Genomic DNA, 71,842 nt, shown 5'->3' with positions numbered 1-71,842 from the left:
ACCTCTTTGTTTGACCATTGTCTGCAAGCACAAACATCTAGCTTTGTTAGTATCAACACAGACAGTGAAACAGAAGTGAAAAATGAATTGCAGAACAGAAGCCACAAGTTGCAGAAAATGTTGCAGAAACAGTGCATCGCGGGCCGCACAAAAAGGAGTGTGGCCGCCCTGGGGGCACCGCGGACCGCATAAAAGCAATCGCGGTCCGCACTGAGGCAAGGTCTATAAAACCACTTCTCTGAATCTAACCACCGTGGCCCGCACAAAGTAGCACTGCGGCCGCGGTGGGCCAGTGCGGACCGCATAAAATGTAATGCGGTCGCCTTGGGCAAGAGGTCAATATCCTGAAAAATCCTCACCGCGGTCTGCACAAAGTGTTACTACGGACCGCATCACAGCACCGCTGACCGCATAAAGATGATCGCGGTCCACGGAGGGTGCCAAGTCAAGGCACTGAGTTAGGGTTCTCAAATCTTGTAATTAGTTCAAGTTTTTGCCTAATTAATGTCCCTACTTAATTACCCATTTCATTACGCTCACAAAGCATACAAAGATTAACAGTTAAACCAAACTAACCTAGAAATTTAAGAATTATAGGAAGAAGAAGAGGCTACAGGCTAATAAACATGAAAATAACATGAAATTATAAAATTAAACAAAGAAAAATGAATGAAATGTTACCAGATGTGACGATGGAATGCAAGTAATTAAACTAAACAAGGATTTCGTGGGATTTCGTGAAAAGAGATGATGATCAGTAGATTTTAGGTCTCTGAGAGTCAATTTTTCGAAAAGGGTAATCGGTGACCCCTGTGGTCTATTTATAGAAAAACATGTGGGATCCAGCCTTACCTACCAGCGCGGCCGCACAAAACGGACCAAGGACCGTGCTGGGTTTGTTCAGAAGAAGTCTGAGAAGGCAACCTCCGCAGCCCGCACAAAACAGACCGCGGCCGCGAAGGTCCACCGTGGTCCGCACAAAATGCCATGCAGCCGCGGTGGCAAACTTCAGAGAGTACCTCACTTGGCCTTCGCCAGTGCGGACTGCACAAAGTGCAATGCGGCCGCACTGGCAACTTCAGAGACTGTTCAATTTTTTTTCTCATGTTTTGCACTGTATCAACACAATCCCTGCAACATCTCACAACCAATTAGTCCAAAAATCAAACCTAAACTACAAAGAAAATCAAAGAAAACAAGAAGAAAAAGACATGGGTTGCCTCCTAAGAAGCACCTAATTTAACGTCGCGGCACGATGCATATTACCCGCACATCACTTTAGATGAAGAAGTGCCACCACGTGGCTGTCATCCAATTTTCCAAGATAATGCTTGACCCAATGCCCATTAACTCTGAAAACTTCACCATTTTTGTTCCTTAGATCAAGAGCACCAAATGGGGTCACGAATGCAACTTCAAATGGCCCACTCCACTTTGACTTGAGCTTACCCAAAACAGACGTAACCGGGAATTGAATAAGAGAACCATATCTCCAACCTTGAACTCCTTACCCCGAGCATATTTGTCGTGAAGGTACTTCATTTTGTCCTTATACAAGGATGAACTTGAGTAATCATGGAATCTAAACTCATTGAGCTCATTGAGTTGTTCAACACGAAGATTTGCAGCAATATCTCATTCCAAATTCAACTTGCTCAAAGACCACATGGCCTTGTGCTCTAACTCAACCGGAAGATGACAAGTTTTTCCAAACACCAACCGGTATGGAGACATATCAATCGAAGTTTTGTAAGCCGTCCGATAAGCCCATAGAGCGTCATCCAACTTTTTCGACCAATCAGTCCTATTGGCATTGACAGTTTTTGACAAGATGCTCTTAATTTCTCTATTGGAGACTTCCACTTGTCCACTAGCTTGAGGATGATAGGGGGTAGAAACTAGGGGTGTCAATGGTTCAGTTCGGACAGTTATTTCATAAAATTTGTACCATACCATTTTTCGGTTATTCTATTATGTATAACCAAAATTAGACTTTTTGAAACTACCCCAATCATGTCGGTTTCTTCTCGGTATCGGTACGGTTCGGCTAATTTTCTGTATTTTTTTAAATATCATGTAAAATTCACTAGTAGAAGTAGAATGCAATAACATACGTTTTTATAGGATTTAGCAAAATTCTCTAGACATTTTTATTGTTTAAAGGGTGATGAATTAAAAAAAAGATGGCTAGAATATAGATCCATCAACTGTTCTACAACAACGTAAAAGAAATCAAACAAAGGCAAAGAAAATATAAATCACACGAGTTGAAAGATATACAAAGATGGGACTCAAGAATAAAGTCTATAGAAGATAAAATATTCAAAAAGATAAATCTAAATTATATGAAAGGAAACATATTCAATACATTGTAGTTTGCTACTCATAATCGATAAAATACTTTGTGTCTTGCTAATAAAGATACTTGAAATAATTTAGTTTAAGTAGAAGTAGCATAGTAGGTTTTAGGAATTAGTATTTTGAGTTTAATTACTTGTTGGCTCGTAATAGTTTTCATAATTCCAAGGCTGAAAGAAAATTTAGTGCATTATTATTTTTAAACTTACCAAATAAATATATTTTCCACATGTAAAATTTATTCGGTACGGTTCGGTATTTTTTCGGTTTATTTTTATAAAATAAAAAACCTACACTAATTATCGGTGCGGCTATAGATTTATATAAAAACCTATGGTTTCTTAAAAGGAAACCTAAAAATCGGTTCGGTGCGGTAGGGTTCGGTCGGTTTAGTCGGTTTTCGAATATCCATTTACACCCCTAGTAGAAACCTTATGATTGACACCGTACTTGGAAAGTAACGTATCGAAAGCCTTGTTGCAAAAGTGAGACCCCCCATCACTGATAATCGCACGAGGAGTGCCAAACCTTGTGAAGATGCTCTTTTTAAGAAATGCCACAACACTCCGGGCTTCATTGTTAGGCAAAGCCATGGCTTCAACCCATTTCGAGACATAATCAACCGCCACGAGAATGTAAGTGTTCCCACAAGAGCTAACAAATGGACCCATGAAATCAATGCCCCAAACATCAAAGATATCCACTTCTAGAATTGTATTGAGAGGCATCTCATCCCTTTTTTGAAATTCCGCCCACTCTTTGGCATTCGTCACATCTCTTGACAAAATCGCCCGCATCTTTGAACAAGGTTGACCAAAAGAATCCACAACTAAGCACTTTAGAAGTCGTCCTCGCCGCGCCATGATGGCCACCATAGGGAGAGGAATGGCAAGCCTCCAAAATACCCAATTATTCCTCTTTCAGGACACATCGACGAATCACACTATCCGTGAAAATCTTGAACAAATATGGCTCATCCCAATAAATCCAAGCTATCCCGCTTGAGCTTCTTCCTTTGGTTAGAAGAGAGCTCATATGATATTATTCTTGTAACGAGATAATTGGCAACATCGGCAAACCATGGCATTCCATTCATTGACACCGCAAGGAGTTGCTCATCGGGAAATGAATCATTTATCTCAAGGCCGTCACAAGGCCTCCCCTCCTCCTCCAAACGGGACAAGTGGTCTGCCACTTGATTCTCACTACCTTTCCGGTCAATAATTTCTAGATCAAACTCTTGAAGAAGTAACACCCGTCTCATCAATCTCGCCTTGAAGTCTTTCTTGGTCATCAAATACCTAAGGGCGGCATGATCGGTGTGCACTATAACTTTGGCCCCCATAAGGTAAGGTCGGAATTTTTCCATAGCAAATACAATATCCAACAACTCTTTCTCGGTGACTATATAGTTCCTTTGAGCCTCATTCATGGTCTTGCTTGCGTAGTACACCGGTTGAAACATCTTGTTGATCCTTTGGCCCAAAACAGCCCCAACAGCAACGTCACTAGCATCGCACATGAGCTCGAAAGGCAAGCTCCAATTTGGTACGGTAATGATGGGGGTAGACATCAACTTGAGCTTGAGAAGCTCGAATGCTTGCATACAACTCTCATCGAACAAGAACTTCGCATCTTTCTCTAGCAACTTGCACAAAGGGTGTACCACTTTAGAAAAATCCTTTATGAACCTCCGGTAAAAACCTACGTACCCAAGGAAACTCCTCACCCCTTTGACAGAAGTAGGGGAAGGAAGCCTCGAAATCACCTCTATCTTGGTTTTATCCACTTCAATTCCTTGATTCGAGATTTTGTGACCTAACACTATACCCTCTTCTATCATGAAATGGCACTTTTCCCAATTGTGAACAAGGTTGGTGTCTTTACACCGGGCCAATACTCTATCCAAATTTTTTAGACACTCATCAAAAGAATCCCTAACCATACTGAAATCATCCTTGAAAACCTCCAAGATATCTTCCATCATGTCGGTGAAAATAGCCATCATGCAACGTTGGAAGGTCGTCAGAGCATTACACAATCTGAACGACATTCGAGAGAAAGTGAATGTGCCATAAGGACATGTAAAAGTGGTCTTCTCTTTGTCCTCTGGGGCAATTAAAATTTGATTGTACCCTGAGTAACCATCCAAAAAGCAATACAAAGCACGCCCCGCAAGACAATCTAGCATTTGGTCAAGGAATGCAATGGGAAATGATCTTTTCGAGTCACCTTGTTTAGCTTCCGCTAATCCAAACATACTCTCCACCCGGTGACCGTGCGAGTAGGAATGAGTTCATTGTTTTCATTGGTCACCACAGTCATACCACCCTTCTTCGGCACACATTGCACCGGAGAAGTCCAAGAATTGTCAGAAATAAAATAAACCACACCGGCGTCTAACCACTTGATAACCTCTTTCTTCACCACTTCTTGCATCGCCTCATTTAATCTTCTTTGATTCTCCAAGGAAGGCTTCACATCCTCCTCTAAGATGATTTTGTGCATGCAAAATGTGGGGCTTATTCCCCGAATGTCAGCTAGAGTCCATCCAATTGCCCTTTTTCGCTTTTGAAGCACCGCCAAAGTGGCCTCAACCTACATGTTAGTAAGGCAAGAAGAAAGAATAACTGGTAAAGTAGAATTTGAGCCTAAGAATTCATACCTGAGGTATGGAGGAAGTGGTTTCAACTCCAACACCGGTGGCTCCTCAATTGATGGCTTTGTTGGTGGAGTTTTCCGATTTTCAAGATCCAAAGATAATTTCCTCAGCTCATAAGAATAAGAGCCCATCCCATGTAGGGCATTCACATACTCCACTCTACTAGCATCATCATTGACATCCATGTTTAAGAGCACTGCTTCAAGAGGATCTTCCACGTTGATCATAGCACTGGTATCATCCACAATCACAGCTGTGACAATGTCTACAAATGAACACACCTCGGTGCTATTGGGTTGCTTCATAGATTTGCAAACGTGGAAAATGACCTTTTCATCTCCCACTCGGAAAGTGAGCTCACCTGCTTCAACATCAACCAATGTCTTCCCCATTGCAAGGAAAGGTCTGCCCAAGATAATAGAAACCTCATAGTCCACCTCACAATCCAAAATCACAATGTTGGCCGGCAATATGAATTTGTCCACCCGGACAAGCACATCATCAATAATGCCCAAAGGTCGATTCATTGATCGATCTGCCATTTGAAGTCTCATTGAAGTTGGCCTAGGTTGCCCGATACCCAAAGTTTTGAAAACCGAGTAGGCATCAAATTGATACTAGCTCCCAAGTCACAAAGAGCTTTGGCAAAATCCGCACTCCTAATGGTGCAAGGAATGGTGAAAGCACCGGGATCTTCAAGCTTCGGGGCCATTGAATGCACTATAGTACTAACTTGGTGGGTCATCTTTATAGTTTCACAATCCATAGAACACTTCTTTGTAACCAAGTCTTTCATGAATTTTGCATAACTCGGTATTTGTTCAAGTGCCTCCACCATAGGCACATTAATAGATAAGCTCTTCATCATGTCAATGAACTTTTTAAACTGATTATCATTCTTCTGCTTCGCGAGCCTCTGAGGATAAGGTAGAGGTGGCCTTGGCAAAGGAGCCTTGGCTTTTGGCACAACCGGCTCGGGCAAGTCAATCACGTGTTCCCTAAACGGGTTCACGACATCTTGGGTCTCTACCTCGGCCTAATCAATATCAATCCTCACATCATTGTTCACATTCTCTTCAACCACATATTCAACAATCAAAGGTACATCATCATCCCGCAACTCAACATCTTCATTCACAACTTGTTTTTGATTTGAGGCATTCACATCACTGCCTCTCCCACTTCTTGTTGTAACTCCCATAACATGATTGTTATTTCCACCCTTCGGGTTCACTACCGTATCACTTGGTAGAGCACCATTTGGGCGAGTATTCAATGACTGAGAGATTTGTCCTAATTGCACTTCCAAGTTTCAGATAGAGGTGTTGTGAGAAACTAACTGTGCATCAGAATCCGTATTCCTCTTCATCATCTGCTCAAACATCATTTCAATTCTACCCATATCGTTACTGGAAGAACTAGGACCTTGAGAAGGGAAAGGGGGTGGATTGTTCGGTTGTTGGTACATTGGGGGCCTTTGAAAGACTTGTCCCCGGATGCCTTGGTTTCCATTGTTGTTCCACCCGCCTTGATTGTTGTTGTTGCCCCAGTTGTTGTTATTTCCATTCCAATTGTCTTGGTTGTTGTTCTGATTACCCCAATTATTGTTTTGGTTGTTGTTCCAATTGCCACCACTTTGTTGTTGATTGCCCCAATTTCCTTGGGGTCGCCATTGTTGGTTTGAAGAGTTGCCTCTATTGCCTTGATAGTTGTTGACATATTGTACCTCTTCACTTTGGTCATCATAACCATCATTTTGACACCCATCATATTCATCAACAAATTGCTCAGAATTTCCTTGATTTTGTTGCCTCATTTGCCTTCTCTTGTTGACAAGCATACTAACACCCTCCATGGCATTCACTTGGCGAGGATTCTAAACTTGATGCAAATGTGCCTTAGCCAATTGATTCATCATAGTGGTAAGCTCAGCTATCGCTTGCCCGTGATCATGTAATTCCTTGTGCAAATGGATAACCGTAGGGTCACCTTGAGGCACATATGCTCTACTCTGCCATGCTGAAGAAGTGTCTGCCATTTCATCAAGTACATCACATGCCTCCTCATAAGAAAGTTTCATAAAATTGCCCCCGGCCAATTGGTTAACAATGCATTGATTTGTAGTATTTATGCCTCGGTAGAAGGTTTGTTGGATCATGGCCTCGGTCATATCATTATTTGGGCACTCCTTCACCATCATTCTATACCGCTCCCACATCTCATGCAAAGGTTCTGTTGGCTCTTGCTTGAAGGGTAATATTTCATCTCGAAGTGCTGCCATATGACTAAGAGAGAAGAATTTGGCAATAAACTTATCCGCCAACTCATCCCAAGTTGTGATGGAATGGTTGGGGAGTCTCTCGAGCCAATCCAATGCCTTTCCCTGAAGTGAGAACGGGAAAAGTCTCAATCGTAACGCATCCTTAGATACATTCGTCTGTTTTCTCCCCCATCATGTATCTACGAACCCCTTGAGATGTTTGTAGGCATTTTGATTTGCAGCGCCCGTGAAGTACCCACGCTGCTCAAGTAAGGTCAGTATCATATTGGTTATCTGAAAGTTGCCCGCCCGAATTTGGGGTGGGACAATAGCACTTGCATATCCCTGGTTCGGTAATACTCTGGGAGCCACTCTTGGAGGAACCGGGGGAGGATCTGGAATATTGTCATTTGGATTAGCATTGTCATTCCGACCTCTCCATTGACCTTGAGGTGCAAGATGCACCTTATCTTGCTCAAGATCATCTACCTCCTCCCCAGCTATCATGTTTCCAAGAAAATCATTAGCGTTGTTTAAAGTCATGTTGGTACCTGAGTAATGACACAAACAAGTAAGTAATAAAGAAGGAAAGAAGAACAATACACAAAACTAACTAAATAGATAGCCAAAACCGTTAGCTCCCTGGCAATGGCGCCAAAAAGCGATCGTTGCCAACTCCACACTACTAGAAAGTAGGATGAGAGGGTCACAATAGCTTTTACCCGATATGAGAGTCGAGATCGATTTCCATAGGGAGCTAGGAATGGAGTCGAGTATCTATCTAGACTAGAGTTGTGTAATTGTTCCAAATGTCACTTCCAAACATCTTTTGAATTTTCTTTAACAAACTAATATTATCAATTACTAATTAGAACTAAATTATGCTAATAAGAGAATTGCTAGAGTTGAATCTAATGGGTAGAAAGGCACTAGGGTAGTGACTTTCACCTATGTGGCTAATTGACGGGTAAATGCTTCTAAGGTCCGATTGACATAATTGGGGAAATATGCTATAACCGTTGCACAATTTTACCCAACTCACACCTCTCGGTAGAGAGAGTAATTTTGCCCAATTTGACTCTCTCGAGACCAAATGGGTAGGCAAATTAGCTTAAGCAACTAGGGTTCAAGTTGGATAATTACTCTCTCGAGGTTTAACCCTTTAATTGGGACTATCAATTCTCTTGAGTCCATCCCAATTCCTTGTTGGGTCAATTTTGGAGACTTAGGCTCTCTTTCTCAAGAAGAGCTAAGTCAACTTAGCACAAACCAGTGTTTGCAACCACCAATTCATAGATTAAACCATAAAATTGACCCAAATAACAAACATCCATAGTCAATCTAACAATAGATGGCAACACCCATCAATTACCCACACTAGGGTTGAGCCACAACCATAGCTAATGGGTTTAGCTATTCATGCTTGAAGGAGAAAATAGAGAAATAGATGAAGAACAAGGCATATTAATTAAATGCTAAATTAAAATACAAGAATCTATCGTTAATTTGAAGCTAAGATGCCAAAAATGGCTATAGATGAGGTTCCCACGAGTGCAGCTCAGTTCTACATATATCTGATGACCTAAAAATGGCAAAATATTCTATTTATACTAGGCTGGAAAAACTGCACAAAATACTCCCGCGAGGTCAGCGCGGGCCGCATGAAATGGACCGCGGCCGCACTAGGCTCTTGGAATTCAATTCTGGGCTCTCTGAACTTGGGCTTCGCGGACTACGTAGAATGGACCACGGCTACGGAGGCAGCTGGCATGGTCCGCACAATCATGACCGCGGACCGCATGTCTTGAACTTTGGCATTTTCTATCTCTCTGAATCTCTCTTCCGCGAACCGCACAAAAAGGTAATGCGGCCGCGAAATCTTCACCGTGGACCGCGTAATGTGTACTACAGCCGCGTTGCCTGAAGCCTGGTTTTGCCATCTCTCTGAATCTCTCTTCCGCGGACCGCACAAAAAGGTATTGTGGCCGCGGACCGCGCAATGTGTATTGCGGCCGCGTTACCTGAAGCCTGGTTTTTCCATCTCTCTAAATCACCTAGTACGGCCGCATTCGACTTTGTGCGATCCGTACTAGGCTTGTTTGCCCTTAGTTTACTTTGTCGTTGATACTTGAGCAAGTTTCACTCCTTTTGAGCCGATCTTTGTCATTTCATCAATTTGTCGATCAAACCTGCAATCAAGCACAAATTATGAGCCTTTTGGGACTATTTTGTAACAATTTATAATCAAAGCATAGGCAAGAAGGAGCATGAAACTCGTTAAAATCCCTACTTATCAGCTTTGCCTCGAGGTGAGAAGGCTATCGAGGAGGAGATTGATGTTGGTATAGAAACCATGCTCGAAGCCCCCTAGATGAAGTGGCACCCCAAAAGATTTACTTGGGGTGATAGATATTGGAGATTCCCCCTCGTTTCCTTCATTTACTGAGTCGATGATCAAGGATACTCAGGCAGTGGAGACTTCCCACGGTGAAGGGGTCCATGTAGAATAAGACCCTTTCCATGGCTATTTTGTTCTGGTGGAAGATGTCACCGGTCTGCGTGACTTGGAGGTATCGAGGAAGAGCTCAAGTGAGGCTTCCTCGAGCTTTAAACTGGCCAATCAACTTCCGACCCCCAGTGTCGACCCCGGGCGTAAGCGATCAATTATCATCTCGGTCCCGGTATACTCAGGTCTGTTGTGCCCCCATAGGGGTGTCTAGCTATCTATGATGTTTGGTCATCGAAGAAGACCAAGATAAGATGGATGAGGTAGAAACACCCTGTCTTTTCAACGAAGCCCAACATGCACTAAATCGAGTAATCCCGGCTTTCCTTGACGATGTCAATTCTTTGTACTTATGCTTTTTTTGCATAATCTTATTTTCAGTGCATCTAGGCTTCGGTGCTTCATCACAAAGCCTTTCTCCAATTCCGAGGGGAGTTGAGCCGGTATAAGGTTGAGGTCCCAGGGCTTACTGAGGAAAAGGATGCCTTTAAGCTTCTCAGTGAGCAAAGAGAAGGGGAAGCTAAAGGCCTCCATGCTGAGCTAGAAATGGCTCAGAAAGAACATGCCAAACTGGCCGAACAGGTAAGAAGAATCTTTGAAGTTAGTGATGGTGACTCGGGTATGGTGGCTAATGGATCGAATCCATAGGTCCAACAAAAGCTCGATGTGATCGGGAAACTCCGTGAAGAAATAGACGCAGTGAAAACTAAGGCCCAAGAATGGAATAAGAACATGGATTGCCTGGCCTCAGAATTGGAGACTGCCTGGGCCCAGCTGACCTCGCTAAAATCCAACTTTGAAGCATGAAAGAGAAAGCCTTGGTGCAAGCCAAGAAAATTGAGGACCTCCAGTCCCAGTTGGGTTCAGCAGATTCTATTCGGGAGAACCTAGTCACGAAGCTTGAAGTGTCCAAATCGGAGGTTAAGGCAACCTAGGGTAATGTTGACGCTGTGGTGGCTATTTAATGGGCCGATGCTGAAGCTGCTCAGGTTCGAGCAAAGGAGGCTACCGAGGCCATTTAGATTCAAGCAGAAGGGATCATCGAGCACGCCAAATGTCAATCTCGAAGGGATACCCTTGATAAAATCCATGCTCGGGGCTTTGATCTTTCAAATGAGATCGAGAACGCTAAGAAGCTTGAAGTTGAAGCTGGGAAATTAGCTTATCCCGTTGATGATGACGAATCTGAAAGTGGAGAATACCCCGAGGGCAGAGATGCAACTCCCAGAGATGACCAGTCCACTTAGGCTTTTAAATAGTTTTTGTCTTTCTATCCAGGCCGCTTTGGCCTTTTGTAAAGAACTTTCATTGGGCCATGTTGCCCTTGTAAAAAGGTTTTTATGAATATATAAAACTACTTTTCCTTCCATGGCTTCTGAATCTATTATCTTTTTGTTAATTTATATAAGGGTCAAAGCGCCTTAGCATGAAATTACGAAGTTGTATGCGAAGGTCCAAGGTGTGAGATGGTAAGGACCGATCGTAAGTACTTCCCTTGACCGTTTCTGATCGGTAATCCTTGAGTGAATGTTCAAACTTGAATAAGGGTAGCCCTTAGGCTTAACAGTCGAGTGAGGATTTGCTCGAACTCGAAGTAAAAGTATCCCTTAGGCTTTATGGTCGAGTGAGGACTTTCTTGAACTCGAGATAAGGTAGCCCTTGGGCTTGATAGATAGTCATTGAGTGAGAATTTTCTCGAACTCGGGTTAAGGTAGCCCTTGGGATTTGTAGTTGAGTGAGGACTTTCTCGAACTCAAAGTAAAAGTAGCCCTTAGGTTTTATGGTCGAGCGAGGACTTGTTCGAACTCGAGATAAGGTAGCCCTTGGGCTTTGTAGCCGAGTGAGGATTTACTCGAATTCGAAATAAAAGTAGCCCTTAGGCTTTATGGTCGAGTGAGGACTTTCTCAAACTCGAGATAAGGTGGCTCTTGGACTCGGTAGATAGTCCCCGAGTGAGAATTCGTTCGAACTCGAGTTAAGGTAGCCCTTGGGCTTTGTAGTCGAGTGAGGACTTGCTCGAACTCGAAGTAAAAGTAACCCTTAGGCTTTCTGGACGAGTGAGGACTTGCTCGAACTCGAGATAAAGTAGCCCTTGGGCTTTATAATCAAGTGAGGATTTGCTCGACTCGAAGTAAAAAAGAGCCCTTAGGCTTTATGGTCGAGTGAGGACTTGCTCGAACTCGAGATAAGGAGGCCCTTGGGCTCAATAGATAGTCCCCGAGTGAGAATTCGCTTGAACTCGGGTTAAGGCAGCTCTTGGGCTTTGAGGTAGAGTGAGGATTTACTTAAACTCGAGATAAGGCAACCCTTGGGCTTTGTAGTCGAGTAAGAATGATTTCTTGAACTCGAAGTAAAATGGCCCTTGGGCTCGATAAAGAGTCCCCGAGTAAGTATGGTCGTGGCCTTTAAAATCCGAGGGTTGCCTAAAATGTCTTATGCCCTCAACGCTCAATAATTCAATATGTTCGACTTTCATTTTTTGGACGACAGTCCCCGAGAGTGGGGGTGATTATCCAAACTCTGGTTATGATATGCCCTTGAGCTCGTTTCCATAATAGATTGAAAGTATGGAATTGTAAAGTAGAAAAACTTTTTCTAAGACATGAGATAATTGCAAGGAAAAATACTTCTCTTTATTCTTGTGAAAAATCATTACACATGCGTACATATTTTGTGCCATGGCTCGAGCAACCTATATGGGCACGGTTCGTTCAATCGTTTGACCCTTAAAAATCTCACTTATCGAGACCCCATCATTATGCAGTAATTTCCTCGTAACAAAGTTGGCATCCAAGGGCAATGCCCCCCAGTATTCGAGTTTGATTGTAGAGGAACTTCGGATACTGTTAATGTTGTCTTTGACACCGATTCATGATCGACCTTCGATTCAAGTTTAGCATGATCCATTGTTTCCTCGTTAAAAACCTTGCAAAAAAACTAATCGGGACAAAAACAGTTCAAGGGAAAAAGAGTGCAACGCGTGCTTTCAGACCTAAAGGCTTTTTGCCGCTCCTTGTCGATAACCTGCAAGTGTTAGTCAAAAAATAGAAATAATTGAAATGGGGCCGTACCTTAGCAGTTATATTGTTTGAGATGAGTCACGCTCCAATTGTTCGGTAGTTGTTATCCGTCCATCGTTCCGAGCTTATAGGACCCTTTTTCCTATGATCTCAAGAATCTGGCACGGCCATTCCCAGTTCGGTCTCATTTCCCTTCGTTTGGATATCGGGTGTTTAATGTGACCTTCCTCAGTACTAAGTCCCCGTGGACTTTGACCTCGATCATTTCTCTTCTCAATCCATGCAAAATTTCGCCCAGTTCTTCTGCCTTTACGATCTTCATTATATGGTTGATATTGATCTCTATTTGACCTCGGTTCTTGGTCAATATCCCTCTTGATTCATCTACAGACCTGATAGGATAAACAGACCCAGAAGGGGCCCCCAACTGATCATCTTTGACCCTAATCTTCGATTGACACCGATTATGTACATCGGCCCAAGTAATAGCTGGGTATTAGGTCAAATTCTGCTTCAACTGCTGTGAAGCTACTGAACTTCGAACTTTGAAACCTTGAATGAAAGCTTGAACATCCCAATTGCTGGTGACCAGTGGAAAATCCATCTGTTCCATTTGGAATTGAGACACGAATTCTCTAAGCAACTCGTTGTTCTTCTGCCTTACCTTGAAAAGGTCTGACTTCCTGGTTATGACCTTGACGGCCCCGGTGTATGCCTTTACAAAAGAATCTGCAAGCATAGTAAATGAGTCAATAGAATTAGGAGGTAAATTATGATACCATATCATAGAACCCTTCGATAAAGTCTCCCCGAATTTCTTCACCAAGGCAGATCCGATCCCATCATTTTCCGAGCCATTTCCTTTGATAGCAAATGAGTAGGAGGTGACGTGTTCATTTGGATCAGTCATCCCGTTATACTTAGGAATCTCAGGCATACAGAACTTCTTGGGGATTGGCTTCGGAGCCACACTAGGGGGAAAGTTTTTTGTATAAACTCTTTGGAATCTAGTCCTTTCAATATTGGTGGTGTCCCCGGGATTTGGTCGACCCTGGAGTTATAAGTTTCCACCTTCTTATCGTTTTCCTCGATCTTTTTTTCCCCTGTATCGATTCGCTTTGTCAGTCTTCGAGTATCTTTATGATAGCAGGATTGGTCTCCAATTCCTTCTTATTTGATTTTCTCGAAGTCGATTCGACCCTGTATACAACTTCTTGGGATGGCTCGAGTTCGACCCTGCTCAGTGTGTGATTCTGATTGTAGAGCTGGGCTATTGCTGCTTGTTGGGCCTGCAATATTTCGAAGATAACCCACAGGTTGATCCCGCCATCTTCACCGCCATGTGCGTTCTGAGTAGCTGATCGGGTACCCCCATGAACGCTACTTTTGGGATCGATGGCCAAATTTCCATTGATGGCTACATGCGTCGATTGGATCTACAGTCGGAATTCCATCGAGGCTAGCAGGGGGTATAACGTTTCCTGGTGCAATATTCTCATTTTCGCCGTGGTGGCTGAGATCATTGTCAATGTGTTGAGGTGCTGACTGAGAGTTTGACATTTTTTAATCCTGTAATCAAAGATACTTGAAAGAACAAGTGTAAAATAGTATGTGTTACGAAAGTTTGTACCAGGTAACCACTATTATCCTTAGCCCCACGATGGGCGCCAAACTATTTACCCTAAAAATGAATAACAATTGAATTTATATTGTGGTTTTAAGGACACATGATTTTGCTTGGCACAAACACACAAATTAATGTTGAAATTGACTGTAAAAGAGTAAATACAAACCGAACGAATCAAATAGCCTTGGCCCTCGAATTCGATCACCCTTGAACCGAGTGAAGATTCAGCTGATACAAGAACAAAGTAACAAGATAATGAAAGCTTAAGAGAAAGATAGTATATTGCTTTATGTAGTGTGAATATGATCCTCCTTACAAATGATCAAACCCCCTTTTATATAGTAAGGGAGTCCTACCCTTAATACAATCCTAAATACAGTAAGAAGTCTCATGATTATCTGATTAATCGGTCTCTTCTTGATACTTGCCAAGATTTCCGTCGTTATCCTCGCTCGATCGCGGATATCTTGGCTTTCTATTATTTGGCTCGGTAGGCTTCCCTCGATCTTGCTCGATCTCGATCTTGGCTGATCTCGATCTCGATCGGTCCCTGAGTCATGAGCTTGGCAATATAACTTCATGTCACGGTCCGGTATGACATGGGGTCGAACCTTGGCCTGCCACGCGCCGGTCTCGATTAACCATACAAAAAGGGCAAGCTCGATTTTGACCGTATACATACATGTATTCATTTTCCATCCAAGAAGATCATGTAACACTTCCTAACTTTGTTTCCTTCTTCTATATATAAGACCATATTTCTAATTGGATATCTATATATATATATATACATAGGCATATAAATTTTATTGGAATTAAATCTATAAAATAATTTGGACTATATTTTAAATTTAAGATATATTATTCCAAATAAATATTATGGTCTAATATAATTGGATTAATTATATAAATCAATATCTATTAATTAAATAAATATGTCTTAATCCATTGGACTAAAGTGATTATCCCACTTCATTAGGCCCAAGAAGTCATCTTCCTAGAGGCCCAGTTTGGTGCCATGTGTCAAATGACGTGGCACGCCAAGTCAAACAAAAGAGACAATAAGATTATGCCACATGTCAAAATGATAAGGCATGCCAAGTCAAATTAAAAGACCAATGAACTCGCGCCACATATGCAAGTGACATGTTCTGGTCAATCAAATACGGTCTTGTCACACTTCAATTTGATTGGTCGAAAAGAGTTTATTCTTATCATAACTATCACACCTCCTTTTTACTACCCCCAGAAAGGTATAAGGGAGTTTTTTCCAATTTAAGTGACAATCGAAACGGGATTATTTGTTTAAAAATTAGAGTCGCCACTTGGGATAATTTATGGTGTCCCAAGTCACCGGTTTAGAATCCTGAATCGAGAAAATTTGAATCTGTACTAATGTCTGCGAAACGCAGAAATCCGGGTAAGGAATTCTGTTAACCCTGGAGAAGGTCTTAGGCACTCCCGAGTTCTGTGGTTCTAGCACGGTCGCTCAACTATTATTATTGGCCTAATTATCCGATTAATTACACATTTTAAACCTATGTGCATTTTTTAACTTTTTAACCACTTTTAATATTTTTTAGGAAAATTCATAATCGCCATACACTTGTCCGCTTTTGAAAACAAGCCGTAAACTACGCTACATGAAATGCATCTGCGGTTCACGACATATTTATTTATCAAACATCATTGGGAATTGAAGTCGGGTCACATGAAATGCACACCCGGATTTGGAAATTGTGTGTCACAATTGCGTCACAGGAACCGTACCCTTAGCTATGAAACTTTATTTAATTAACGCGCCTAAAGCAAACTACGAGAATTTGTCATTTTTAAATCTAGGTTATGAGATTAATACGAGGGCCATGTATGATTAAATCGTGGATGGAACACCCCGGACTATTAGTAGCCTAAGGTAAAATAAAAAATTAAAAAACTAAAAGAAATGATCCAAAGCTCCACTTGTTATAGCATTTCCGGTTGAAAACATAATTTTTATGGACATGATTTCTATAATCTCATAATAAAAGAATCTTAGAACATGCTTTCTAATGTGGACAGTAGCTAAATCTTGGTATTTCATGTATAGACAAGAGAAAATATTTACATAGATTTCCACCAAAAGCTAGCCTACATAGATAAATAATTATGTACATGATCCTCACCAACATAACGGCAAATTTCATGGCTTCGGCCTAACAATTGAACCTATGCGATTCTTAATATATAGACAAGGTAACATTCTAAGAATCACATATTCCCTTAATTCCAAGAAAAAAATAGAAAACATAATAGCTAGTTATTTACAGTTAACTAAAGAAAGCAAGTCTTGTAAGCAAACAAGACAGACGAAAACAAATGAAGTCAAACAAAATAATTCAAAAAACCATGATACAAGATCTGGAAATTAGAAAGATAGGTAAAGTTAGAACATGACCTCTTTAAACTTCAACCTTTCCTCATCCAACAAACTTAATTCTTAATAACTTGAACAAGCAGAAACGGACAAGACCATGAACGAGCCCTCAGACGGAGTATCAAAACTTGCTGGCGAACTCGAAAACGGACAGAACTTCGACTGCATTAGAATGGGGCAGAAACAGTCTGTCTAGGTTGATTTTGGTGGTCGTTTCAGCTCGTTTTCCGGCGAGCTGCTATGAACGAAAAGAAACAGAAACAGCGATGGGTGAAGGGAGGTGGTTGGTTGTGGCGTTAAGATTCTTTCATAGCTGCTTCGGGTGCCTAAAGAAGAAGCGACGATGGGTTCGTCTCTTGGTTGAAGGTCCTCAAGGTCGAATGGTTGTTGGTGTTTGGAGAAGAAGACCGATGGGGGAGGGTTCTCAGTCCAAAGCCGACACTCCTTGTATGTCTAGGGTCTAGGTCATTGTTTTTTGTAATTTTTTTGGCTGATTGTTGTGTTCTTTGTATATGTAGTTGATGCTTTGTAGAGAAAAATCGAGTAAGAAGAAGCCAAGGCTAGGGGGTCTATGTATTGAAAACGGCGCTGATCTCTATATCTCTAGGTCTAGTCTTTTTTATATTTTTCAGCTCCCTTAGGCGTTTGGTGTTAGCTTCTTTTTATAGGTTTAGTGTTTTAGGGTTATAATTAGGTTAAGGGGTATGGACCTAGGAATTATGGGCTTGGGAATTATGGGCTAGGTCCAAAAATTAGACCTAAAATGGGATGTTTGAGCCCAAATTTTATTCTTTCACCGTAAACAAGATTCAAATTTACGATTTTATTTACCAATTAATCCTACTTAAGTAAAATAGCCATTAAAATAAGATTAACCGTTAAAACAAAATTATTTTTGGTATTTTTCAAGATTAAAAATGACTATATAACATTAATGAAACTATTTTTTGTAATTTTTATTTTCTTGTAATAAAATAAAGTAAAAGAGTCAAAATTAGTTGAAATAATGATATTAGGCCTAAATTAAATATTTACATGCTAAAATATAAAAAATCTTGGGGAGGGTCAAAAATCACATGTCTACAACTGCCCCTCTTTGACTGGAAACGCGAAGAGTTTTTAGACAAAGAACGACTAGACAGGTTTTTTTTACCCGATCCTTATTGAAAGAGACCAAAAGCTAAAAGAAAGGAGAATGTGACCGAGCCCTAGTATCTGAGCTGCCTACATATCCTTGGCTATAAAGGAATCAGGCCACGTGTAGTTCAGAGGTGAGTGAGATAATGGAGTATACCGAGGTGGAGAACCGATCGAGGTGTCGTTCCGTCGAGGTTCCGGTCCGCGGTCTTGTTATTACATCAAAATCAAATCAAAAAAATGAAAAAGATTAATTGAGCCTGTCAACTATGAGTTACAAGATTCCTATCTATAAGTCTTCTGAAGCTTGATCTTGAGTCTTGAATGGTTCTTCATGCAGACTTTGGATTTGAACCTTGACGCTTGCTAGTTGCAGGTGCTAGTTCAATCTTCTTCAGCTTTTCGGATCAAAATCGAACATGTGGTGCTTGTGACTTCAACCATGTCTTGAGCAGCTCACATTTTTCATCAACTTCTGCATTTGGACTCACTTCTTGCCTTTCTTTTTGTTTTTTAATTCTGGATTGTGACTAACTTCTGTTGATCACCTCGGACTGTTGACTCGCATTCTTGCCGCAAGCTTCTTTTGTTGCTGACTTGAATTGCATTCTGAAGTGAATTCCCTTATTCTCTAGGTAGGCAGCTGATTGCCAATACTTGAACTGTCTTCCTTCGAACTTGGACTGCCTTTTCTTTGTTCTCCAGGTAGGCGCCTGATTACCAACATTTGAATTGTATTCCTTCCCTCTAAAACTTGAATTATTTTCCCTTTATTTTTCAGGTGGGTGCTTGATTGCTGAACTTGAACCGTTTTCCTTTGAACATTGTTGCTTTCCCTTTGTTCTCCAGGTGGGCGCCTGATTACCAACCCTTGTACTACTTTTCCTTCAAAACTTGACTTGTTTTCCCTTTGTTCTCCAGGTGTGCTCCTGATTGCTGAACTTGAACCGTCTTCCTTTGAACATTGCTGCTTTCCCTTTGTTCTCCAGGTGGGCGCCTGATTACCAACACTTGAACTGCTTTCCTTTGTTCTCCAGTCGGGCTCCTGATTTCCAACACTCGAATTGCTTTCCCTTTGTTCTCCAGGTGAGCTCCAGATTTCCAACACTTGAACTGTTTTCCCTTTGTTCTCCAGGTGGGCTGCTGATTTCCAACAATTGAACTGCTTTCCCCTTGTTCTCCAGGTGGGCTCCTGATTTCCAACACTTGAACTACTTTCCGTTTGTTCTCCAGGTGGGCTCCTGATTTCCAACACTTGAACTGATTTCCCTTTGTTCTCTAGGTGGGCTCCTGATTTCCAACACTTGAACTGTTTTCCCTTTGTTCTCCAGGTGGGCGCCTGATTACCAATATTTGCACTACTTTTCCTTGAGATTTGAACTATTTCTCTTTGTTCTCCAGGTGGGCTCCTGATTGCTGAACTTGAACCGCTTCCTCTTGAAACTGCTTTCCCTTGAAACTTGAACTGTCTTCCCTTGTTCTCCAGGTGGGCGCCTGATTGCAACAAAATAGACAAAACAAAAGAAATGTTTCTGCCCTAGTTTGATAATGGGAACATATGTGAGTGTTAACCAATTCTTGTTATCAAAATAAATTCTAAGCTAAAGTCCCTTATCTTGAAAAATTTCAAACCAAGTCTCATCTCAACAGTGAAAAACTTAAATGCTAAATTATACTTCCCAAAAGTAAAACTTTCATCAGACCTTATCACTTGCGAGGGTCTCAAAACTTACTAAATCCCGTTATCCAGGAGGGTACTAGAAACTTACTACCGAGCCTATTTGGAACCTATTTTCCTTACGGAGGGTTTCTCCGGAATAAACAAAATTTTCTGCCCCTGTTTCAATCAAAGAAAACTTGTGAGTTTAAACATGGTGGTTGGTTTGCGGCCTTGACTTTGAGGGCGATTGCTCCTTCACTTCCCATGATAACTTCGATTTCAACTCGAAAGACCTTGCATGTTTATTGACTGACCACTTTCTCTATCACCCTTATCACGGAGAATACCTCTGATCCGTTCAAGCCCCATATCATTCATCTGTTGTATTGTGCTCATACATTGACATATACTGAACCTTTGTTTTTAATACGAATCCCAAAGCACATCAATTGCCACTCACTCAGTGCGCATGTTGTTCTTTCCTGACTTAAACCAATGGGCTTGGCCTTGAGGTCTATCGCTCCTTCACTTGCCATAACTTTGATTTCCTCTTGGAAGACCTTGCTTGTCATTGGTTAACCACTTTCTCTGTCAACCTTATCACACAAAATACCTTTGACCCGTTCACCCATCATTATCTATCTGTTGCATTATTCATGAATTGACATATACCAAACCTTTGTATTTCACATAAATCCCAAAGCACGTTGATTGTAACCAACTTAGTGCGCATGCTGTTCTTTCCTGACTTATGCCACTTTGATGTGCTAGCCAGATCCTGTTTTGTGCAATTGGAAAGCTGGTGGCAAATTTTGAAGTCATTTCTCACTTGTTCTAACCAAACAGACTCAGGAAGAGGAAGTAAACAAGACAAAAGGAACAGAGTAAATGACAATGGAAAGAGATGATTCCTAACAAGAAAACTACAAAGTAAAAACTTATCAGATGTGGATACCAACTCTAATGACCATGACATGCGCCTTTGGATTAATTGGCCTTATCTGTCAAGCAAGTCTGATGTTCAACTCTTGTTATACCCTTAAACCGTGAAACTGGGCTTCAATGCTCTGAGTATCCAATCTGATTCACGATCCTTATTCGAGTTGTAGTTCCCGAAGGTTTTTCACCATCAAGCCTCTATCATTTTGTTTTTCTCTCAACTCACCATCGCCTTACGGTGCCCGTGAGGGTTTTCACCTATAGGACTCTCTCATTTGTTCTTTTCTTCTTATTTCCTCTGATTCTGTAGATGACAAGGCATTAACCATGGTAAAAACATCATGTACTCTTGGCATGTCTAAACTCAGCACTCTCAAAGATTATCTGGGAGGTCTTTTTTGGACTGTAATATGTCTTTTAGACAGGGTTATAAAGAAAGGATATAATAAAGGCTCAAAATAACTAAGACAACGGGGTTAATTTATTACAACTTTTGGAATTCATTCTAAAAACTTTGCCCCAATTTCTAAAACAAGGGAATTTGATTTTTTTTCTTTTTCTTTTGATGGAGTTACTAAGAAAGACTGCCCCACTTTCGACTTCGTGGGATTATGAAATATTTTATTTGGTATGATCGAACCGTAAGGCTTCATACGTATCTTGTGGTGACAAGAATCAGGTCAAACATAGTTCATACGACTACTTTTTGTTACTACTTTCCTTTTTCTTTTTCTTTTTCTTTCTTTTCCTTTTTTCTTTTTTTCTCTTTTTTTCTTTATCTCTTTTTTTCTTCTTTTTTTTTTTGAATTTTCCTTTTGGAATGAACTTTCTAAAATAAAACTATGGGAACAATTTTATTCGTATGACTCTAACTTGATTCCAAAAGAGGGGAGGTCAAGAAAATTAGCACAGGCTCAAAAGGGGTACCGAATGGTATAAAGTATCTGAGTAGCTGATAGAGGGTCTCCCAATCTCTGAAAATGCCAAGTATAACATATGCAACTTGAGAATGAAAAAGGAAAATCATGCACAACATTTCTTTTGCAGCTTCGGCATTGATATCACTGATATGCTTTCCACTTTTTTTTAGTGCCTTGTCAAGTACAGAACATCTCATTGGGTGGTTTCTTCTTCATGATGGATACCTTCCGTCTGTTCGGAGCAATCTTCCTTGGATGTATCTTGTTTCTTGAGATGTACTTGAACTCAAAGTTTCTCGCTTCAAATTGTCCGGGATGCATTCTCCATTAACGAATTCTTGTCATCCTATTAACTTTCTAAATTATTTGCCCTAGTTTTACACAGTTCGCACTTTAAATCATCTCAAAAATGTCCAAATCTGTACTTATTTCCCTCAAGTGCCCCTATCATCTTCAAAATTATTTCATTGCTTCATGATTAGACTAACTTTTAAGACCAGGCCTGGAATTATGCGTGCATGTCATGTCACTAGAACCAGCATGAAAAGAACTATAAAATGAGAAGAGAACTAAACAAAAATGACTAGAAATAACAGAAAACAGAAAATTGCATTAGACAGATGGTGAAAGGGTTTGAACAACAAAACAAGCAAAATAAACTGGGGCACAACCCTGGAACAAACCTAAATAACACTGAATGAGCTACTACGACTAAAGGAACTAGGCAAAATAAAAGTATAGAAGGGTTTGAGTCACAAGACAATATCCGGATTACAACCCTGAAATAACCCGGACAACAGAAATGATAACAAAATAAACCACCAAAACTCCCCCTGACTAGCCAAGAAAGGAGCATCTTTCCAATCACCAAGCTCAAACATCTTAGACACTGAGTTCTGTATCAACAGTACTAGGACCTTCACAAGTCTCCATCACATTGACCTTAGCAAATTGCTTTTGGGTACCTTTTAAGATCACCTTCCGGAACCGAGGGTGATAGCGCTGAAAGCTTTGTGGCACATGGACCTCCGAGGATCTCAGAAGAATTCTCATATTCCTTTTCAAAACAAATCATACCCACCATATGCGTCTCATTATGAACAGGCGATGAACTTTGGCTAGTGTCTACTGCATCTGGATTTTGCACGACAATGTCACCTGCATCAATAAGCTTCTGAATTGCTCTTTTCAGATGCCAACACTTTTCTGTACTATGACCCGGGACATGAGAGCAATATGCACACCTTTGAGAATAATCAAAATTCTTTGGAAGTGGGTTCGACATTTTTACCTGAATCGGCTTCAACATGTCTAATTGCCTCAACCTATGGAACAAACTGGCATATGATTCCCAATGGGAGTGAAAGTCTTTTCCTTTTGCTTTTGCCTTTTTATCTTGTACTCTGGCCTCGGTTAGAACCTTTTGGGGGTAGGTGGTTGATATGCTTGAGGCGACAGGTAAGACATTTGTGGAAGTAGTGCAGGCCATCGCGGGCCTCGTGGGTGTGGAGCATATGGTGGTGCATCGTGGACGAAGTACTGGGAAGGTGATGTATGACTTTTGGGGTTTTGTAGAGAGAAGTAGCATTGGGGAGGATTATCTGGAGCACAAGGATATCCATGGGGTCGGTGTCGAGGCTGAAAGCATTGAGCAGGAATGCCCATTGGATCTTATTGTTGGTGCGGCTCAACAACATCTTTTCTATTTCTCTTTCTTCCATCCAAACTTACTGAGATGTTCTGAATGTCTTTTGTAGTGTCTTTCAATGCAGAATAACTCATGATTTTGCCTGACTTGATTCCTCTTCTACCATCTCCCCCATTTTTACCACATTATTGAAAGGTTTACCCAAGGCCGGGATCAAATGACTGAAGTAGGTGGGGCCCTGGGCTTGTAGGAAAAGCTCAACCATTTCTTCTTCACCAATCGAGGGACTGACCCGAGCAACTTGTTCCCTCCATCTGAGCCCAAACTCCCTAAAGCTTTCCTCCGATTTCTTTTCCATCTTGGATAGGGAGGAGCGGTCTGGGATAATGTCTAGATTGTACTGAAAGTGTCGAACAAAATCTTGAGCCATGTTATCCCATGTATGCCACTTATTGACATCTTGATGAGTATACCATTGCAAGGTTGCCCCAGTCAAGCTCTCATTGAAATATGCCATCAACAAATCATCTTCCCCGCCAACACTGCTCATTTCACTACAATAACCCCTCAGATGGGTTGCTGGATCTCCACGCCCGTCATACAAGTTAAACTTTGGCATTTTAAACCCCGCGGGCAGATGAACATCAGGGAACATACACAAGTCATTGTAAGAGATGTTAATCTGATTTCCCATCCCTTGCATGCTCCTTGAGGATTGTTCTATACCTTTCAGCTTCCTGGATATCCCATCTCGCTCCATTGTCTTAGCAGTCTTTGCAGTCTCATCGGGAGGCTCAAAATGAGGAGTGTAAAAGTATGGACTCGAGACTTGAAAATTGGTTCTGGAGCATAATGTTGGGCATCGGGGATTTTGAACACACTCTCACTAGAGAATCGAGGAAAGGGTGCAGATGGATGAGCTACAAAAACATGAGTGGTAAAAGGAGCGATATATGAGGTGGTTCTGGGGGGTGGAGTGTGAAAAGGTTGTGGGGATATATCCTGGACTTGTGACAGTGGCGGAATGGTGACAAGGCTTTCAGTGTAGTTAGTGGGAACTGATGGTGGAGGATGCCCACTAATCCAGGCTTAGTATATTTCGGCCATCTGTCTTTTCAACCTTAAGACCTCTTCTTTCAACTCAGATTCTGATTCAACAATTCCCTTAAACGGATCAATAACCCATGTGTCCAACTCTTTGCCAGTCATGATTACCTTGATCTTTGACCTTGTGTTGGATGGATGAGTTACCTTATGAACCACAAACCAACCACCCTTCTGCTCAATGGAGATAATAAAAAGGAACAAAATGAGGTCATCACGTTAGCGTTAGGGAATTTAACAGCTAAAAATATCACACTGCGTGCAATGCACCTAGCAAAAATTAACGCTTCTAAAATGACTTCGAGGGTCAGAGGGTCACTTGGCATCATCCCAATTTGTTCATTTCAATCTTCTCTTTTCTTTTCTTTTCTTTTCTAGCACTTCTTGGCTTGCTCATTTTCCTTCCTCTTTTTTTTTTCTAATTATCACTCTTTTCTTTCCTCTCATTTCTCATGTCCCACAACTTCATCCTCTTTTTTTCCTTTTCTTTTTTTTTTCTTTTTTTTCCTTTTCCTTTTAATAAAAAAAATGATTCGATCGAACCCTATGTAGGTTGCCTATGTATCATGTCACCGCTTGAATCAGATCTTTGCGTAGTTCGGGAAGATCGAGAATAAAGGAAACAAAATAACGTTCTCTTCTTTTTTTTCTTTTTTAACCTTAATGACTACTCTGACGAGAAAAGGGAAATAAAAGAAACAAATCTCTTTTTTTTTAGTTTTCTAGACTTAATGTTCTATAACATATTCTAAACTCAAGCTTAACGGATTTTTTTCCTTTTTTTTTTCTTTTTGAAACAAATACTCTATTAAGGAAAAATCCTAGAAGAGAAGAATATTTTTTGACTTTTTTTTAGGAAGGAAATCTAAAAAATAAACCAAAGAAATATTTTTGATTTTCATTTGATATCCCTGAATAAAGATTGCGAAACGAGAAATGAACAAGATAAAAAAAAATCAGTTTTTGATAACCTAAGGAAGATACTCTGAAGATAACACAAGATGAAGTATGTTTTTTTCTTCTATGTACATTATCCTAAAGTTCTAGTGAAAATAAAAAGAATTTTTTTTTTTTGTTTTTTATATATTCCCCAATGGAGAACCTTAAGATAAAATCTTTTTGGATTTTTGGAATTAATATCTTAAAGAAAACTTTTAAAGAGGTACTAAAAGAAAATTCTCTTTTTTCTTTTAATTTAGTCTTAATATACTAAAGGAAGTATAAAAGCAATTTTTATTATTGAGTTCTAGATATTAATTTCCTAAAGGAAAAACCACCTCAAAAAATATTTTTTTTTTATTTCTAGAATAGTATTCTAAAGAAAATTTCTAACGGAAATATAAAACACAAAATCTCTTTTTTTTCCTTTTTTTTGACTTGTAACACATTTCCAAATACAAAATAAGAAATACAATAACAAAAGACTCGGCAAACTTAACTAGACTATGACAAACTCTAACATCACCTAAAAGACTCGACATTACTGTACAAAACTAGACGGTAAAAGATGATATAAAAAAGAACAACAGACTAAAAACATAAAGAAAATCTCCTCAAGCAAACTCCTGAATGAGTGATCCTGATTGGATGGTCCTAAGGCGTCTGTCATGCCCAAACTTCGGTAAGTAGATCCACCTATATGATAAAATTAAGACCACATAAAGTTAAAAACCTAGAATGCTATGTGAGACAATAACCCTTCCTGTTGGACATATGCAAGACATGATTGACTATTTTTCTAAAATTAACCTATGTGGCTAAAAGTGGTTAAAAATGCAAGATTCGGCTAAGATACCGCGAAGCCAAGAACCTAAGACTCACTAAGAAGACCGGACTCTATGTGCATATCACGCCCCGAAAGACGAGAATCAGGTATGCGAAGTTCGGGCAGATTGGATACGGGCGAGAAATTAAAAAAGGCAACTAATTTAGAGAAAATATAATTTTTGTCTATTTTTTTTGTTTGAAAAATGATGAAATATGTAAACTCTTTTTGGATTTTTCTTTTTTCCTTTTTTTTTTAATTTTTGGGAAAATGATGGGAAAGTGCACAATCTTTATGGATTTTTTGTAAAAGAAAAATATAAATGGGCCCTACTTGCTTTATTTTCACATTTTACCCTATTTTTCATTTATCCTCAACCCTCATTGGTCCGCCAAATGACTCCTTTCACCCTTGAAGATTGCAACATGTTGCACATAGAATGCATCAGGATGGTCTTTTATTTTTGGGTACATCTGTCCTAGAAAACCCAACCTCTGTGTTGAGTCCCCAAAGTCAAATGCACATGATGCAAACAAACGTTCCTACTAGGGATCCGACATGAGGCTGAGTTATTCTAGGTTTAAAACCTGAGTGTATTTGTTCTAGACCTAGCTTACCCGAGCAAACAGCTCGAGCCGGGGGGCAGCGTACCGGGAATACAAAAGCTTCACCGGCTTTGCAACTTGTCCGAACCTCGTTCTAAAATTAGAATATGACTCTAATAGAAAAGAAGTCACACGAAGCGCACACTTCCCAGATGATTTAGAAGACTCAGAGAGAAGAAGGTTTCGTAATAATTTATATACAGTCCAAACAATATCAAATCGGTAAAAAATGGCATTTAGCACATTAGGCTCAAACATATAAAACTCAGATAATAAATGAAAGCCAACCATAACAGTTATTCTAAGCTCGAATTCTGAACCCTGGACCAGAGATTCTGGGTTCTTTTCCCCAGCAGAGTCGCCAGAGCTGTCACACCTCCTTTTACTACCCCCCGGAAGGGTATAAGGGAGTTTTTTTCCAATTTAAGTGACAATCGAAACGGGATTATTTGTTTAAAAATTAGATTCGCCACTTGGGATAATTTATGGTGTCCCAAATCACCGGTTTAAATCCCCAATCGAGAAAGATTGACTCTATTTTACAGTCCGCAAAACACAGAAATCCGGGTAAGGAATTCTGTTAATCCGGGAGAAAGTGTTAGGCATTCTCGAGTTCCATGGTTTTAACACGGTCGCTCAACTATTAATATTGTCCTAATTATCTGATTTAATTACACATTTTAAACCTATGTGCATTTTTTAACTTTCTAACCGCTTTTAATATTTCGAGGGAAATTCATGATTTGTTTTTAAAAATACATCGCAAACCACGCTACATGAACACTATATGAAATGCACCCGCAGTTCACGACATATTTATTTATTAAACATCATTGGGAATTGAAGTCGAGTCACATAAAATGCACACCCGGATTTGGAAATTGTGTGTCATACTTACGTCACGGGAACCATACCCATAGCTATGACACTTTATTTAATTAACGCACCTAAAGCAAACTACGAGAATTTGTCATTTTTATATTTAGGTTATGAGATTAATATGAGGCCATGTATGATTAAATCGTGGATGGCACACCCCGGACTATTAGTAGCCTAAGGTAAAATAAAAAATAAAAAAACTAAAAGAAATGATTCAAAGCTCCACTTGTTATAGCATTTCCGGTTGAAAACACAATTCTTATGGACATGATTTCTACAATCTTGTAATAAAAGAATCTTAGAACATGCTTTATAATGTGGACAGTAGCTAAATCTTGGCATTTCATGTATAGACAAGAGAAAATATTTACATAGATTTCCACCAAAAGATAGCCTACAGAGATAAATAATTATGTACATGATCCTTACTAACATAACGGAAAATTTCATGGATTCGGCCTAACAATTGAACCTATATAATTCTTAATATATAGACAAGGCAACATTCTAAGAATCACATATTCCCTTAATTCCAAGAAAAAAATAGAAAATATAATAGCTAGTTATTTACAGTTAACTAAAGAAAGCAAGTCTCGTAAGCAAACAAGTCAGACGGAAATAAATGAAGTCAAACAAATAATTCAAAAAACCATGACACAAGATCTGGAAATTAGAAAGATAGGTAAAGTTAGAACATGACCTCTTTAAACTTCAACATTTCCTTATCCAACAAACTTGATTCTTAATAACTTGAACAAGCAGAAACGGATAAGACCATGAACCAGCCCTCAGACGGAGTATCGAAACTTACCGACGAACTCGAAAATGGACAGAACTTCGACTGCGTTAGAACGGGGCAGAAGCAGGCTGTCTAGGTTGATTTTGGTGGTCGTTTCAGTTCGTTTTCCGGCGAGCTGCTATGAACGAAAAGAAACAGAAACAACGATGGGTGAAGGGAGGTGGCTGGTTGTGGCGAGCTTCTTTCATAGCTGTTTCGGGTACCTAAAGAAGAAGTGACGATGGGTTCGTCTCTTGGTTGAAGGTCCTCAAGGTCAAATGGTTGTTGATGTTTGGAGAAGAAGACCGATGGGGGAGGGTTCTCAGTCCAAAAACAACACTCCTTGTATATCTAGGGTCTAGGTCATTGTTTTTTGTAATTTTTTTGGCTGATTGCTGTGTTCTTTGTATATGTAGTTGATGCTTTGTAGAGAAAAATCAAGGAAGAAGAAGCCAAGGCTAGGGGGTCTATGTATTGAAAACGGCGCTGATCTCTATATCTCTAGGTCTAGTCTTTTTTGTATTTTTCAGCTCCCTTAGGCGTTAGGTGTTAGCTTCTTTTTATAGGTTTAGGGTTTTAGGGTTATATTTAGGTTAAGGAGTATGGGCCTAGGAATTATGGGCTTGGGAATTATGAGCTAGGTCCAAAAATTAGACCTAAAAATTGGATGTTTAAGCCCAAAATTTATTCTTTCACCGTAAACAAGACTCAAAATACGATCTTATTTACCAATTAATCCTACTTAAGTAAAATAGCCATTAAAATAAGACTGACCGTTTAAACAAAACTATTTTTGGTATTTTTTAAGATTAAAAATGACTACAAAATATTAATAAAACTATTTTTTGTAATTTTTATTTTCTTGTAATAAAATAAAGTAAAAGAGTCAACATTAGTTGAAATAACGATATTAGGCCTAAATTAAATATTTACATGCTAAAATATAAAAAATCTTGGGGAGGGTCAAAAATCACATGTCTACAATAACTCTTCCCTCTTACAACTATAAATAGGGGTCTTCATAACCCAAAAAAGACACCAAAAGTCATAACAAGAAGTAAGAGAGAGCTCGTAGTTCAAATGCCGCAAAATTACTCTATAAGTTTCAATCTTCAAGTAACCAAGTTCAAGTTCAAGAAATCAAGTTCAAGCTAAAAAACGAAGAACAAATCAAGTTCAAGCTCAAGAACGAAGAACAAATCAAAATTCAAGGAGTACGAGTTCAAATCAAAGTTCGTGTTAGTTAAATCCAAGATCATCGTTCATGGCATCAACTACATTTTCAAGATCAAGCTCAAAGGCCCTTGAATTATTTACTATTGGAAAGAAGAATCAGAGGATTCATGGAGATTGTACACTCATATTATTTGAAATAAAATATTGCGATTGTTGCGATATTTTTTTGTCTTGATTTTATTTTTTCGATGCAAATTTATTGTCTACAAATTCTGGCATGCCCAGTGGGACAATCTCTACCTCTCATCTCAACTTTTCAATCACCAAAGTTCAAGAACGTTGAAATGACTTCAAAGAAAATCAACTCCATATCAACTTTCGTCAAGGCTACTAATTCTAGGTTCTATACTGATATAGAAAGTATCCTCGATGTTACTTTTGGAAGCTTTGGACCAGTTACAAGGAGCAAAGCAAGCTCTTTAGGACAACAAACACTCCAAGTGTCATCCGTATCAACCCTTATTTTGGGATCTTCATCCTCAAAAGGAATGAGATCTTTTGTAAGCACGATCCAAAAAGGGAATGAAGTCACCGAAAGGATTGAAAAGATTTTTGCCCAACTTAGTTTATCTAAGTCAAAGAAACCATTCATCCAAGTCGATGATGATGATGACTTCAGCGCTGGATCTACTCTAGCCTCCAGTAATGCGACCTCTAAGCTCTATCCCAATAATGATCTATATAATTCTTCATCCTCTACGTTGATTATGCAAGCAATGGTTATTGAATCTTCTACCATAGAAGAACAACTTACAAATTTGACGAAAGCAGTTGAAGGCTTGTCAAAGCGCATGCACGTTCAAGTTGCTAAACTTTCCAAGTTAACAAATAAATTGGATAGCATAGTAGAAGGAGAATCCACATAAACACCTTTAAATTTTCAAGGGTCGCAAAAAAAAGAAGACTCTTCCAAAATGCAAGCAACGATAGCCAAGGAGATCCAAGTCTCCATTGAAGGTCTGTTCCCGTTGAGAAATTGAAGGACTTCATCATGGAGGCTATCAAAGATAAGCCTGAGTCATTGTCCAAATTATCTCTCACATATGCAAAGCCATATACGCAAAGAATTGATAACTTGAAGATGCATATTGGTTATCAAGCTCCTAAGTTCAAACAATTCAACGGTAAGGGAAATCCAAAATAACATGTACCACACTTTGTTGAAACTTGCAACAATGCTGGAACATTCGATGATTATCTTGTCAAGCAGTTTGTTCGTTCTCTCAAAGGTAATGCATTCGATTGGTACACAGATCTCGAACCTAATTTTATCAATAGCTGGGAGCAGCTGGAGCAAGAGTTTCTCAATCGTTTTTATAGCACCAGACATATCGTAAGGATGATCGAACTTACAAACGCTCATCAAAGAAAGTATAAGATAGTTATTGACTTCATCAATCGCTAGAGGAGCTTAAGCCTAAATTGTAAAAATACCCTTAGCGAAACTTCTGGCATCGAAATATACATTTAAGGCATGCATTAGAGTCTTCGCTATATCTTACAAGGCATAAAGCATAAAACATTTGAAGAACTAGCAACTCATGTTCATGATATGGAACTACGTATGGCCACAAGTGGAGACCAAAGGCTAATTATCTTTGAGCCTTATGACGAAGAAGAAAAACAAGAAGGAGAGGACGGGGACAAGTTTTCATCTGAAAATGAAATCAAAGAATCTATGCATGTCACCATGCTCCTCAACGCACGAGTTGCAAGTTATAATGATCCTCAACGCATGAGCCTAAACTGCAAGTTTTAATGCTCTTCAACGCACGAGCATAAACAACAAGTTATAATGTTTCTTGGCACATGATCCCATATTGTATGTCACGAAGCTCCTCAAATTTGAACTAAATCTTCAACATGTAAAGCTCTTCAAATTCGAGAAAATACTCAAGTCGAAAACTCTTCAAATTCGGGCAAAGACTTCAAGTCACAAAGCTCTTCAAATTCGAGCAAAGACTCAAGTCGAAAGCTCTTCAGATTCAAGTTAGACTTCAAGTTGCAAAGCTCTTCAACTTTAAGATAAATCTTCAAGTCACGAAGCTCTTAAAATTTGAGCCGAGCTTTAAGTTGCAAAGCTCTTCAAAATTGAGCAAGTCGTCAAGTTGTAAAGCATTTCAAAACATAAGCTAAATCATCTTCAAATTACTACGCTCCTTGATGCATGAGCCTAAACTGCATGTTCCTACACCTCTGGACCGTATGAATCTAAATTGTGTATGTTCTAAAAAAAAGTCCGCTAGATTGAAAACCTCGAAAGAGGCGGCCTAGGCAAAAGTTAGGACACCCATTATGAACTACGGTATGACTTGATCCTCTTCACCGAGATACGTAGGCAGCTTAGAGTTTCATTCTGAGTTTAGTCGCATAAATTCAAAAGATACATAATCTCTCAATCGTGTTCCAAATGAAGTACGATGAAATGTAATCCATTCAATCAACACTTTAAAGTCGGGCTGAAATATCATTCTTCTATTGAATTTTGGATCTCATATGAATTAGAGGGGCAAGCCTCCATGGTAAACCAGTGTCTTCAATGGGACGATTATACTCTTTTAGGAGGCTACCAAGTATTTGCACTGAAGTCTGGGGGTTCACTATGTCTTCATGTTCGTCCAACCTTTAAGTCTGTCGGTCTTCAAGTTCTTCGGTCTTTAAGTCGAAATATTTAAGCCTCCAAGTCTTCAAGTCTGTCAATCTTCAAGTTGAGGTCCTCAAACTCGCCGGCCTTCAAGTTGAAATATTTAATCCCTCAAGTCTTCAGGTTGAAGCGTCAAAGTCTGTCGAATCTTCAAGTTCATCAAATCCTCAAGTTTGTCGGTCTTCAAGTTGAAGTCTGCAAAGTCCGCTAAGTGTTCAAGTTGATGTCATCTAGTCCACCAAGTCTCCGAGTTGAAGCTTTCTAATTTTTCAATCTTAAGGTGGACATGTTAGTCCCTTTGCACCTTAAGTTGGCTTCTTCACGGGTTCATCCTTAAAAGGAACTACAATTTTTCAATCTTAAGGTGGACATGTTAGTCCCTTTACACCTTAAGTTGGCCTCTTTGCGGGTTTGTCCTTAAAAGGAACTATAACTTTTCAATCTTAAGGTGGACATTTAAATCCCTTTGCACCTTAAGTTGGCCTATTTATGGATTTACCCTTATATATGCTATTTTGGATTTGTCCTCCATATGATGTTGATGATTTCTCCATATATTTGTTGCCATGGACTTATACTTCGATATGCCGTATGGACCTTTGCATCTTTGAAGTGGCCTCCAATTTTTGGGCGGGGATGAGTATCCATCCCGTCACACCTTGAGAATAATTTCTCTGATAATCAGGCCACATTGAGAGTAATCTCTCCGATATTCGGGTCATCTTGAGAGTAATCTTTACGATAGTCGGGCCACCTTGAGAGTAATCTCTCCGATAGTCGGGCCATCTTGAGAGTAATCTCTCTGATAGTCGGATCACCTTGAGAGTAATCTCTCCGATAGTCAGGCCACATTAAGAGTAATCTCTCTACTAGTTGGGCCATCTTGAAAGTAATCTCTCCGATAGTTGGGCCACATTGAAAGTAATCTCTCTGATAGTCGGGCCACCTTGAGAGTAATATCTCCGATAGTCGGGTCATCCTGAGAGTAATCTCTCCGATATTCGGGCTATATTGAGAGTAATCTCTTCGATAGTCGGGTCACCTTGAGAGTAATCTCTCTGATAGTTGGGTCATATTAAGAGTAATCTTTTCGATAGTCGGACAAGGATGAGTACCCATCCCCCATACCCTAAGATTGTCTTCTTCATGCATGGATCATATCGTTAAACAAGAGCACATCCTTCTTGTTTGACCTAAAAAAATGGCAAAAGAAGAAAAGTACAAGAATAGAAGAAGAAATTACCTTGGGTGATACTTCACAAGCGTCAAAGGCACTGAAAATTGTTGATCATGAGTTGAAGAAAGTGCAACCTTATGTATATGATTAGAGTAGGCTATTGAGAACTAAGTCCCGATGTGGGATCAGTATTAAAGGCGGCTATCACGGTTGGTCTCCAACATGAATGGGCTACTACAATTTGACTCCTACTCAAATTAACAATTGTAGTCGGAGAAGGAAAAATGTGTTTCAGAGTACTACTTGAATTAAAAATTGTGGTGATACGAATCTACACAATAATAAATTGTGATGAATTCATATGTTCTAGCAACTGCCACGTGTAGTAGATCAACTATGTGCTCCATTAAGAAGTCAATTTTGAAGTCTTGCAGTGTCACTTTAACTAAGATTGCTTGGCATTTAGAATTCATTTTTAATTTTGGTGCTTAAGTAAAAGGGAAAGTTAGTTAAAGGATTAATTATGGCGAATGGGATCTGTCACTATTTTGGTCCAGATAGAATGCAATTAAGGTGTTCTAATTATAAGAAGAGACACTGATGAAGCCATTCCAAGGAAAATACGAATTGTCTTCAACAAATACTTCAAAGTCTAGTCCTTGAAATTTATACTACGACAAACCTTGAAGTAGGGGCATTTGTAGATAATTAAATTTTGTTAGATTTAAATCTGTAAAACAAGTTAGATTATATTTTAAATTCAAGTTATATTAGTCCAAAAAAGTATTGTGGGTTAGTATAATTGAATTAATTATATAAGTCCAATATATATGGATTAAATAAACAAGTCTTAATCCATTGGGCTAGCCCATTTAATTAAGCTAAAGTGATGAACCCACTTCATTAAGCCCAAGATGTCATCTTCCTAGAGGTCCAGTTTGGTGTCATGTGTCATATGACGTGGCACGCCAAGTCAAGTGGAAGAGCCAATAGGATCATGCCACGTGTCAAAATGATATTGCATGCCAAGTCACATTAAAAGGCTAATGAAATCGTGTTGTGTGTGCAATTGACATGTTCTAGCCAATCAAATGCGGTCTTGTCACACTTCAACTTGATTGGTCGGAAAGAATTTGTTCTTATCATAATTCTTCCCTCCCACAACTATAAATATGGGTCTTCATAACCTAGAAAAGACACCAGAAGTTATAACAAGAAGTAAGAGAGAGCTCGTAGATCAAACACCGCAAATTTCTCTACAAGTTTCAAGCTTCAAGCTCAAGAACAAAGAACAAATCAAGTTCAAGCTCAAGAACGAAGAACAAATCAAGTTCAAGCTCAAGAACGAAGAACAAATTAAGATTCAAGGAGTACGAGTTCAAAAAGTTCGTGCTAGTTGAATCCAAGATCATCGTTCGTGGCAGCAACTACATATTCAAGATCAAGCTCAAAGGCCCTTGAATTTATTTACTATTGGAAAAAAGAATCAGAGGATTTATAGAGATTGTACACTCATATATTTGAAATCAAATACGATGATTGTTGCAATATTTTTCGGTCTTCATTTTATTTTCTCGACGCAAATTTATTGTACAATATATAGGTGACTCTTGTTTTAGTGAATACAATCGGTAATAAGACTATTTACGGGCATTTTCCAACAATTCATTTGATAATATTTTCCTGAAGGTCTTAGCCTCTTAGGGAAATATATTTAATTGCCAAACAACATATAAGATCAAAGTAATTATAGTTTTGCAATATCTGGCTGCTCATACTAGAAAAAAAAAACCTTACTCTTTTGGTCAACTTAGATATTTAAATTTACATACGAATTGAGAGAAGGTAAGATTTAGAAATAAGGATATTTTTTATTACTTTGCTAAAGGGTAGATTTAGACCAAAAAAATAAGGACAGGAAAATATAAACTGTTTACAATAGTACATGGATAAATTTGTCCCTTTTTCCTATTAAAAAACCTTCCAGAATACTATTTTGGATCGAGAAACCAATGATAAGTTGCTTTACGAATATTTTACTATACCATTAAATCCATATAGTGACCAACGAGGATAGTTTGGGAAGTAAGTACTCATTCATTCTTAACTAGAGGTCTCATGTTCGAATTCTAAAAATGAAATCTATCCGTTGTCCTAGATTTACTTCGCACTCATATTAGGATGAGAGTCAAAATTGAACTGAATGGTGAAGTAGTTTTTGTGATGATATGATATTTTGTTTTAAAAAGTAAAAGATATGAACATTACCAAAATTTGGACTTGGACTAAATTCCTCAGTGGGGGAGGGACGTTCACAGAGCTTTGCTTTGGAGTTGAATTTGGATGAGTATGAGAGTATCCAATGGACGGGCTTTCTACTGCCAAATATGGGCCAAGCCTAAGGGCCCCGAATACATGAGTAAAATCGGGGATTTGCATTTATACTAGGGGTGGACATAAAATCCGAAAAACCGAATTCCGAACCGAACCAAATTAATTTGGTATTTCGGTTTCGGTTTTTCGGTATTTCGGTCTAATTCGGTACTGAATTTTCGGTATTTCGGTATTTCGGTTCGGTTTTCGGTTTTATAATTTAACTATTTCGGTATACCGAAATATGGCCCAAACCCAATTACATATTTTATAGGCCCACAGCCCCACACGGACACCCAGCCAGACCCATCTCCCCCAACTCCCAACCCAAGCCCAATCTTCTGCCTCAAATAATCGATTAGACGATTACCCTAGCAGACACTAGTGTTCTACTGTTCTTCCGTCTTCGACACTTCATTTGCCCGGTGGGAGATATCATCGAGAATTCGAGATAGGGTTTGCTTACTGCTTCAGCCTTCTGTGCTTATTGCTTAGGAGTTAGGAGATATCATCGAGAACGAGAAGAAGAAGACGAGAATCGACTGCGACTCTAGGATATCAGTCTGCGAATCGAGTTACGACCAGTCGACATTCGAGCTCGAGTCTCATCTCATCTTCACCAGTTAACTTCACTACTTTTGTAAGTTTTGTAAGTCTCATCTCATTCTCATGATCTCATCCCAGTACTCGACTACTTTCTGAGGCTTTTGTTGAGATTTAATTTCTGAGTTTCTGCATCAAACTATTTTAGGGTTATAGGCGGCGATTTCCAGCTCGATTCGATTCCGGGCAAACGAAGTGTCAAAGACGCTGCTGTTATGTTCCAGTCTATCGAGCTCGATTCAATTTCAATTTCAAAGGTATGTTTCGCTTTCTTTTGGTTGTATTGCTGATTGAATGAACTGATGTTCCGAGCTTTTCCCTTTAGTAGGAAAATATCATTCGTATCACGTTAATACTCTTTCTTTTGGTTGTATTACCTTGTTTAGGTGTGATTTTTTGAACTTTACCATATCATATTCATATGAGTAACTAACAATAGCAGACTCCTCTCTTTGAAAATCATGAAATACAGTATCTTCTAGTATGTTGGCTTCTAGAATTTCAAGAAAAGATTTAGTCACTCTCTTAGCTTCTCAGCTGAGCTGGAGTTCTCAATGGTGTTACATCAGCTCTATTGTCAGTGACTATCAAGAATTGGTGTAACAATTATGATTGATGTAATCAAGACCTTAGAAACTATCAAGAATAATGTTTCTAAAGCAAATTCTAAGTTACAGGAAATTGTTATTGATATTCAAAAAGTCAGAAAATGATAATACTTGAAGATAACTAAAAACCACTGAAAAGTGAAAATGATAATCCTAGACTTATAATGTGCACACATAAGAAAACTCATGTTACTTTGGTAGCAAGGTAGATAATACTTGTATTTGTTTAATTTTGTAAGGTAGCAAGGTACTTATTAGTTAATTGTTATTGATAGCAAGATAGTTATTAGTTAATTTATTGATTGTTAATTTATGTTTATATTTGTTTAATTTTGTATAGATGGAAGATACAAGTAAAGTAAGTGATGTTGGTTCTACTGAAAGTTTACCTATTACGGTAGATAGTAACACCAACAACATTGATAGTGAAGATTCCAAGAAAAGGAAAGCAATGCAACCTAGGTCTGACGTTTGGAACCATTTTGATAAATTTGAGGTTAATGGGGTTGGGAAAGCACGACGTCGATATTGTAAACAAGCTTATGCTGCTAATTCATCTAAGAATGGAACAACAGGATTGAAGAATCATTTGCTTAGATGCAAAGAATACCCACTTAAAATTGCAGAAGATAATAGTCAAACAAAACTAAATTTTCAATCTTGTCAAACTGATGAAGGATCAATTTGGAAATTTGATCAAAAAGTGGTTAGGAGGGCCTTAATTGAGATGATAGTTACTGATAAACTACCATTTAGCTTTGTAGAAAATGAAGGCTTTAAAAAGTTTATGAGAAAAACTCAACCACTATTTCGTATTCCTTCTCGTAGAACAATAACAAGGAACTGTTATGAAGTTTACGGTGAATTGAGGGAAAATCTAAAAAGTTCTTTTAGAGAAGCACATCCAAAAATTTGCCTAACAACAGACACTTGGACTTCATTACAAAGAATAAATTATATGGTGTTTGACAGCCCACTTCATTGATAGGGATTGGAAGTTGCATAAAAGAATACTTAATTTTTGCCCTATCACTAGTCATAAGGGTGAAGAGATGGCTAAAGCTATTAGGGATTGTTTGCTTGAATGGAAATTAGACAAGGTTTTCACTATTACTGTGGACAATGCTTCTTCAAATGATGTAACTGTCAAAGAATTGTCTAAACAGTTAGATATGTGGAAAACTAATATGATGAGTGGTAAACATCTTTATGTGAGATGCATGGCTCATATACTAAATCTAATTGTGCAAGATGGTTTGAAAGAACTTGATACTTCTGTGACACGTGTTAGAAATATTGTGAGGTATGTGAGATCTTCGCCTGCAAGGACCTTAAAGTTTAAACAGTGTTGTGCACATGTAAAGGTAGAATGTACCAAAATGTTGTGTTTGGATGTTCCTACTAGGTGGAATTCCACCTATTTGATGTTGGATACGGCACAACAATTTGAAAAAGCCTTTGACAAGAATCTTTTTGATGATGGATTTTCTGCATATCAATGTTCTCATCTTTGTGAAGATGGTGGTAATGCAGGTCCTCTTGAATCTGATGATTGGGTGAATGTGAGGAATGTTATAGAGTTTCTTGCAAGATTTCACGAGCTAACTAAAAAAGTTTCAGGTTCCCGTTATGTCACTTGTAATTCTCATTTTGAGGATGTATCTGAACTTTATTGTCATTTGAAAATGTATTTAACTATTGAGGATGGGCATTTGAGAAAATGGCTGAGCAAATGCAAGAAAAGTTCAAGAAGTATTGGGGTGAACCTGAAAAGATGAATAAAATGATTTTTATTGCTTCTGTCTTGCATCCACGTAACAAATTTGAATATGTTGAGGGAGCACTTGAAGAACTTTTTGGGGAGGAAAAAGAGAAGAAAATAAATGTTGAGGTGTATGCTTATATGAATTCTTTGTTTGGGGAGTATCTAAAAAAGTATTCAACCGAATCTTGTCATCAATATCCATCTAGTTCTACTTCATCTAACAACACACCTAAGACACCTAGTGGGAGTGTTATAAGTGCATCAAAAATTAGGACTAAGCTTAGCTTAAAGAAACAAAAGGAAGACAATGGAAGTGGGGGTGCTAAATCGGAGTTGGATAAATACATTAGTGAAGAACAAGAGCCTTTTAGTGAAGAATTTGATATCTTGAGTTGGTGGAAAACACATGCTCCTAGATTTCCTATTCTTTCGGAGTTGGCTCGTGATGTGTTGGCAATTCCAATTTCTAGTGTGGCGTCGGAATGCGCGTTTAGCACTGGTGGCCGTATTCTTGATTCATTTAGGAGTTCATTGACTACTAAATGTGTACAATCTCTTATTTGTGTTCAAGATTGGATTAGAGAAGAGAAGAATCCTATTAGTGTTGAAGAAGACTTGAAGTATCTTGAGGAACTCGAGCTTGGTAAGCTTTAATATTTTGTTTGTATTTTAATTCAAAATAATATATCATGCCTTTTCATTTGTATGACATATTTGGTCGTATTATCTTTAGATATGGAAAATAATGGAAGCACTACTAGCATTGTTTGATGTATAGTTGCAACTTGCATCTTGAGGGGTAAGTTTAATACTCTATTTGTTTGGTGATAATGATATACTTAATAGTTTGTAGTTTTGTTTTATTTTCATTAAACTATAATATTCTAACATATGATTTATATTTTTTTAGGTTCAAGTTCAAGTGCAATCATGCCCCGTGCTACTGCTCAACGCTCCGATATTTGGGAATACTTTGTGGTGAAAGAAGATAACGGAGAAGTTCGCAAGTTTGTTGTCTACAGACTGTAGTTTGGACTGCAGTTTAGCATTTGCAGACTGCAGTTGTGCCTATTCTTTCTGGTTTCTGCAGTTTAACTGTTTAACAGTTTTAAGTGTTCAGCTACCATTTATCGGGAATACAGTTTTAAGTGTTCAATTTATCTGCAGACTGCAGTTTGCATCTGCACTTGCCAGATTGTGAAATTGTTGTCTGCAGAAATCAGAATGATATGCTTTCTTGTTTCAGGCTTTCAGCCATGAGCCATGTGCAGTTGTGCATATTGTGCAAAGTGCAAACACTTTAAAATTTCGATTGTGCAAACACTGCATTTGTTGGATTGTTTTTATTGCACTGGGTTAATGTGTTTAGCATCTGCAGACTGCAGTTGCCAGTTGTGCAAGTTAGCATCTGCAGTTTAATTAACTGTTTAACAGCTTAAGTGTTCAGCTGCCATGTGTTTAAGTTTGGACTGTGTTTTTATTGCACTGTGAGTGTTAAGTGTTAACTAATAAGTTGATTGCCAGATCTGGCGTGCAAGTGTGCATCTGCAGTTGCCAGATTGTGAAGTTGTTGTCTGCAGATGCAAACTTGCAAATTTGTGCTTCCTCTTCCAAATTTGTGCAAATTTTTCAGTGTTTTCAATGTGCATTGTGCAGGCTTTTCAGTGTTTTCAAACTTGTGCACATTGTGCAGTTGTGCAAAGTGCAAACATTGACTGAAAAAATTGCATTTGTGATTCCTCTTCCAAGTTCCAATTGTGCATGACTGCATATGCAGACTGCAGTTGTGCACTGTTAGGCGTTAGCATTTAGCATTGATTATTCAATATTCATTGATTGTTAAACCGAAACCGTACCGAACCAAAATAGTAAATACCGAACCGTACCGAAATATTTTGGTACGGTATTTGGTATATACAATTGATAAACCGAATACCGAAATACCGAACCGAAATTCATACATACCGAACCGAAATACCGAACGCCCACCCCTAATTTATACCCATTTTTTGGATCACGTTTTAACTTATACCCGCTTTGCAACATAAACTTCAAGCATACGGACTTGAAGTAGCAAAGTCAATCACGCAAACTTCAGCATTCTAGTAGACGGGCCTGAAGTTGTTTGTAATTGATGAACTTAAGCATTCTATTAGCTGAAGTTTTGTTCTCTATTTGTTGAACTTCAGCATATTTAGCTGAAGTTTTGTCGTAAAGCTTTTTCAAAAATTTCAGCAGAAGATGCTGAAGTTATTTAGTTCATTTGTAAAAACTTCAGCACTAAATAAGCTGAAGTTTTTGTCCTATAGTCGTACTAGCTGAAGTTTTGTTCTCTATTTGCTGAACTTCAGCATGTTTTAGCTGAAGTTTTTCGCGTAAACTTAGTGTTGGCTGAAGTTTTTGTTTGTAATTGTTAAACTTAAACATTCTACTAGCTGAAATTTTGTTCTATATTTGCTGAAATTCAGCATGTTAAAAATTACTTCAATGTGTAGGCACCCCCTGGTTTGACTTTGCCACAATCTTTGCAACCCCAAATACCAACAGCCTTCCTCTTCACAACGTACTATAATGCCAGAATATAATTAACATTATTATCAATGCAACTATGAATACACGGTCCAGAAAACTATCAAATAACATTTAAGCAAAGTTGTACCTTTCCACATAACTCACAGAAATACTTGTTGTGCTGACTGACCTCCATCTTGTTAATCTGCTTCCTCAAACTAGTATCATAACGGGTACCTGAAAAAACACAACGTTATACCAAGCCATAAGAGGCGCCTGAAGTTGTAAAAATTAAGGTATAGGTTAAATGGGGACGACCAAATAGGGCGCCCCTTGTAATTTTTACAGTAAAATCTAGAGGCAAGTGCACAAATAACCATTCTAAGGGATGCTATTTAGAGATTAGTCAGTATTTATTTTGTCCTGAAATTTTAAACTAAAAATCTTAACCTCAGAACATTTAGAACATTTTTTTCCTAAAATATTGAACTGAAAAACTGAAATGCAAGACGCACTAATTAACATTTCCTTCTTGTTTTTCAAGAAGGAAATGGGAGCTTTGGAGCAACGACAAAGTAATTTTCGCGTGACCTATAAGTAATTTTCGCGTGACTTGAGGCCCTTAACAAATGTGTAGAGCAATATTTGTGTTGCTACGTCGTCGAGGTACCTTCCCAATGGGTCGCGATGTTACCATGGGCAGAATTTTGGTACAATACTTCTTTTCAAACTTTAGCTGGTGTGACCCCCTTTCAGACTCTTTATGGTCGTGAACCACCTACTGTAGCTCGATACATTTTGGTAAGCGCAGCAAGTGAGTTGGTGGAGTCCTATCTCCTACAGAGGGATGAGGTGCTGCACATCCTCAAGCACAATTTATTAAAAGCCCAGAATCGTATGAAGTTGTTTGCTGACAAGTCTAGAATTGATACTTCTTTTGAAGTGGGTGATTGGGTATATGTCAAACTTAAACCCTTCCGACAATCAACTTTACGCTTGCAGCGAGACCATAAGTTGGGGAGGCGTTATTTCGGACCCTATCAGGTGTTGAAACGCATTAGTAGCATTGTATATCGTGTAGAACTTCCTGAATCTGCAAGGATTCAATTTGTCTTCCATATTTGTATGTTGAAGCGTTGTGTTGGTACTCCAGACCAGCAGGTGACTCCTCTGCAACTTGGTGATTCCAATGCCTTTGATGATCCAACTGACTCCAACCTTGAGGGCAAGGTTGCATTTTAGGGAGGGAGTAATGTTGTGAATGAGAATAGAGCTGACTGGGTTACCACGCAAGATGAGCACATGGGACTGCCTCTAGGGATGTTCATAAAATTCTGAAAATCCGAACCAAACCGAAAACCAAATCAAACTGATACTTTTTGGTTTGGTTTTGCACTTTAAAAACCGATCAAATTTGGTTTGGTTTTGGTTTTAATTAAAAAAAATCGAACCAAACCGAATATAGGAGTAGCTATTTTAAAATTTATTATTACACCTATATATATGTATACTTTTATACAAAATTTTAAAAATTTTATACTAAATATTAATCGTTTGCACTTTTAGTACAGTTCTTTACGTTTACATTCTAGTTTAATTGATAGTTTTCTTTTGTTTAGTGTAAGAATCTATATCATGTTAAAAATAATATATTTTTAATTGAGTCCTTAAATTATTCATCACTATTTGATTCAAGTATCATCAATATATCTTGGTAAATAATAGATTTCTCAAAGGGCAATTGATTTGATAGTGTTACATTGAAAATGTGGTCGCCGAAATGTGTGTTTGGTAGTGTATGTCTTATATTTAAGAAAAAACCGACAAATAATCAAAAAAACTAAAAAACCGACATAAACCGAATCGAGAAAAAACCAACTTAATTGGTTTAGTTTGGTTCTAATATTTGAAAAACCGACTTACTTGGTTTAATTTCTTTTTAGGGAAAAACCGATCCAAACCGAACCATGAATACCCCTAACTGCCACGGAGGAGGACTTCTAGAAAGGTCATTCCTCCTAAAAGACTTGCTGATTACATTTGAAAAGAAGGAAGATCACGTGAAGAAGGGTAAAATAAGCTAAGCAGTAGTATAAAGCATCATGAGTGGGGTTGTTGCGAGCAGACAATTTGTTATGGATGATTTTGTTCTCTTCTCCTCCTTCTGAGTTCCTCCTCTCCCTCTAATTCTCTTATCTATAGCTACTGTTACTTTTAGTATTCCTTTGTAAGTTTGTTTGGAACTTCAAAAGAGCAATTACTTGTAATTCTTGTTACAACTTATCAATACAAGTTTGGGTGGAATTGATTACTGTTTTATTTAATTAAGTTTGTTACATTGGTGCTTTCATCCAGAGGTCTTCAATGGACGACCAAAAACTCAAGTCTCTCGCGGAGGAATCAGTTCAAGGGGTGAAGGATTCGATCCTTGCTGATATCCGTTCACTGTTACGGGAGGTGATGAATCAACCTCGAGATCCAACGATGGAAGTCACTCACCATTGGTAGGGGAGAGGTCCACACGATAACCAAACTCCGGCAGCGCAGACTCCTCACCACAAACAAGCTATGGTGGAAATAGGGCGGTTTCGTGGTGACAATCCAGCACCGTTTCAAATTTTCAGAGCCACTTTGAGCACCTTGCCAATGAAACAGATGACATGACTGATAGTCGTATGGTACGTCTCTTTTTTCTATTTAGGATCATAAATAGAAAAAAGAGTGAGATGAGGGATATGCCACTCTACTTTTTCAAGCAGCTTTTGCCATTGGAAAGCAAATTAATTAGAGAATAAATTCCAAGTTGGAAAGGATAACATAATTCTAGTGCATCAGAATTCAGAAGAATGTACTAAAAAACATAAAACGTTATATGGGTGTAAATGATGAGTTTATATGATAAAATCATCATAAAAATAATTTGTAAGGTAATTAATGGGTATTTATATAGTAAATATGCGGAAATAAATTGATTTAAAGCCTTTGAAAATTATGGAAAATTATGAAAATACTTGTATATGCTTGTAAATCAAATGGTGATGTATATGCACTATTTTGAAAGTGTATATATATATATATATATATATATATATATATATATATATATATATATATATATATATATATATATATATATTAGAAGCTCAAGTCAGGCGAAGGGAGTTCGACTGAACCCTCTTCCGCCCACCTAGCTCTGCCCTTGATAACGGAACAAGGAAAGGAAAACAATTATTTCCAAACCCTTAGTCGATGCTACAATATTAGGGGGTCGTTTGGTACAATAATGAGATATTTCATGAGATTAGTTATCCCACATTCTATATAGGATAACTAATCTCACCATTTTAGCGTAAAAATTATTCCGAAATTAACTAATATTCCAAACCAAATATGAGATAAAGTTAATCCTAAATTTTATTCCGAAATTATTATTCTTATCCCATGTACCAAACAACCCTCGAGAGACTAATAACCTCGAAGTCTCAACACGTCAACTAGTAAAACAAACTTTAATATGAGAATGCAATTGTGTATTTACATGAGGTTTTGTATTTTTTTTAGTTGATATCTTATTAATTTTATAAGAAATAGGTTAAGTCATTTATTTTCTTTATAAATAGCAACAATGATGATGAAGGGGAGCTTTGACGTAATTGTTAAAATTATTATGGTGTGATAAGGAGGTCACAGGTTCGAGCCGTGAAAATAGCCTCTTGCAGAAATGCAAGATAATTCGATTTTTTTTTCGAACCCCGCACATAGCGAAAGCTTAGTGCGTCGAGCTGCCTTTATAAATAAGGAATTTTTACATTCCTATACACTATATGAAACTATATTACCCTCCATATTCAAGTTTTACTATAATTACATTTTATATACCCAATTACCATTTATGTACATTTTAAGGGAATTAATGATAATAATTAGTGTCCTAAAATTACTCTAACATATCTTCCACTCCCCCATGTTTCTCTCTCCACATCACACCCCCCCTCCCCACGTATCTTGCACAAGAGAGCATCAATTCCGCCATTGACAACCATTAAAAAACTTTTAAGCTTTGAATTCGAATTTGGGTTTTCAAAAAATATTGTTTGTTTGGATTGGATGTTGTTGTAAAGAATTGAAAATTCTCTCTACGTCTCTCTCTATCTCTCAATCCCAAATTTCAATAATGTAAAGCAAAGGAAAAGAGAGCAGCAATTCCACCATTGACAGCCATTAAAAAGCTTTGAAGCTTTGAATTTGAATTTGGGTTTTCAAAAATCATTATTTGTTTGGATTGGGTGTTGTTGCAAATAATTAGGAATATGGTTTGAAGTTTATATCTCAATTTTGAGGGATTTTGGTGAAGATTGACTTGATTTTGACTAAATTTCAGATTGAATCTCAAAGAATAAGAAGAAGACATGACATACATTATACTGTAGAAATTATAGTAAAATTGTAGAATAATTGTATTCTGGTGTTTGTATATTTTTATTTTATTTATTTAACTATTGTATGAAAGTTGAACAACATTGTATAAAAATTATATTTAAGTTGTATGATATTGTAGTTGTATATAATTAAGTAAAAATAATGTCGTGGATTATTTTTGTTGTTATAAATATATGGTTTAAGGCTGGAATCATTGATTAATGACTTTATTAGAATGTTAATTATACTGTTAGGGTGAACTAAGAAGTCTATAAGGGGTGATATGGGGTATATAGATTCCAATCGGAACTTGCTGCTCGTCGTGAAGTAGTTGTGACTTGTTGTCGCTATATGGTGTCTTTTTATTGATATTTATATGTTGCTGGATTTCTATGATGTACCCGGCCATCATAAGGCTCAGTAGAATTGTACCCGACCATGTGGAGCTCGGTAAACCCAAGTGATCAGTGGTTGCAAAATAGATGTCGTACCCGGCCGACTATAGTGTGGCTCGGTAGAGTAAAATAGATACTATATATAATGCATGCTAGAGTCATGGAATCACGTTCTAAAACTTTCGGAGTGACCTAATGTCGTTGCACCTTAGATTAACATTATGGACATCCATACCCTCAATATGAACCTCAGTAGGATTCAAGGATCATACACACTTGCTTAGAATAATTTTATAAGGAAAGAACAATATGGACAACCTTAGTTGCTAGTAGTAGATCCGTTATAAAATAGCATATTCATTTCACTTTAGATCATGCCAAAAAAGAAAGAAGTAAATGCCTTAACATACCTTAATTCCTTTGAGTCCTTAATACATTCCAAGATATTCTTCAAACAACTCAATTCAATCTACAATAGCATACAGAGATTCAAAATTAGTGTTGAGTTTTGGCAAAGTCCGCAACTTAAACTAGTAGCTGAAAATTATAGATAAATTGTATAATATATAATTAGTTGTATAAAATTTATTTTTACTATGTATGAATCATTAACATATAATTATATTAAATAATCATACAATTAATTATATATTATACAACTTATCTATAATTTTCATACATTATTTCTACTTAGTTATATACAACTATAAATAACAACAATGATATTGAGGAAGGAAGGCAGAAAAGTCCAAGTGGAAAGTGGCAAGGCCCACAACCGCTTTTGGCTGGAAGCCTGGAACTCATACAAAGATTCCAAATTTCCAAGCCAACCATATTAAACAAATTGACAAATCAAACGTCACTCCTCTAAACCCATTTCCACACAAATCCAAGCTTTCAACCAAAAAAACATTAAAACTAAAGAAAAACTAGGGTGTGTGGTCGTGGTTTGGAGTAATTAATCTAACCATAAGCTTTTGTATAGAAAAATATAATAGTATTTGATTAGCTGTATAAGAAAAAAGTAATTCGTTGCACTAATAAAATAAATAATTAAAACAAATTCAATATCATAGTCAAAAGATTATTATTTTAATTTAAACTATTTTAGCATAGAGTTGAAGATAACCTTAGATTAACGGTAAAATTGCCTCAATATGGCTTATAAGTTACGAGTTCAAGTCGTTCAAGTAGTCAGTAATAGATGCATCATTAAGGTAGGTTGTCTATATCACATTTCTTAAGATGCAGTTCGATATGTGAAAATAGTCATTAATGCTTGCATTATTAGGGTAGGATGTCCATATCATACCCCTTGTGATACTGTCTTTCTCCGAACTCATGTGATATGGTTCGAATCGTAAAAACAATCACTAATATTTGCATCATTAGAGTACGATGTCTACATCGTACTCCTTGGAATGCGGCCTTCCTCGAACCCTAAGCGATCGCAAAATACCTTATGCAGTGGACTCTTTTTTTTTTTTTAATAAAGCACAAAGTTCCAATCTTTCCATAGTCATAGAGATTGTGCTCCATATCTTCCTTACACAAATATTTAAAACGTCATCCATCAAAAATATTTTTTTATTTTTATTGTTATAGATAATAAACGAATGAAGAAAAAAAGATACTACTCCCTCTGTTCCAATTTATGTGAATCTGTTTGACTAGGCGCGGAATTTAAGAAAAAATGAAGACTTTTGGAATTTGTAGTCTTAAACAAGTTAAAAAGGGACCCAGAGTATTTGTGTGATTATAAAAGCTTCTCATTAAGGGTAGAATTGTAAGTTTAAGCTAAATTGTTTCCAAATTTAGAAATGTATCATTCTTTTTAGAACGGACTAAAAAAAAATAAGTTTACGTAAACTGGAACGGACGGGTACTAGTCTACTAGTAGTAGTAAAATTATATATCCAATTTCATTAATTAACGTGTTCCCCCCTCTTGCCATTCTCCCATAATTAAAAACCATATCCCCACCGTCAAATAACCTTAAATTGACCTCACCGATTCAATCAACGGCTGATAATCAATCACAAAGTACATCACGAAGCTCCTAAGAATCTCCACGTGTCACTCACGGACCCCACCTCACATCTCTCTTCCACCTTCTATAGTTTTCTCCGCTTCCATCCCCTCCCCGGATTCCTGCTCCGATCACTCCCCCCCCACCCCCACCCACCTCATCCGCCACCTATATATACACAATACATACAAAACACTATTTTGAATGAAATACAAATCTGTATTTTTCTTCTTCTTTTTGTATTTATAGAAACTGTGTTTTTCTTAATAATATTATTTGCTCTGACATTATACATACATGTGTATTTGTATGTATATGACTATATATGTTTTGCAGAGCTAGGCCCTAGGGTTTGAGTTTTTCAGATTTGATTAGCTGAGAGGTGAATAAATGAGCTGTTACTCAAGCTGCTGTTAACTGCAGCTTTCACTTTCTCAGTCATTAACCGCGAATTACATAAATTCAGTTCATGAATTAGTTAATTAGACATCTGAAATAGTGAATATTCGTATTCATTAATTCAGCTGTACCTGTTACGTGTATTTATAGCAAAAAATACATACATGTCGATTCTAAGGCGTAGGAAGGGTACAGAGCCCAAAAAAACCTCGGATTCAGAGCCTGAGTTCGAAGAATTTAAGGATAAGAATAAGGAGAATAATTTAGGTTCGAGGAGGTTAAGGAGAAGGAGGAGATGGGGATGTGTTGACGGATGTTGTTGGTTTATAGGTTGTATATGTTCGATATGGTGGTTATTATTGTTCCTTTACAACGCAATGCCGGCGTCGTTCCCGCAGTATGTAACGGAGGCGATAACGGGGCCGTTACCGGACCCGCCGGGAGTTAAATTGGCTAAAGAAGGGTTAAGAGCTAAACATCCGGTTGTATTCGTGCCGGGAATTGTGACTGGTGGACTTGAGTTGTGGGAAGGACATCAATGTGCTGAAGGCTTGTTTAGGAAGAGGCTTTGGGGTGGTACTTTTGGTGAATTGTACAAAAGGTACTTACTTTAGCTTTTATTTCTTTTTTTAGTAATTCCAATTTGTGTGCTTTAGCTTTAGCTTTTTTATGATGTTGTGGAGTTTGGTTACACTACAGAGTGGATTATTTGTGCATCAAAATATGGTAAGTGAAAAGGATCTTTTGATGTTATTCAGGGAAATTACGTGAGAAATGTGTTCTTAGTCGTTAATTGAAAGGTTCTGAAAGCTGAAAAGAATTATTCTTTACTGAAATGTGAGGATTTATCATGAAATTGGCTATTTACCAGCCTAAAAGATTCATTCTTTACTAGTAATAGTATTTTTTTTGACAGTTTCTTGTGAAGTTAACAACTACTGTTGGCTATTAGTATTCACTGTCTCCTTTACCTTTTTTGTTCAGTTTTCACTCAAAAACAACCAAAAAAAAAAAAAAAAAGAAAAAAAAAAGAAGAAGAAGAAGTGGATATTGGATTGGTGGGAGATATGGCATTTGTTCGGAAATTATCTAAAACAGACTCTGCAAACTTAGTCATTTAAGCTTTCTGAACAGTTTTTGCAAACTCTGTTTTTTGGAAAATTTCAAACAAATGCCTTTAGGTGGAGTAGGCTAATGAGGCAAATAAAGTAGGTATGTGGTTAGGTTCTCAAGTTTGTAATTCATAGTTTGGAAATAAAGCATCCTTATTTTCTTTAAATCTTTTCTTTTGTTTGTCTTGCTAATGAAAAAGTGTGATTTCACTGCTTAGTTTGGTCGATTGGAAGTGAAATTTGCTTTAGAGTGAACCAATCAGGGTTATCTAACGTCAACTGACTAATTATTGGTCAGGCTTTAAATTTCTCCAGTGTTGGAACCATAATAGTCGATGAAGATCAATTGAGATATTACTGAATCTTCTGCTTCTGAATTTTTGCTTACAATACATAACAAAAAGCTCTCCTTTTGTCCAATAAAATGCAGACCTCTTTGCTGGGTGGAGCATATGTCACTTGATAATGAAACTGGATTAGATCCTTCTGGTATAAGGATTAGACCTGTCTCTGGACTTGTCGCAGCTGATTACTTTGCTCCAGGTTATTTCGTTTGGGCCGTTTTAATTGCCAATTTGGCTCGCATCGGATATGAGGAGAAGAACATGTATATGGCTGCCTATGATTGGAGAATCTCATTCCAGAACACTGAGGTACTGTGACTCCGACTGCAACATATGTGCGTTTTTCGTTGTTGTTCTAATGTAAAATTTGCTGGAGGATGTTTCCTTCCAACATCAGTTCTGAATTACGAGATATGTCCATCAGCCCAACTAGCAACTACCCTTGCAATCTTATAACACATCTTTTTATTCAAAATCTTCAGGTGCGAGATCAAACTCTAAGCAGGATTAAAAGTAACATAGAACTCATGGTGGCTTCGAGTGGTGGGAAGAAGGTGGTTATAATTCCGCACTCAATGGGTGTTTTATACTTCTTGCATTTCATGAAATGGGTGGAGGCACCGTCTCCAATGGGTGGAGGAGGTGGATCTGATTGGTGTGCTAAACATATAAAAGCCGTAATGAACATTGGGGGCCCCTTTTTGGGTGTCCCAAAAGCAGTCTCAGGATTATTCTCAGCTGAAGCCAAGGATATTGCTGCTGCCAGGTTTCTTTCTCTTAAATGAATCGTCTGACTTTTGCTGATAAAGAAAAATGAAGTCTTGTTTTTATTAAAATATGTTATGTACTGCTCCTTTGTCTTTCTTCTTGTGAGATGTCTAATAGTTGTATGTAATTTGATGATGTTCTTTGTATGATAAATTGTTTATAACTTGCATTCTCATATAATGAACAAGTTCCCAACGCCAAAGATCCTTGTAGTTTTGGCTCCTTTCCTCCCTTTCTAGTAAAGTGGCTTATCTTATATTTTTGGTTCAGAAAGGATCTTTGTCTTTCCCTGTTGGTGATAATGTTGTACCTGCAATCAGGTAAAACTTTTACCTACGAATAAAAGTCATATGATGTAGTTCAAGGGAGCATTTCTGTGCAGGCCTCTTTGCTTTGTTATACGGTAATATATGGCAATATCTTCAGATGTCTAAAATGGTCTACAAACGATACCGTGCCAAAAGATCACTTCAACCTCTGTTTTTCTTATTAGGTTTTTCCTCGTGCTACTAGTTTCTCTCTCAACTCTTCCTTCATCTGATTAAGCATTTCTGTGGTTGTCTTCTGTCATAGCTTCATAAAAGAGAATGTTATTGGTCTTTCACAATGTGCTATTGCATCTGTTAGATTTGAACGAATAAATTCTTTGCTTTTTCTTTTGCATTCTACAGTTTTAAATGGAGAGAGATGGAAATTGAATCTGTGCTCCATTAAGTACAAAGATACTAAATCAATTTTAGACTCTGTTTTCAGCCTTCCGTTCCTATTGCTTCTTATTGATAGTTGCCTCTGAATAACTGAGGTTGTATATCATGACTTCGCCCGATAAGAGTTAGATGTACCACAATAATGCTCCTAGTGTTAAAAGTACAGATAAAATAAGAGTTAATCTTTTTGTACCCTTTAAAAACAACTAGTTAATTTCCTCTATGAAACTATTCTGATGCCTTTTTCTCGATCAGTTCATCTCCTGTAATGTGTGTATTAGCATACTCTTGTGAAGGGAATGTACTGTTCACATGCATGCAGAAGTAGTTTATTTCATGTGCCACCTAACTTGGAGTTTCTGGTCTTTTGTTTATCTGCAAGAGGTATTCCTGGGCTGAAGTAGAATTTGCCCCTTCTGCAGGTCTATGGCCCCAAGTTTTTTGGAAAGTGAAATGTTCAATTTTCAAACTTTACAGCATGTAATGAGAATGACTCGTACATGGGATTCAACAATGTCAATGATACCAAAAGGCGGAGACACTATCTGGGGTGGGCTGGATTGGTCCCCAGAAGAAGGCTATGAGTGTAACGAAAAGAAGCCGAAGAACAACAGCACCCAGATGGCAAAGAGTGATGGGGGAAGAAAGTCGGTTAATGCTACTCGTGTGAAGTATGGAAGAATAATATCATTTGGGAAGCATGTAGCTGATTTACACTCATCAGAGATCGAGAGGATTGACTTCAGAGTAATGTTCTTGAATTTTAAATTTTCACTAACTACTGTCAATGATTTATATTGCCAATACAATACTATTTAAACTATCATGCTCCAAAATAACATGATAACCCATTAGCTACCAGTAGGATCAGATGCTAAGACATAAATTTTCATATGCTGACTAAAAAGTACCTACCAGGCTGTCACAAACGAGTGAAATATACATTTATCTTTTTCGTGTGTCAGTTTTCCATATGCAGTGCATATGTAGCCTTCACTCCATCTTCTAATGTAGACATGGGAAGGCGTGGTGATATGAGACACAAATTGAGCAAGAACAGAAAATCTTCTCTTTCATATAAGCCTCTAGTTGGAATATACATTTATCTTTTTCGTGTGTCAGTTTTCCATATGCAGTATTCGCTCTATCTTCTAATGTAGAGGATGGGAAAGGCGTGGTGATATGAGACACAAATTGAGTGATAACAGAAAATCTTCCTTTCACATAAGCCTCTAGTTGGAATGTCTATTGGTGATTCTAGTTTCATATTTATGTAGTGTAGTTTCAATTATGAACTGGCTGCTGAGGTCTGTGATTCTATCAAGCTTTTGGAGTCGAAAGATATTTTGTAACTTTTATTATGTTGAAAACGTGCAAGTACTCTCATAGGTGGATCTTTCATTTGATGTTTTCTTTTTCTGTAACTGTCTTTAAAGACAGGTCATAATGCGAAATTGGTCGTTTGATCTGCTTTTTAAAAAACATAAGCACTTATGCAGTCATTAGTTAGATTAACTATGCTGTTAAGTACAGTAGTACACTGCAAATTCTTCGTTCGTTAAGACTATCTACTGTCACTGTGCATATCAGGAAACTTGTGATATTTCTTTGGCTAATCCTGTTGCTGGGTGAAGTAGTTTTGACATGTATAACGCATCCTAAAGAGTCGAGAGTTACACGTGGTATTGCAGATTGCCATGAAGTAACAGTTATTTCATCCCAAATTTGATGTATTCAACTATCCACGAATTGATTTTATCATGTTTCAGATGTGCTCTACACTACAACAACAACATACCCAGTATATTCCCACATGTGGGGTCTGGGGAAGGTAGTGTGTACGCAGACCTTACCCCTACTTAGTGAAGATAGAGAGATTGTCTCTAATAGACAGATGTGCTCTACACTAGTTTGTTTAAACTTCCATATGCAGTGGTTATCAGCAAACTATTCTGACTGTCATTTCTGCTTTTCCAGTTTTAAGTTTCCTTAGAAATAAGAAAATAAGTTTTAACTGGCCCTGTTCATTGTTCGGTTCTCTCCAGGATGCTATCAAAGGTAAAAGTCATGCTAATTCAACTTGTCGTGATGTGTGGACTGAGTACCATGATATGGGTATTGGAGGTGTCAAAGCTGTGGCAGATTACAAAGCTTATACAGCTGGATCTGTTTTGGATCTTCTTCATTTTGTTGCACCAAAGCTGATGAAGCGTGGTAGTGCTCATTTTTCATATGGAATTGCTGATGATCTGAATGACAAAAAATATGAACACTACAAATATTGGTCAAATCCCCTGGAAACAAAGTAAGGTTCTAAATTGTTCTGTAGACTTATTCTTTGATCTGATATGTCCGTGCTCTTAGGCCAGCTCCGATCTTTATCTTCTTGACTTGAAGCCCATCTATAGAGTATGCAAATATATTACGGACACAACTGAGATTCAGACCTCTTTTGGTTCACCAATTTTTGTTGTATAACGTAGATATAAAGGTGAAATATTTTCAGGGTTCTAGAGGCTGCAAACATTCTTTTGCAAATATGATTCCATCTTGTCAACTTTCACTATCGGGTTCCGTCCCAAAGTTCCAGTTTGGCAATTAATGCTTGCTTCTGTGTTTGCAAGTAGTAGTTCATAGAACATGTTGCAAAAGACGCTCTTCCATCTCTCTTGAGTTGGTTCATTGTATGTTACAGCAATCTATTTGGCATATTTATAGCTAGTTCTCAGTCTTATGTTCCATTTACAGATTGCCCAATGCACCAGGGATGGAAATCTTCTCAATGTATGGAGTTGGAATTCCAACTGAAAGAGCATATGTATACAAACTTAGTCCTGCTGGAGATTGCTATATTCCTTTCCAGATAGATTCTTCAGCTGAGGGTGGAAATGAAAGTCCTTGCTTGAAAGGCGGTGTATTTCATACCGATGGGGATGAAACTGTACCTATTTTAAGTGCAGGTTACATGTGTGCGAAAGGATGGAGAGGAAAGACCCGATTCAATCCATCAGGCATCCATACATTTATAAGAGAGTATAATCACGCCCCTCCAGCTACTCTTTTAGAAGGCAGGGGAACGCAAAGTGGTGCTCACGTCGATATAATGGGAAATTTTGCACTAATTGAAGATATCATCAGAATAGCTGCTGGGGCTACTGGAGAAGACTTGGGAGGAGATCAAGTGTACTCGGATATCTTCAAGTGGTCTGAAAGGATTAAACTAAAGCTTTAACATTTCAATGGTGAGATTTATGCCATGTCTTTTTTACAATATGACTGATGCTATATGGTTTCAAGTTCCTTCTTTCGTTGTTATGATTAGAAAAGGTAAAAGAATAGATCAATAGGTTTTTGGACTTTCACTGGTTATAGGTTGCATGAAAATCATGCACTTCAACTTTTGTAGCTTAGAAGTATTCTATATTAGGTGCATGAAGGCTTCATTTTCTTAACTGAATGAATCGATGTCAGCTGAGATAGTTATTTGCTATACTATATTGGTAGTAGTTCCATACAACTTAGGATGCTGCTTTTGTACGCAGAATTTCATGTGCGCGTAACCAATTACTTTGGGGAGCTTCTTGTGCTAAGCAATACAACTGGCTTCTCGTCTCCCTGCTGAAACATCGGTTTTATCTGAACAAGAGCCGGGAAACCTGAAGCTGCTTACTTCAGTGTCGAAGAACTGTAAATTTTCCAAGAAGCATGCTTGTTTACACCCATTTTCACTATGCTTTAGTTTGGCTGCCATTAGGTTTGCATAACTTCATGTTCCTATTAATTTTGGACATTCATTGATTTTTTCTGTAATTATGTCATAATTATATCCTTCATAGCTTAGTGCACACACTAATTCGAAAGCAGCAAAGAACTGGTTGATTTGCTTTTAGATAGGGAAGTATTTATCTTGTCCTATTATATGGTTTATGTATCAAGAATGTAATCAGTCAATTTATCTTTTTTTCTATTCAAGTTGGGTAGATAAAACTGATGATGGCCGAAAATACCTTTATTTACTTTTGTGCAATCAACTTTGATCCCTTCTAGTTCCCTAGTCAGTTACTGTCTTTAAAAAATGCGTTTGAAGTACATATGGAAAAAGGGTTAATTTCTTACATATAATCTAATTTTATCCGTTATATTAGTAAAGTCACAAAATTATTTCTTGTATCACTAAAAATGCCAAGTAAAGTCACAAAATTGTTTCTTGTATCTTTAAAAATGCTAAATTATGTGTTAATTTCTCAGATAATACAACTAATCGGAAAGTTGCTTTCTGTTGCCGCAAATCTCTTCAACTCTGAATCGGACCCCAAGTAACTGTAAGAACTCGACTTCAACAAATTTAATCAAATATTAACCTTTTAACGAGTAATTCATTTCACGTTGGTTTAGTCCGTTATTAAGAAAGACATATGTAATGGATTTCATTAATTTGCAAGTAGATCTTTTTATTTTGTTTGAATCGTCATGCCTTACCAACAAGTGTTATGATGAAGTGGTAAGCGGTGACGGACCCAGGATTTTGTGCAAGTGGGTTCAGTCAGAGAAGTCCATAACTAACATAAGTTGTATAAGCGAGTTCAAAAATAATTTCTATACAAAATTTACCCTGCTTTAGCCATAATTTATACATATACATAGTATTATTTTTTGACGAAGCGGGTTTAGTTGAACTCACTTCTCACCACTTGGGTCCGCCCCTGGCGGTAAGTACTCTTTATATTTAATTAGAAATTTTGGGTTCGAGCGTTAAAACACTTTAGTCAGACTTTAACGTGGGTAATGTACCTTAGGGGAGAAATAAAGAAAAAAAAATCGTGTAGCCCATATTTACTATGCCCAACTGTTAAATGCCTAACAATTAACTCCACTTCCATTTAATTGGTTTAAAGTGAGGTTTACTTGCCAAAAACGACAAACAGTGGGATTTGGATTACATTTGTCCTTATTTTGTCGTCGTTTAGTCACCTCAAACCGCCAAAAAAGATCACCGGATTTCCGATGCCTTAGAAGTTTTATTTTGTGTCTCGTACAATTTACACGTTGTATGAGACTTCTTTTTATCTCACAAATTTGTGGACCTTAATCTTATATTTCTGGGTCCACAAAATTATGCGATAAAAAAGTTATCTCATACAACTAGTGTCAGTTGCATGAAAAACAAAATAAAATTTTCCCCTATGTTGCTGTTCTTACGTTAAAAAACCTGCCCAGAATTTTGATTCTTTTAACAACTACTCCTACCAATCTATTGCGTGGATATACAGACTGGCCTTCTTTGTCAACTTTCTTCTTTTACATCCTCCATCGAATAAGTTTAAATTCAAAGTGGAGCCAAGAATAAGTTTTGGGACGGTAGTTTGTTTGAGAAATAATGACATGCTTTTATATAATTTAAGGTTAAAATTTTTATTTTATATATAATGATAAGCTTTTATGATCACTCAAATTTTAAACAATATTTAATATTGCAAGTTTCAAAAAAAGAAATTTCTTGAGCTCTTTGCCGAATCAAACTAATCACATCAATTGAAACGGAGTGAATAATTATTATATTATTTTTAGTTTTTTGTCTAGCATTAATCCCAAATCTTAACTACTTCTCTCCCTACTTTGACAAGAGGGGTTGCTCTGATGGTAAGCAACCCCCACTTCCAACCGAGAGATTGTGAGTTCGAGTCTCCCCAAGAGCAAGGTGGGAAGTTCTTGGAGGGAAGGATGTCGGGGGTCTATTTGGAAACAGTCTCTCTACCCTAGGGTAGGGATAAGATCTGCGTACACACTACCCTCCCCAGACCCCACTAAGTGGGATTATACTGGGTTGTTGTTGTTGTTGTTGTTGTTGTTGTTCTCTCTCTACTTTGACTTAGGTAACTATTACTCCTTCATTTAAAAAAAAATTTACCTCTTTCCTTTTTAGTCTGTTTTAGAAAGAGCGATTCCTTTTTAAATTTGAAAATAATGTAACATTAAACTATTTATTTTACCCGTAATGAGATGATTTATGATCATATAAATATTTATGAGTTATTTAAACCACAAGTCTTTTGTTCCATTTTAAACTCCATGCACGGTCAAATATGTTCATCTTTTTAAAATGGAGAGAATATTAATTAACTAGTACTAGTGTGAATGCGAGGCAGAAGTTTCTCCCAGTCTCTAGAAAACTAAGTTTAATATATTGAGGGGGAATTTTTTCAATTATTGATATATTTAATTAAATTGACGTGCAGTGTTTTAAAGGATAAAATTAAGATAAAATGTTAGGACTCGTCTCTAGATGGGTAATCTCTAAATAGGAAATTGAGTTTTTGGCTTGTGTCACAAGATCTTACGATGAAAATTCCTTTTTAATGTTCGATAGGTTAAACAAATTTCATATATACTCATACTTTAGGTTCCTAATTCCTATGTTTATTTAGAGAGAACTAATAACTATATTTAAAAAAATGAATTCTACTTCAAGTTATCTTATTTTATTCATTTTGTTGCGACCAAATAAACATACACATTACGAACCTAAGTATGAGTACATAGGAAACTATAATTACTGTAATATAAATATAGAAAAGGTTCCCTTTCACTCGAAATATTATAATCTATATGAATCTATCTTACGTTAACTTGTTAAAGGTGACAATTTCTCCTTGTGTCTATCGAAATGGATAAGAGAAGAGTCACGTAAGTACATGCATTTCATAAAGTTATTAAACAAAATAAATTTAAAAAGTTCAAGTTTCTAAATTAAATCTTGCATTACTAATTAATCTCAATATAACTAATACTATTTTTGGTTTACGCTATTAAAGTTTGCATAACCTATGGGGCGTTTAATGCCGAAAATCATATGGTGTATATATAACCCATGCATGCATAAATTAAACGATAATTTATGTATTATTATATGAAAGTATGAGAGGTTGACCATGCATGAATCTTAAATAATAATACATGTATTATTTATTCACTATATAACAATTCATGTATTGTACGATAATCCTACGTAGTATTATTTATAACTAAACCACAATCAAACGATATTAAACTATAAGTCATTGCCTTGTATGTGGGGCATTTTGGTAAATAGGCTCAATGGACGAACCAATAACCTTAACCGTTTCGAAATTAATCCATTTAAAATTCGGATTACAAAACACACTCCACAATTTACGAGCGTGTACCTCACACGTCCAAAAAAGAAGAAAGAGAAAAAGAGATAGGTCATGCAAATGAAGATTAAGCGCGTGACAGAAGTAATTACAGTGGAACAGTAAAGGGCGGCTAAACACAGTGGGTAAAGACTAAAGTAATTACTACTATTTTAGTGTTACAGTACAGACCTCTGAGCCAATTAACACTCTCATCTTTTAAAAAAAGAAAGAAGTCAGAAATGGTTAAAATTTTGAAAACTGATGATGCCATTTATGTGTTAGCAAGCTACTCTACTTTTCCCTTCGTTTCAATTTACGTGAACTTGTTTTAATTTACGTGAACTTGTTTGACTGAGCACGGAGTTTAAGAAAAAAATGAAGACTTTTAAAATTTGTGATCCTAAACAAGTCCAAATGGACCCAGAATATTTGTGTAGTTATAAAAGCCTCTCATCAAGGGTAGAGTTGTAACTTTAAGCTAAATTGTTACCAAATTTAGAAAGGATTCCTTCTTTTTGGAACGGACTAAAAAGGAAATAGGTTCACGTAACAGATTAGTATTTACTTAGCTACTATTGGAATTTTCTTTTTAATTCTTAAACAGCAGAAGCAGCATGTTTTTTTTAATACTACTATCTCTTTTATAGAGAGAGGGAGAGAGAGTTTGAAGGAAGGGAACATGCTTAATTTCATCCCAACAGGCGACTCTTGTGTTTATTTTCCTTTCTTTTCCTAATCTAAAGGTATTTCTCCATTTCTTTAATTTAAAGTTTTCCCACTTATTTATCCTACTTCAAGTTCTGAGATGATTATATATTTTCATATACACGTAGACTTGTTCTTTTCTTCTTCTCTTATTATATTAGTCATGTTTTCTGTTTGTTTCGGTTTTGCCATTTGTTTTTGCAGTAAAATCTGCTATTTTGGGTATTATATATCTCTGTGTTCTCCACTTCTGCTTATTGAATGTTGAATGCATGTGGTTAGTTTTCTGCTAATGGTTATGCACGTGTAAAAGGAAAATAATGGGTAAAGTTATTATCTTTACTTTAATATGTGATACTGTTTATGGTTGGATACTAACTGGGGTTTTGACTTCAGGTTCATATAGTCTGTTTTGGGTATATCAAGAAACTTAACAAGATGGAATTTTGGAATGGTGCCTGTTATGTGTAAAAGAGATCTACAATTTGCTTTGACTTTTCTTCTCAGCTACTGTTCTTTGTCCTCATTTATTTTTCTCCTTCTTCTCAGCTACTGTTCTTGTTCCTTCTGGTAAGCTGGGTTTTCCTGGTGTGTGTGTGTGTGTTTTTTTTTGGGGGGGGGGGGGATAGCGCACGGGAAAAAAGAAAATAAATAGGTTTTCAGGCATTTTCTGTTTTTCAGGATTTTCTCTCTTTTGTCATTTGTCATTAATTGGACTTATGGTTGGTTGGAGCTGTATTGATGAGTATTAAAGATGCATGGGGATTTGGGGCGGATGCAGTGTATTGGTGGTGCCGGGTTCATCTTAACCCGGTGCTTTTATATGTGTAAAAATTTCCTTAAAATTGCATTAAATTGTAGGTATGAATCTCTGACTTTAAAAATACAATGGATTCAATGCTAAAAACCTTAAAAATTGAATGCATGATTTAGTAGTTCTGTGTATTTTCTGGTCGATGATGGAACTTTAGGTTTGCTCTATAAACTAAAAAAGGACAGTTATTTGGTAGGTGATGGGCTATTGTTATGTTATTGATTATTAATTGTTTGAAGCTGTATGTAAACCTGGTACGCAAAATGACAACCTACCCTCTTCTTTATTCCTAGCTCCCATCAACCACCTTAGTACCAGTATGATTAAATTGTCTTGTTAAAAAATCAAGTCTTTGTATGGCATGTTTGGCCAGCTTGATTGATTTGTGGTTTAACTTGAATTTCCATGTTTTTAGTTATAATCTGAGCTCTGTAGGTTAACTCAATAGTAGTAGCCCATTAATTGTTTACCCTTAAAATTGGATAACAATTAAACTTATAATGTGGTTTTAAGGATATGTGATTTCACCTAATATCAATTGATAGATGCAAAGAGTAATAATAGAAATTAACAATATTATAAAGCAAACCAGTGTTTGAACGGAATTCAGCCCTCGAGTTGAATACCCTCGAACTAATTTGTGCAAGAACAGTTAAAATATAACAAACTGATGAACAAGAATATGAACTATAGAAAAGGTGTTATATTGCTTTGATATCTCAGAGTGTAAGGTGTCTACAAAATGATTAGGACCCTCTTTATATAGTAGAGGAATCCTATCTATGGTACAATTTTAATTACGGAAGTAAATCCTATGATTAGCCTAAACACTTGTCTTTGATTTGATCCGTTCTGAGATTCCCGCCATGATCTTCAACCAGTCATGGATATCTCGCTTTCCTGTTATTGTGCTTTGCTCAGAGTCTGCCCCGTGTAGTCTCGATCGTTGCCGGCCTCGATCTCGGCAAGCACTTCGATTCTCGAACTCGGTACCTTGTTTTCGTCACTTTGACCTGCTCCACTATGAGGCTAACCCTCGATTCAACTCCCTGATCTCGATCAAATAGTAAAATCGTGTCGGCCCGATTTTAACCGTATACAGTAATATATGTTATTTTCATGGAGATTTGAATAAAGAAGTATTTATGGAGGTCCCTCCTGGAGTAGTAGTATCTGAACCAGGATGTTTTGGAAGTTATTGTTTTGGGTGGGGGGTGGGGTTGGGGGGACCATAGAGTTGAAGACTAATGTACCTTCGAAAATTTGATGCCTCAAGTTTGGTAGCTTGAAGCTGCTTGGTGTTTACATGAGAGTTTGAATATCGAAATAAATTCTGGGCAAGTTGCTTGAATGGATATCGTGGAGTTGCGTAAGATGTTAAGTTGCCAACTATAAATGGTATTAAAACATTAATACTGCTTTATGCACTAAAGCAGTCATTTTAAGGGATCAAGAGAAAATATCAAGTTCAAATTGATTTATCTGCCTCGCTGCTCTATCATGTTATGGGTGTTCTGTATTTTATTTTAATATGTTATGCTTTTCATTTTTTGGTCAATTGTGCAGCCTGCTACTCGTCTTTGTTGTTTCACCGGATTATGCCTAGGAAAAATTATGTGCGGATAAGCAAATGGCTGTTCGAGCTCAAGCTTTACCAAATAGAAGCTTAGAACAAACTTCCACCTGCTTTGTGCCTCATTTTGCTGTCAATAGCTCAACATGGTGGAGTTCCAATGAAGTGCAGTCTTCACAGTTTCTACCGAAAAATTTAACCTCAGAAGTGGTATTTCAACCTCCGCCCTGTCAGCAGATGAAGCCTCTTGGTCTGGGATTACAAGGCGACGACTCATACTCCACCCAATCAAATAGTAACTCCCCGCTAGAAGTGACTGCTTTGGGGAAAACAGGTTCTCAAGATCAATGCGCTTCTTCTGGATCTGGTAATTACTTGCAGATTATTAAGTGAATCTTTTCGGACTTTATAGTAGTGTAATCATTAATGACTGCTGTTAGTAACACTTCAGTAAGAGTGGATTTTCTGGATCCTTTGTCTTAATTGGTCTGAGAAAGCACATCTCGACTTGTTTAGATGGTGCTTGCTTAACGTTTATACATTTGCAGCATGATCTTTTATACGATAATGACTCACTTGTGCTGACAATGGCTGAATTCTATATATGAAAAGCTATTTAGTTTAGTGCTGATAGCTTTATCAAAACAGAATTTGACTTTTTCCTGGATAGTTTATTTGCTATTAGGAGTGGAGTATCTTACGGCTTGTTTTGCTTTCCTCAGTTCACGACGAGAGCTACAAAAGGAATAAGCAAGCTCAAATCAAGACTAATCCTTTTATTAGATATCCAGAATATCCCACCGATTGTTCACAAAGTGAAATGGCCCATTCAATTGTAAGTTCCTGCTATCCAAGGATATTTTGCTTTAACATTTGTATTAAACTAATCTATCAAGATTTAATGTTGCAGAGCCACGCTCCTTTTGGTTACTCCGACCCCTATCTCAGTGGCTTTTATGCTGCTTACGGACCTCATGTTTTTGTGAGTATTGTAATATCATATTTGCCTCTCGTGTTGCTTATTTTCAGTTTCTTTTCTTTTTTCCCTACTAGATCACTTTTCACAATGGCCCTTATATATTAAATAGAAGGTGATCCGTTAATGTTTGTGGTCTTTTTGACATATCAAGTCTTGGTTTATGGATATGAGAGAAGGCTAAATGCACTTTAACTCTTTTATGTTTTTGCAATGACATCGTATTGGCTTGTTTTTCTTACCTTACTAAAATGCAATTAATCTTGATTTTCCTTTTATGTTCCTATCCTTATGTGCATGATGTTTTACAACTTCAAGTTGTTTGATTTTGCTAAAACTGTACTTCGTCCTTAGTTAACCTGAAAGAGTGCATAAGCCATTGTATGTAGGAATTATCATTGTTTTGCGACTTATATGTGCACTATTTGTATTCTGAGTCAAGCTTTAAACATTTGATTCAATCTGTGCACTAGGTGATGTATTTGCTCGGAAAGGAGAATAATAATGAATATTGTATTTTGATTCGTCCAGTCTCAAAATAGTTTTAGTTCTGACATTTGGTCAATTCAGCCTCAAATGATTAGCATAGCGCCTGCACGGGTCCCTCTACCCCTCGATCTTGCAGAAGATGGACCGGTTTATGTAAATGCGAAACAGTATCATGGGATCTTAAGGCGAAGACAGATGCGTGCTAAGCTTGAGGCTCAAAACAAACTTGTCAAAGCTAGAAAGGTATATGTTACTTTTCATCTTTTCCCATGTTTTAGTAGTGAAGCAAGTTCAAATCTGTTTGTCTGAGTTGATTTTCTGCCAATGCACTATGCTGAGACACCAATTGGGGAAAACGGATAGACTGGAGAGTTTCTTCACATTTACTGGGGATGTATGATTATGTCAATAGGTACTTGACTAGAAGGTTTTATTTTTGCCTCTCCGGAGGAGGCTAGAGTTTTCGGGTTATGTTGTGTTTAGAGTTTCTCAAGCTGGTTAATAATGCCTATCTAGTCTAACTAGGAAGATATAAAGGTTTTTAGTACCATGTTTACAGATTGAAGCAACTCAAAGTGTGAAAATAAACATCATGCAACTGTGCATGTAGTGTAGTCCCTGCCAATGGTCTCATCTATTATAAGCTTAAACCTACCTTTTAGCCAATATTATAAGCTTAAACTTGCTATAACTTCTAATTTTCGATCTACATTGGGCTTAATCAGCCTTCACAAGGTAGGAGGTTAGGTCTGCCTACGCATTACACCGAGTCTCTTGTTGTTGTCGTATTGGGCTTAATCTGCGTTCATTTCCCTTGTTGACTGCATACAGCCGTATCTTCATGAATCACGGCATCTTCACGCGGTAAAGAGGGTTAGAGGGTCCGGAGGGCGTTTTCTTAGCACAAAGAAGCTTCAAGAATCAATTCCAAACGACTTGAATTCTTCTCAGGATTTGGTTACACGTGAGGCTCACACTTCTGCTTTCTTGAGCGTCCGACAGGATGCTGCGCATAACAGCGTCATTTTCCAGCAGCAGCAGCATGATCACAGGGCCTCAAGTCTATCCTCTCACATGGCTGTTTCCATGCAAAGTAGTAGAAGTACTGGCATTTCATGAACATGGCTGGGACTCAGTAATGTACTCAAAGTTGTCTTGTGATTCAAGTTTCAACTCACCCGCGGGCAATTCATCCTTGGCTTTATACTCTTACTGTTATGTCTTCCTGGTTACTCTAATTTTTTGATAAGGTGTTCTCTAGTTATTCTAATTATCAACTGGATTTTCCACTTTTGTAATGGTGTACTTTTGGTTGAACTCTAGGTGCTTGGACCCAACTTTATGGAAAGTTTAAAAGTTCTCTTGTTATGTTTAATGGCTCGTAGCTATTGCTTTCTTTTTATCTGAAACAACCTCTCTACCTTTAAAGAAGGGGTAAGGTCGCGTATACACTACCCTACTATTAAGGTTAAATTGTTTAAACACAAAGTATCCCTCGGATGCAACTCATAATGAAGTGTAACAACGAGGAGCTAGATCCCCTCCCACCCACCGACCCACCCCAAAAAAAATACTTAATAGAAATAGAAGGAAATGTTCATGTTGTTTAAGGAGTCAGAAAAGGCTGGGCACAAAGCATACTTCAGATTCATAATTGAAGACTGGGAAAAGAAAAGGAGAGCTGTGTTTTTAATTTTCCAAATAGAAATAAGAAAGAATTTTCCTAGGAAAAAATAAACAAGAACTTTGTTGAAAGCTAAGTACTAGTAATTAATATGAGTTGCGTGATGATATGATAGTTGAGATCATTATTTTATGCAAAAAAAGGCACAAAAGTTGGAGCAACTCAAAGGAATAATAAGTATCCCATCTCTATCTATCCAGCACATCCAAGAACTCTTTGACAATTAATTCAGATTAATTATGTGCAATCCTTTGGGGAAAAGAGTGGTGGCCTTTGGGGAAAAAATGGACAACAAATGTATGGTATTTACAAAATTCATGAATAATATATATTTATATATATAAATCCTATTTAATCTATAAAGTGTAACTTGTATTACTAAGTTAAGTGTCATAATTTGATTTTGTTTGGATATTCAGATGACAGCTAAACTTTTATTGATAAAATTGTGTTGCAACTGAGTTTTTTTTTTTTTTTTTTTTTTAATTCAATTATAATGTTATTGTTTTAAAGCTATGGTATCAACTGGATTTACTTTTATTAGCAAAAGAACGTATAATTTTGAAGAATAAAAGAATCAATAAACTTTTAATATACTTCATACACTTTACTATCATGGTCATGTGGTACCTTGTATGATACTAGTCCATAAATACCGGGTATTATAGCTTGGACCGTATTTTATCCCCAAATTTTCAAACTTCGACGAAATTCATTTTCTTTAATTCGATCACCCTCTAACCTTCACAAATTTACTTATCACTTGTTTGAAATAGTACAATACTTATAATCTTAAAATAATCTCATTCCCGAGCTATATTGATTAAATTACGACAAAACTTTAACGTACGAAAATGCGGGATGTAATATCTCATTTCCGAACTTTTATCAATTCACTTATGGCATACTTTCACATACGAAAATATGGGGTGTAACATCATTCCCCTCTTTGGAACATTCTTCCTCGAATGTTGACTGATGCACTTATCATTTTCATAACCTATGTCTTCCGAATACTTTAGTACTCTCCTTGCCATCTAGGCAACTGTTCTGTGAATAAATCCAAATGTATGGGCATTTCCCTCCTTTAGGCCTCTTTCTCATACCATGATTTGTGGTCGGAATACTTTCAATCTCGTAAATATTGCTACCTTCTATCATGTGGCTTGTACGACTCTGACCTTGTATGTGCGCCTATGGGACTCTTCTCTCCTCTTTCCTCCAGCTTTTAGCCAATCTCTAGGCCTCACTTTTTGAACATATACAAAATTATGATAATTTGTCCCTCTGGGCGTCATTAGCTTTACTACATCTAAGTAGTCTATACTATACCATAACTCTTACTTTAATTTATCGTTACTGTGGTCTGCTACCGAACTCTAGGTTACTCTCGTTGCTTATCCTATATGCATAAAGCTAAGTCCTTTAACTAGGGGTGGACGTTCGGTACTTCAGTTCGGTATTTAAGAATTTCGGTTCGGTATTTCGGTATTCAGTTTATCAATTGTACATATCAGATACCATACCAAAATATTTCGGTACGGTTCGGTATTTCTTATTTTGGTTCGGTATGGTTTCGGCACGGTTTCGGTTTAATACATATTCATGTGTCACGTACTGCTAAGTGCTAAGAGCCTAAGCATTAAGCAAAAGGCAGCATCACTAAATAATCAAATCTACCAATTCTGCATAACAAAAGGCGTGTAAGGCAGCACCGCATCAACACTAAGTAATCTACCATTCTGCCTAAAAAAAAGCCAGCAAGCCAGCAATACTAAATAATCAAATAAGCAAGCTAGCAACACTAAATAATCGTCATTGTATGACAAACTTTCGCCCAACTTACAAATAACGAGTGCAACAGTGCACAATTCAAGTTTAACGAGTGCAACAGTGCACAATTCAAATCTACCAATTCTGCCTAACTCACAAATAACCACAATTCAAGTTTAACACAGTGCAACAGAATTAAACAAAAGCAAAAACTCTAACGAGTAGCAGTAGAATTACACATAGCTCAACAAAAATAGAGAGGACATCCCTCAATTCAAGTTTACACTAATAGTCTCGAATCAACTTAGTCTTAATTCTTAAATACGGATTTCAGGAAGACGCTCAAGACAACGCCTAATATGCTTTCTTAAACAATATGTGTCGTTCCTCTTTGTATGAATATTATGGACTCAACCACAATATTTGCACTCTACTTTGCGAACTTCTCCGTTATCTTCTATCTTCAGTAATAGGTAAACTTTCAGTTGAACCGACATCACTTACTCTACTTTCATCTGCCATCTACACAAAATTAAAACAAATATAAACACAAATTAAGACTAATGCTAACAAATTGAGAACTTGCTCATAGAATTGAACACTTTTGAGTTTTGGGAACAGAATTGCAAACAAATGAAACATGATTTAATGCTAACAAAGGCATCCTCGTAAACAAACCACTATGATAACTTACGAAATACAGACCCTCAATCAGTGAATCTCACATCTATTGTTTGGAAGTGATGCTTATTTTTCGTGAGGGATAATAATATTTCAAGGCTTAAGCTACTTACAAAATAGGATATACAATTAGGGAACATAGGTAAATCATGTTCTATTGACAGAATTAACATGAGTACCTCACAGTAAACATTCATAATTACTAGGTGCTTAAAGCTTCATAATAAATTTTCCATATACAGTAGTCAAGAAATTTCGAGATGTTTACTAAAATAATATTCCTTCTCCAACAATACAGCTATTATTCTAAAAAAACTGAAGATTGAAGAATGAAAAGTTATGAACCTGTTGAAGAGTTGAAGATCGAAGAATAAAGGTAAAAAATGAGTAAACCAGCAGTCACACTTGAGAGTCGTCGGCGCCGAGGTCGTGAAGTCGCCGTGACGTCATCTCTATCGCACTCCCAGACAGCCAGACCGCAGTCGCAGATCTAATTAGGTTTCTCGGTTCTCAGTTCTCTCTCACAGCAGCCGATCTTCAGTACTTAGGTTTCTAATTACTAATGGAATTTTTACAATCCTATGCCATATAGGAAACTATATTACCCTTAATGTTTAAGGTTTGATTTAATTACATTTAATATACCTAATTACCAATTTTATACCATAAGGTGTTTTAACTGTAAATTAATTGTACCTTATATCACTCCTAAATTAAAGGTACCGTATATTCCTCCATATCCCTACCCCCCCACGTTTCTCTCTCTCTCCTAAACCTATGACCCCACCCACGTATCATGACACACACACACGATTCTAGCCATTTTTACCTCTACTAAAACCAGAAAAACAAAGCTTCAAACCCACTGCTGAAGCTTCTTATACAAATCCAGTCAAAATTAAAGCCAAATCTTCAATTTCGTTCATACACACTTTTAATTCCCCTTGAGCTTCAAAATTTCTCAATGAAGGAGAACAAAACTTCAAAACACAACCCTAAAAAGGATGTAGAATCTGATGTACCTTCTTTCGATTTGGGTGTATTATCACCACATTCACCCCCAAAGCAAGGGAAATCTGCACATGCAATTGTAGATATGAAGTATAGTGTTTCTCCTCGTCAAATCAGGGCTGAAGCTAGAACTAAACAAAAACATGATTTCGATGTTGGAGAATCTTTGAAACCAATCAAACAAGCGGATAGGAAACAAAAAGGGATAGTTATAGATGATGATTTTGTAGAAGATGTGCCTATCAGTAAACCTGGAAAGAAAGCTAAGGTGGCTCCCAGTTCAAAAACTCCCAAAAAGAAGAAAAATTCAAAAAAAGCCTCTGGTGTTAAAACTCCTCAAAATGTTCGAAAACACTCACTGGTGAAGGTAAGAATCTTTTAATTTCTTCAGTACTTATTTCGCCTGTTTTAGTTGGTAAACATCTACAACTCTGTGGTTTTTTTTATTTGTAGATTTTTGTAGAAATGTTCTATATAAATTGCATATGTATCTATGTTTTTAAGCACTGAAATAATGTGAAATTATTTGTCTTAATTTTGTAGTTTAATTGTAGATTTGTTGATGTATTTTAACATTGTTGTTATATTGTATAATTTTGAAGTTATTTTGTAGAAACATACAAATGTATCAGTGCTTTTTAATTACTGTATTAATGTTAGATTACATTTGTTGAATTTTGCAGAATGGACATTTTTTTGCATCCCATAATGTTGATTATGAGGTGCTTAGATTCCAGACATTATGTGATCCTAGCATTCCTAGCCAAATTAAAGCGCTTTTATCTCCAAATGGTTTGAAGCTGTTCAAGAAGACATGCTTTGGTTATTTACTGTCATTTCCCAATTTATGCATGCAAAATCAAGCTATTCATCTTCTTATGAAGTATGAATTGAAATCATCTGATGTTTCCTATTTTTCAGCTGAGTTAAAAGGTGAGAGGTTAAATTTTGGATTGAGAGAGTTTGCAGTAATAACTGGTCTTAGATGTCATACTGAGGTGACAGACTTTGGTTACACTCCTAGTTATGTCAGTAAGTTAATGAGTAGTTACTTTCCAAACAAAGTAAAAGTGGAGAAGACATACCTAAAACAGATAGTAACAACCAAAAGCTGGGTCAATGATGAGGATGCAGTCAAGTTATGTATTCTATATCTCATAGAATACTTCATTTGTCCTTCAGAGAGAGACCATATTGGGTTGGTAGATTATTTTAGGTTTTATTTGGTTGAATCCAGTCAGTACGAGTCATTTTCATGGGGTGTTCAGTCTTACAGACACCTGATTGAATATGTTAGGCACATGCTAAATCCTTTCGTTCATTCTTATCTCATTCGAGGATTCCCACTAGCCATGCAAGTATGGTTGTATGAGTGTTGCTCCTCCGTCAACATTGATATAGCTACAAATATTTCTAATTCAATCGCTCGCATACTAAACTGGTCAGCTACTAAGGGTCAAATTTGGTTAGCTGCAATTGAAGACAAAATGATCAAGCCTGAATGGATGAAGGCAAATGGTCTTTATCCATTATAATACAATGTATCTACAAAATATCTACATTTTGTATACATATTCTACCTCAAACAAGCTAATTTATTTTTTTCATCATTCAGTTCACCAACATAAATGAATCACCTGAAGAGCTTTCAGTGATGTCTTTGCCTGATAAAGTTGAGTACACAATTGAAGAGGTGGAACATGTTTCTGAGAATCCAAAAGTTGATGCCCCTTCATTGGAACCCAAAGAATCAATTGAAAAAGAGGAAAAGGAGTCTATTCTTCGTAAAATAAAAAAGTTAAAAAGAAGTGTTGAGAAGGTAACATGTAGTCCTAATAAAGCATTCTGATTTTTATATAATAGTGTATCTGTATTTTAATACATATTTCTAAAGGTAACTATATATATATTTTTTTTATTATGTAGGTCGATGGAAAGCTTGAAAAACTTAGGGAAGATGTATTTAAAGAACTAGGTAGTCTTCGAGACCTAATAAAGGAATCAGTCAAGACTATTTTGCAAGTGATAAATAATCCAAATGATCAAGTTGATGCAAAGGTAACATTTGAATCTTAATCATATTAACAAAACTATTTATATCCTAACTAATATAAAACTTACAGTTTGCTGGGAGTTCAACCAAAAATACTGACCAACCAAAAGATAAGAACAATCAGCAATTTCAGTTCAATAATAGTGAAACAGTGCAGGTCAGCCCCAGCAAAATAGGTATCTACAATATATCTACAATTACATACACAACATCTACAAAATAACTACAAAATATCTGCAACATAACTACAATTTGTCTACATTATATATACAACATATATACAATTAATTCCAACTTATTTACACAACAATACAGATTTATGTACATATTATGACTCACCTTCATATCTTCATAAATTGTCAAGCCAATACTATCCAGTATTATTTAATATTTTTAATGAAAAAAACAGAACATGTTGAATGTGCACATGGTGAAGAAAATTATCCGGCACGTGTTGATTTATATATACATTTTGAAAGGGCTGTTGATGAAGATAATGCAAGTTTGAAATTGTTTTCAGAGATATTTTCTTTTTGTTTCAATATTTTTACCATTCTATTAAGTTATATATACATGGTGTTTCAGAGAGGGAAGATCTGCATGCACAATCTCCAATTCACGGAGTGACAGTAGCAGCTCAAACAGAACAGCAGTACCCGGAAGATGACAATGTAGGTGAAGAGGCAAAGTTTGTGAATGTAGGTGATTTAGAAGAATCCGAAGGTGAGAAGAAGGAGTTTACGCTTGATGATTTCGAGCTGCCTGATAACTTCTCCCAGTTGGTTAAGTTCAGCGAGCCTATACAAGATGAAACAACACCCGTGTATCAAGGTAGAACAAGGCAGTCGGGAAAGCATGCCCGATCACCATTTCTCCCTTTATACTCTTCTGGTGGCAGTACCTCGGTTGGACCTCTAATATTCCACCTCAAGCACCCGTTTACTAGTGTTATTGGTCAAAATGTAGACCCTGAGTTGTTGGATCAATTCCACAAGTGGTTATACAACGGTACCGACACACGTTCAAAGAGGTTAGGTTGCACAATTTGACACTTATATTCCTGTATTCATCTTTTACACATCCACTTCATTCAACAATTTTATTTTAATTTCTATTGGTTTATATAGGAGGAAGGCTCTGTATTCTATAAAGGACAACCAAATTAAGTCATGGTTGGATCTTGGAGTTGAAAAGGTTGACAAGAAGGAGTGGTTCTTTTCCCTTGCACACCCAGGACAAGTCATTAACGACTCGGTAATATTCAATGTATTTAATTTGTAGTTTTTTTGTAGCTAAATTGTAGATACTTTGGATTTTCTGAATGAATAGATGCTTTGTATTCTGATTGTAGATGTATTGTAGATAGTTTGTAGTTTTGTGTAGAATTTTTTGAGATAACATGTAGTATAAATGCAATCTGTTTTTGTTGTAGCACATTAATGTTATAATGTATTACTTGAGAAAAAGAGGCAAGTATAGCCCCCACAACAATACCAGATTTACTACAACAAATTGTGTTTTCAAGACTAAGATTGATCAGATTTATGAAAAGTTC

The 71,842-nt window shown here is 37.3% G+C and overlaps 4 protein-coding genes and 1 long non-coding RNA gene across 14 annotated transcripts; 4 read left to right on the top strand and 1 right to left on the bottom strand.

The window, feature by feature from the left end:
* Positions 1 to 25,597: 25,597 nt before the first annotated feature.
* On the bottom strand, positions 25,598 to 28,879 carry LOC142164813 (uncharacterized). The gene is made up of 2 exons (XR_012695896.1): positions 28,207 to 28,879; positions 25,598 to 25,892 (listed from the first exon to the last, which is right to left on the bottom strand). It is a non-coding gene; the product is annotated as an uncharacterized LOC142164813 (long non-coding RNA).
* Positions 28,880 to 36,012: 7,133 nt separating this feature from the next.
* On the top strand, positions 36,013 to 40,036 carry LOC142164811 (zinc finger BED domain-containing protein RICESLEEPER 2-like). 6 transcript variants are annotated; one of them, XM_075223522.1, is made up of 4 exons: positions 36,013 to 36,354; positions 36,466 to 36,574; positions 38,459 to 39,333; positions 39,601 to 40,036. In XM_075223522.1, the coding sequence occupies exons 3-4, from the start codon at positions 38,646 to 38,648 to the stop codon at positions 39,717 to 39,719; spliced, it is 807 nt and encodes a 268-aa protein (XP_075079623.1). In that variant the 5' UTR covers positions 36,013 to 36,354; positions 36,466 to 36,574; positions 38,459 to 38,645; the 3' UTR covers positions 39,720 to 40,036. The 6 variants fall into 6 exon arrangements, 4 of the variants coding, with proteins under 4 accessions (XP_075079623.1, XP_075079621.1, XP_075079622.1 ...); XM_075223520.1 differs by having other exon boundaries at positions 36,089 to 36,363; XM_075223521.1 differs by having other exon boundaries at positions 36,089 to 36,363; positions 37,266 to 39,333.
* A 1,852-nt stretch (positions 40,037 to 41,888) lies between these two features.
* LOC142165519 (uncharacterized) lies at positions 41,889 to 42,443 on the top strand. The gene has a single exon (XM_075224055.1). The coding sequence runs from the start codon at positions 41,889 to 41,891 to the stop codon at positions 42,441 to 42,443; it is 555 nt and encodes a 184-aa protein (XP_075080156.1).
* A 5,506-nt stretch (positions 42,444 to 47,949) lies between these two features.
* Positions 47,950 to 55,346, top strand: LOC107789323 (phospholipid:diacylglycerol acyltransferase 1-like). Its single transcript, XM_016611110.2, has 7 exons — positions 47,950 to 49,044; positions 49,986 to 50,208; positions 50,382 to 50,665; positions 51,797 to 52,121; positions 53,420 to 53,679; positions 54,123 to 54,616; positions 54,917 to 55,346. Exons 1-6 carry the CDS (start codon positions 48,608 to 48,610, stop codon positions 54,604 to 54,606), a joined length of 2,013 nt encoding a protein of 670 aa, XP_016466596.2. The 5' UTR covers positions 47,950 to 48,607; the 3' UTR covers positions 54,607 to 54,616; positions 54,917 to 55,346.
* Positions 55,347 to 59,111: 3,765 nt separating this feature from the next.
* On the top strand, positions 59,112 to 64,460 carry LOC107789322 (nuclear transcription factor Y subunit A-4-like). Of its 5 annotated transcripts, XM_016611106.2 has the most exons (7): positions 59,352 to 59,557; positions 59,630 to 59,803; positions 61,614 to 61,987; positions 62,343 to 62,455; positions 62,531 to 62,602; positions 63,128 to 63,328; positions 63,917 to 64,460. In XM_016611106.2, the coding sequence occupies exons 3-7, from the start codon at positions 61,678 to 61,680 to the stop codon at positions 64,202 to 64,204; spliced, it is 984 nt and encodes a 327-aa protein (XP_016466592.1). In that variant the 5' UTR covers positions 59,352 to 59,557; positions 59,630 to 59,803; positions 61,614 to 61,677; the 3' UTR covers positions 64,205 to 64,460. The 5 variants fall into 5 exon arrangements, with proteins under 5 accessions (XP_016466595.1, XP_016466591.1, XP_016466593.1 ...); XM_016611109.2 differs by lacking the exons at positions 59,352 to 59,557; positions 59,630 to 59,803 and adding an exon at positions 59,112 to 59,271 and having other exon boundaries at positions 63,167 to 63,328; XM_016611105.2 differs by lacking the exons at positions 59,352 to 59,557; positions 59,630 to 59,803 and adding an exon at positions 59,112 to 59,271.
* The last annotated feature ends 7,382 nt before the right edge of the window (positions 64,461 to 71,842 follow it).

The sequence above is a fragment of the Nicotiana tabacum genome, chromosome 10, assembly GCF_000715075.1.
Source record: "Nicotiana tabacum cultivar K326 chromosome 10, ASM71507v2, whole genome shotgun sequence".
NCBI lineage: Eukaryota > Viridiplantae > Streptophyta > Magnoliopsida > Solanales > Solanaceae > Nicotiana > Nicotiana tabacum.
The sequence above is the reverse complement of the archived record's forward strand: the minus strand, read 5'-3'. Positions and strand labels throughout refer to the sequence as shown.

Bases quoted from the DNA above. Each gene is read 5' to 3' on its own strand.
- LOC142165519 (XM_075224055.1), top strand. From the start codon at position 41,889: ATGTTACCATGGGCAGAATTTTGGTACAATACTTCTTTTCAAACTTTA.
- LOC107789322 (XM_016611105.2), top strand. From the start codon at position 61,678: ATGGCTGTTCGAGCTCAAGCTTTACCAAATAGAAGCTTAGAACAAACT. The intron at 61,988-62,342 runs GTAATTACTTGC...TGCTTTCCTCAG, and splicing joins ATGCGCTTCTTCTGGATCTG to TTCACGACGAGAGCTACAAA. The intron at 63,329-63,916 runs GTATATGTTACT...GACTGCATACAG, and splicing joins AACTTGTCAAAGCTAGAAAG to CCGTATCTTCATGAATCACG.
- LOC107789323 (XM_016611110.2), top strand. From the start codon at position 48,608: ATGTCGATTCTAAGGCGTAGGAAGGGTACAGAGCCCAAAAAAACCTCG. The intron at 49,045-49,985 runs GTACTTACTTTA...AATAAAATGCAG, and splicing joins TTTGGTGAATTGTACAAAAG to ACCTCTTTGCTGGGTGGAGC. The intron at 53,680-54,122 runs GTAAGGTTCTAA...TTCCATTTACAG, and splicing joins TCAAATCCCCTGGAAACAAA to ATTGCCCAATGCACCAGGGA.
- LOC142164811 (XM_075223522.1), top strand. From the start codon at position 38,646: ATGGCTGAGCAAATGCAAGAAAAGTTCAAGAAGTATTGGGGTGAACCT. The intron at 39,334-39,600 runs GTAAGCTTTAAT...ATATTTTTTTAG, and splicing joins TCTTGAGGAACTCGAGCTTG to GTTCAAGTTCAAGTGCAATC.